Source organism: Neofelis nebulosa, chromosome 5, assembly GCF_028018385.1.
Source record: "Neofelis nebulosa isolate mNeoNeb1 chromosome 5, mNeoNeb1.pri, whole genome shotgun sequence".
In the NCBI taxonomy this organism is placed as follows: domain Eukaryota; kingdom Metazoa; phylum Chordata; class Mammalia; order Carnivora; family Felidae; genus Neofelis; species Neofelis nebulosa.
In genome coordinates this window covers 81,343,445-81,415,533 of record NC_080786.1, presented here as the reverse complement: position 1 = coordinate 81,415,533, position 72,089 = coordinate 81,343,445, and the positions used below count along the sequence as shown (strand labels likewise).

General features: G+C 39.1%; 1 protein-coding gene across 1 annotated transcript; it reads left to right on the top strand.

Moving 5' to 3' along the window:
* The first annotated feature begins 38,658 nt into the window (after positions 1-38,658).
* CLDN1 (claudin 1) lies at positions 38,659-55,033 on the top strand. The gene is made up of 4 exons (XM_058730835.1): positions 38,659-39,114; positions 47,951-48,115; positions 50,594-50,678; positions 52,375-55,033. The coding sequence occupies exons 1-4, from the start codon at positions 38,892-38,894 to the stop codon at positions 52,535-52,537; spliced, it is 636 nt and encodes a 211-aa protein (XP_058586818.1). The 5' UTR covers positions 38,659-38,891; the 3' UTR covers positions 52,538-55,033.
* The last annotated feature ends 17,056 nt before the right edge of the window (positions 55,034-72,089 follow it).

Genomic DNA, 72,089 nt, shown 5'->3' with positions numbered 1-72,089 from the left:
CCCATTGAGGGATGAACAGATAAGTAAAATGTAGTGTATACATCCAATGAAATATTATTCAACCTAAAAAAGGGGGAAACATTGACACATGCTACAACATAAATGAACCTTGAGGACATTATGCTGAATGAAACAAGCCAGTCACAAAAGACAGGTACTGCATATGAGATAACAAAGTATATACACATTGGTCTTTGTTGTTCCTGGCACAGGGCCCCTAAAACCTTTGTAAATTCCTAAGTGATAAGAACACTAAGGGCACCTCTTGTTCTAATACAGTAAAACCCTGGTTTGCAAGCATAATTCACTCTGGAAACATGCTTGTAATCTAAAGCAATTGTATATCAAAGTGAATTTCCCCATAATAAATAATGGAAACTCAGATGATTCATTCCACAACCCAAAAATATTCATATAAAATGATTACAATACTGTAATACAATGCAAGGTAATAATAAAGAAAATACAAAATATAAAGAAAAATAAGCAAATTAACCTTCACTTACATTTGAAAACCTTTGTTGCTGGTGTGAGGGAGACAGGAGAGAGGAGGGTTGTGTAGAAGGAATTTCACTATCACTAATGGAGTCGCTGCTATCTATTGGCTCAATGGAATCTTTTTCTTTTCACACAACTTTAACAAGGAACCTATCCAGTGATAATTGCCTTTGCCTCCTTTTGAAGATTTCATGGAAATGTGACATTGCATTGTCATTAAACAGATTTATCGCTCACACAGCTACAGCTTTATTCAGGTGATGCTCTTCTATAAAATTTTGCAATGTTTCCCACATTTGTTTTTTTACACATCTCCCTAATCTCATTTGAAGTGAGGGATTCCTCCACCTTTTTCTCCTCCTCCTCTGCAGACGAGATGCATAGACTTCTTATAAAATCTTGCAATTTCAGCCACTTGAATATCTTGTTCTTACTTCATGATGATTTCATTCTTAACTTCCACGATAATCATTCCTTCTTCTTACCACCTTTCTTTTCAACCTTTGTCTGCACAGGGGGCATTGTATATGCTCACATGGATGTCAACTACAGTACAGTATTAATAAACTCTTGTCATATACTGTATTTAATGTAACTGCCAATAAGGCAGCAGAGGAAAGGGTCTATATCTGCAGCCAGCCTGGCCTAGAATGAACAAAGCATTGCTAAGCTTACTCTTGGATGGAAAAGCAGAGGACTGTCCATAGGTGCTTTGAAGTGACAAAAAAATATACTAGTGTCAGTTGTGGACACCTTTCAACATTCTGAAAAATCAATGATTTTTCCAAATACCATGGCCTGAGACTAAGCATCCAAGCATGGGAAACCATGACCCACAATCCCATAGCAAGAAAGAAAGAGAGAGGAACCATTGGCTCAGTTGTGATCATGTGACATTCAGCATCACGTACGACTTGTATTGTAAGATACCACTCATCTATCAAGCTAAAATTTATTAGAAATGTTTGCTCATCTTGTGGAACACTCATAGAACAAGTTACTCACAATTCAAGGTTTTATGATATTTGTCTTTGACCCCATCTTTGACACAGGATTCCTAAGAACCCTGTAAATTCCTTTTATTTTTTAACTTTATTTATTTATTTTGAGATAGAGAGAACCAGTAGGGAAGGGGCAGAGAGATAAGGGGACAAAGGATCTAAAGCAGGCTCAGTGCTGACAACAGAGAGCCTGATGAAGGACTTGAACTCACATTCTGTGAGATCATGACCTGAACTGAAGTTGGATGCTTAACCAACTGAGCCACCCAGGTGCCCCAAGCCTTGTAAATTCTTGAGTGGTAAAAGCATCTAGCAGCATGTTTTGTTTTAATGGGTTGACTCTAGGTGCACTGATGGAGGGTTCCTGAATGGCACTGATCATCACAAAGACCAAGCCATGATTAGATGCATGGAATTTTCAGCTCCATCTTCCATTTTCCAGAGACAGAAGAGGGGCTGAAATTGTAATTAATAATTGATCATGTCTACATGAGAAAGCCTGTAAAATCTCATTAGTGCAGGGTTCAGGGAGCTTCCAGGTGGGTGAACACATTCACCTCCATGTGATGAACACTCAATGAAGCTCAATGCAGACAGAAGCTCCGGTACTGGGCACCCTCCTAAACCTTGCTCTATGTAACACTTCATCTGGCTGTTCATCTGTATCCTTTAGCAGAACCTTTAATAAACTGGTACGTATGTTCTGCGAGGTGCTCTGGCAAATCAGTTAAATCCAAGGAGGGGGGTCATTGGAAACTCCAATCTATGTGGTTGGTTAGAAGCACAGTCGACAAGCACAGGTATCTGAAGTATGTGCGTGTGTTTTTTGTGGGGGGGAGGGAGTCCTGAGGGACTGTGCCCTTAACCTGCGAGATCTGATGCTATCTCCAGGTAGGTAGTGTGAGAATTGAGTTAAATTGTAGGGCACTCAGCTGGCATCACAGAGACTTAGTGGATGTGTGGGGAAACCTCCCACCCCCACCCCCACATTGTAATTCCATCTTAGAACCTTTACATAACATGTCTTCACCTATGTGAGGTACTTAGAGTCGTCAAAATCATGGAGACAGAAAGTAGAATGGTGGCTGCCAGGGACTGGGGGGAAGGGGACATGGTGAGTTATTGTTTAGTGGGGATAGTTTCAGTTTTACAAGATGAAAAGAGTTCTGGAAAGGGACCGTGGTGATGGTTGCACAATATTATGAATGTATTTAATGTGATTGAACTGTACACTTAAAAATGGTTAAGATGGTAAATTTTATGTTACATGTATTTTATCACAATTAAAATATTTTTAAGGTTTTTTAACGTTTATTTATTTTTGAGACAGAGAGAGACAAAGCATGAATGGGGGAGGGTCAGAGAGAAGGAGACACAGAATCTGAAACAGGCTCCAGGCTCTGAGCTGTCAGCACAGAGCCCGACGCAGAGCTCGAACTCACGGCCCGCGAAATCATGACCCGAGCTCAAGTCGGCCGCTTAACCAACTGAGCCACCCAGGCACCCCCACAATTAAAATATTTTTTAAGATAAAGAGCACTTGAAGCAAAGCATTGGTTGTGAGGATAAAGAAGAGGCAATGAATGTGAAAAACTGTTTATAAACAGAATTCAGAGTTCTCAAGGAAAAACCTGCTTAATGATTAAGTAGAGTCAATGTTATCTTGGTTCTAATCCTAGTTCTGATATTTACTAGCTATATAGTCTTGGAAAAGTTTCATGTCCAGAATTTTGCCAGAATTTGGTGTTGGGACATACTCCATGAAAGGATACTCACTTCATATGAACATCCTCTGTAAAAACAGAAGCAACTTCTTTTTAAATTAAAAAAAAAAAAATAATGAGGACTATGATTAGGTTGAATCCCTTTAAAGTGGGTACATTAAAAATGATTTTGCATATATTTGATAATAATCAGTAGGCATTTTCATATGTGAACCATTTTATCTTTTGAGAATAAAAAATACAAGATTTTGTACAACCTAGCATAGAGAATCATATGCTGGCTACAGTAAAATCCTCGTATATTAATCCACATAGGATAAATTCTCAATTTGAACTCTGCTCCATGATTGAATGATAAAATATTTTCAACCTAAATGATGAATGTTATCTGCAATCGTTAAAATTCAAACTTATATAAATGTTTCATAGTTGTAATGATAATTACTGTTTTCTTTTATAGCAATGAATCTTTATTTCAGCAAGACTTTGTGGTGTAAGAGAAAGATATAACTATTTTATTCAAAATAGCCATTTCAATACCACTTATTGAATGTCATATCCCTACTGCTTTCAAATGCCAGCTCTGTTACAGAATAAATTATTTTATATGTTTGAGTATGAATAACGTCGAGTTTAATGAGACTAGGGATAGTCTCACTAAACATGCCGCTGGCTTACCACAGATAGGTAATTTGCTACAATGTTATTTGTGTGTGGCAGTTCAAAAATTTCCATCAACAGGCACAGTAGTCTGAAAATTTACAGATTTACAGACATGATGTAGTTCATGCTCTGTGTGTACAAACATTCTGTTACAAATATAGTCATCTAAATTTGAAAGTTATTATACTTTCAAGATCACAGTATGTTTACTATAGCAGTATTTTATCAGCAATTAAAGGAGAAAATTTTGAAAAAAGGAAGAGATACATTCAAACCTGTTGTTTGTTAATTTCATAAGCTACAGTTATGACAATAACCTAAAGATGTAATTAATATATTGTTTGCACTTGTTGGATACAAGACTTTCTTTAAAAACAATTTCACGTGCCTAGCACACTAAGATGATGGCTTATATTATTTTCTGCAAAAATCTTATTGGTTTTCCTCCTGATTTCTTTTAGACTCAGTTTAATTTAATTTATTTATTTAAATTTTTTAAAAAATTTTATATTTTAGAGAGAGAGAGAGAGAGAGAGCATGAGCAGGGGAGGAACAGAGAGAGAGAGGGAGACACAGAATCCAAAGCAGGATCCAAACTGTCAGCACTGACCCCGACAAGGGGCTTGAACCCATAAGCAATGAGATCATGACCTGAGCTGAAGTCGGATGCTTAACCAACTGAACACCCAGGCACCCATAATTTATTTATTTTTAAATGTTTATTTCTTTTTTGAGATAGAGAGTGCCAGAGGGGAAGGGGCAGAGAGGAGGAAAGAAGATCTGATGCAGGGCTCAAACTCATGAACCTCGAGATCATGATCTGAGGTGAAGTCAGACACTCAACCCACTGGGTCACCCAGGTGCTCCTAGGCTCAGTTTAATTTTAATGAACCTAAAGGTCTTCATATGAAAGATCCTAAAAAGTAAAAATTGAAAACTTCTGATGTCTCTCAAATACAAAAAGTAAAAAAAAAAAATTCTGAATTGGAAATATAACTATGAATCTGGATATTGTTCCACTCTTCGTTTTCATACCTAAGCAACAGCAATGATTTGTTTTATTACAATTTTCCCTCTGTGTGAGTGACCTTTCTCATGTGAAATCTTTTTTTTAAACAAGTTCTTATATCCAACATATGCATGCCACTGGAATATTAGTGAGGATGAACACTACATTGAAATGGTCTATATGGATTCTCACAGGATTGTACAGAAAATTTTCTTTAAAAAATGATAACAGTACACAAGCTTACTATTATAGTTATTGGATAATGACATGTAAATTCCACAACTTACACATTTTTCTAATAACCTGAGATGTGATGCTTTCCTTTAAATTCATATCATCTTAAAATCATCCCAGAAAAAGGGGGTCACTTTCTATAAAATCATTTCTTGAGTAGCATTTATTAGAAAAATTTCAAAAACGATAATTAAACAGAAACACATCACACATTTCCCCTCTATCACTAAATCAAAAGTTAAAGGAGAAAGAATTAAGACTTGGAAATTTTCAGTAAGTCTGTAACTCTTTAAGTATTTGGCTGAAGTGAGGTAAAGACATATCACAGAAATCAATTTGTTGGTAAGAATAAAAATATCAAAACAACAAAATTAAAGGTATAAACAAGTCAAAAGTAAATGAGTCCAAGTCTAGCCATGGCAATCCCTATTTATCATAGACATGTAATTACCTCTAAACATGTAATGATGGTGTGAGAAAGAGAAGTCAGATTACTAGGGGTCTATTGTGTGGAAGAGTAAGGTTAACACAAAAGAGTTCTAAAAATAACTTCATTGTATTTTATATGTGTTTGAGATTCTTTGAGTTTCTTTTCTGCAGGTAAAAATATGAATGTACTCCCCCCAAATCAAAGACATTTAGAATAATGTTTATTTATTGAACTACTGTGAACACCTTCTGTGAGCCAGTCCACTTGTGACACTGCAGATATGTTAAGCAGAACTCTGTAAAGTGAATAGAAATCCAATTACCCAAGCCAAAGAGAAGACTTAATTAGCTGACATGAAAAGATAGGGATATCAGAAGGGGCAGGGATAGATCTAGTCTCGGGGACATCCAAATCCAGGGTATTAAACCCTTGACGATTTCCCTTCTCGTCTCTCTGTTTCTCCCTATCTACTGGCTTCATTCTTTAATAGCAGAAAGTCCACTAGGCTTGACTCATTGTTTCAAGTAGTCCTAGGCTTACATTCTCTACAATCTCACAATGAAATAGAATAGAATTCTTCTCTATTGGCTTCATTTTTAAAAAGTAAAAAGGGCTCTTTTTTCTCAGTTTTATGTATTTGTTTTGAAGATATAATTGGTTTTATTAAGCAATTCATGAATTGGGTAGCATCCTATTTAGCAAGTAGAGACATGCTTCTGGCCTCCCAGTTTAGTCACATGCCATCACAGACTATGGTCTTGGCATCAGGGTACAATGATTGGTCCCCCTATCTTGCCATCCTGGGAACAAGAAGACTGTGATGGTCAACACAAAACGCATGGAGAAAGAATCGTTTCCCAAAGAAAAATGTGCATTATTATTAGAAGCGAAGATGCCCACCACAATGGGGAAACGAAACAATGATAAAATGTAGTGGTCTCAAGGCATTCACAATTGAGTACTAAATTCAATAAAAATGAACTGTGATAATGTGAGATGAGCGTTAAACCAAAGGTTTTTGCAAAATCAAGAATCGGACAAAAATATGACAAATAACAGCTGTCCTGAAAATGGCACTTGGCTGGGAAGGTCAGAAATGGATCTTGAATAATAAAAGGGAACTTAGCAAGTGAAGGGAAATAAGAGCATTCTTAGTGAAGCTGTTGAACTAGAGTTTTAAAAAGTATGGGAAATTCAACTGCACATTTTGGAGATCAGGGAGTGTTCTAGCACTGTTTGAATAAATGGGCCACCAACGTGGAGGTGGATTGAGGGAGAGAGATCGAGAAATCAATTGAAATCACATTGCAGAGGTCCTTAAATGTCATGGTGGTGATTTCAGAAACTGTTAGGCCTGCCAGATATTCTGGCTTTGGGTCAACTAGTCAGGTGTCAAACATGTGGTAAGAAAAGCACCCTAAGACAAATCAATTGGAAAGCCTACAGGCTGAGGGGTCACAGTGGCACTTCCTTTCATTTGTTCACAACTGGAATACAGCCACATATTGCAATTTCTGTGTATCTTTATCAGTGGACAATTTTGTGCAGTTTTAGCTACTCTAACTCTCACAAGGTTTTGGTATTGCTATTCTATTAAGAGTTCTTGTTGCCGGCTAACAATGTGCCACCAAGTAGGTGGTTTCATAACACACTTGCTTATTTCTCATTTCCTCACAGTTTTCACAGGTCAGGAGTCTGTGCATGGGGTAGATGGGTCTTTTCCACGGGTCTCAAATGACTGCCAACAAAGTGGTAACTGGGGCTTACATCCTGGGACTGCCTTGCTGTCTTCTTCCCGACTCATTCAAGTTGTGCGCAGAATTCAGGTCCTTTTGGTTGTAGAACTCGTGGCAGTTCCATCTTCCTCAAGACCAGCCAGACAAAAATCTCTCAAGCTTCGAAGTGCTTCCTTCGAAGTACTCCCTGATTAAGTCAGGGCCTCCTGGATAGTCTTCTTTTTGATTAACTCAAAATAATCTGATTTGGGGCTTTAGCTGCAGCTTCAAAATCCATTTGCCACATAACAGAACATCATCACAGGAATGAAATCCATCACGTCAAAATTTCACTCACCCTCGAAGGGAGGGATTTATACAAGACATGCACAACATGGAGTGGGCATTTGGGGACCCATTTCAAAGTTCTTGCCTCCCCGGGCTTATTAAACATTCCTGCAAAGAAACAGTGGTAGACTGAATAATGTGCTCCCTCCTTACCACCAAGATATCTATGTCCCAATCTCTGAAACCTGTGAATGTTATTTTATATGGCAACCAAAAAAAAAAAAAAAAAAAAAAGGACTTTGCTGCCGTGATTGAATTAATGATTTGAAATAAGTAAATTATCTAAGATTATCAGGTTGAACCCTAAATGCAATCACATGTATTCTAATAAAAAAGAGATGAAAGAAAATTTGATACAGAAGATAAGACAACATCATTATGAGAGCAGAGACTGGGTTTTGTGATCACAAGCCAAGTTTTGCGAGCAGCCATCAGAAGCTAGGAGAAGCTAGGACAGGACTATCCTCCAGAGCACGCCCCCGGAGGGAACACAGCACTTTCCAACACCTTGACTTCTGCCCAGTGAAAATATTCTCAGACATCTGACCTCCAGAACTGTGAGAAATAAATTCCTGTTCTTTTAAAACACCAAATCTGTGCTAGTTTATTGCAGTGGCCATAGGAAACTAACACAGCAAGGGTGTCACATTTACTCTTAGATCCAGCTCTTTGTCACCAACTTTGTAAGTTAAGATGATGATTACAAGCAGGTCTGGTGGAGTCAGATATATATATATATATATATATATATGTATATACTATATATATATATATATATATATAAATATATATATATATAGTATATACATATATATATATCAAGAAGGTATATACATATATCAAGAAGGTGTATATATATATATATATATATATATATATATATATGTATATGTATCAAGAAGGTATATACATATATCAAGAGGACTATTTGATACCTCAGTTATTAAAATGGACCTTTTCCTAAGTCCTGAGTGTATATTGTGGCAAGAATATTAAAAGACACCCAATATATTATTAACAAAACCTTTATTTTATTTTTTTTTATTTTTTAAAGTCAATTATTTTCAAGAGGGCTTTCTTTCCTTCCTTTATTAAATTTTTTAAATGTTTATTTTTTTTTTGACAGAGAGAGACAGAGAGACAGAGCATGAGCAAGGAATGGTCAGAGAGAGGGAGACACAGAATCCAATGCAGGTTCCAGGCTCAGAGCTGTCAGTACAGAACCCAATGCAGGGCTCAAACTCATGAACCATGAGATCATGACCTGAGCCAAAGTCAGAAGCTTAACTGATTGAGCCACCCAGTCTCCCCGTAAAACTTTTTAAAAAATGTTTATTTATTTATTTTTAGAAAAAGAGAGAGAGAGAGAAAGTGAGCAGGGAAGGGGGAGAGAGAGGGAGAGAAGGGGAGAGAGAATCTCAAGCAGGCTCCACACTGTCAGCATGGAGACTGATGTGGTGCTGGAACCCACAAACCTGTGAGATCATGAGCTGAGCCAAAATCAAGAGATGCTGAACTGACTGAGCCACTCAGGTGTCCCTGAGTAGCAAAACCTTTAAACTGGTGTTTAACCTTGATCAAAACTTTTTTTTCAAGGTTTATTATTAGGTGTTTATAATGCAAATAATATAACAACTTAGCGGTCCATGTAGATTATAAATAAATAATTAAATATACATCTTTCTGGGGTACTTTAATTTTTAAATATTTATTTATTTGTTTATTTATTTTTGCTGTTAGGAGTTTGAAGGACATATTCATAAAAAATGAGAAGCTCCTGGAGATCATTGGCTTGTCGGGGTAAAGTTTATATTTTAGAAAAATAACATGGTACAAGTGTGGAAAATAGGGATTGAAGATTAAAAGCAGGGAGACTTCCTCTACATCACTCAGAATGTTATGGATAAAGGTAGAACATCCTATGTTTAAGATAGTTAATAATATAATAATCAGCAACATATGGGGTTGCAAGTGTGTGGCGATCTCTATGGCTTTGTATGAATCCTTATAGTACCTCTCTGGGGTCAAAACTGTTGATCTCATTGCATAAAATCATTTACTCAAAAAATATTATTGAGCATTACTATAGGCTTAGTACTTTATTAAAGGTTGAGGATTAAATTAAGTTGGGGGTCACGGAACCTTCCTAGACAATACAACTTGTAGATGCTGAGTTGGGACCACATTCAGGTCTGCCTGACACCTATTTTTGAAGGGCAGAGAGAAAGGTAGAAGAAAGAGGAAGGCAAAACATGAAATAACAGCATTATCATAACTGCTTAAAACCAGTGATCTACCTATTGCCTGGAGGCAGTTGATATGAGAAAAGCAACAAAGCCCTGATAAACTCCAGAAGTTCCTCACTGGGGGTCCTAAACTATTGTGAAAGCAACAGCAGCATTCCAAGGTCCTTGGGATGTCCTGGAATTATAGCGTTGACTTATACTAATGAGCCACTAAAAAATCAAGATAAAAAAAGAGGAAGAAAAAGAAAGCCATCACATTCAAATACAGCAGTTTTTTGTGCAACTTTTCTCAACCATAGCTAATTTGATTTCTAATTATATGATTAGAAGTGAACCTGATTAGCTCTTTCTGGGATAAGTAATTTAAACTCCACTTTGCTACATAAAGTGGAATTTACTGTTGGATTAAACATTCCAAAATAGTGTCATAAATATTCCTAAAGCTGGAAATGACCTTGAATGTTCATTTGTTCATCATTCTACTTTAATCCTTCTACCATAGGTCTGTAGGGCATATCTACATAAAGATGATCCCAACCCTGCACCTTATGTAGGAAATATTCCAACATAATTAAATATAATATATTGATTGAGAATTTATGTACTAAGTACAATGTCTAAAAAGAGAAAAATTAAATTCCCTCTGTAATTATTTTTCTTTAAAAATATTTAATTATGTTTGACTTTAGAAAGAAGTGATCCTGAACTCTTTTATTAAGTTTTATTATTTTTCTTAAAAAAAAAACAAAAAAAAACCCCTTACTCCTCCAGTTGCCCTCCATTTTCAGTTTCAGACAAATAATGTTAAGTAAATCATGATCCAAAATTATAATCACTATCAAATGAAGATCATTAGTTACCTGTGTGCTCTCAACCTAAGCAAAATATAGAATGTATGTAATTACTGGGATAATTCAAGCCAAGGAAAACATTTTGCTGCATTTGTGAGACCTCTCCCTGACACTCTGATTTATGTTTGGGAAAAGATGGCCCAGTTTAACCTGAATGCTCTTGAATTTTTCCGTAATCAAAGAGAACTGTGTCCTCAGTAGCTCTATAACACCAAGGCCAGCTTACTTCACCGGGGGATCAAATACCATCTTTCACTTTAGATGGCTAATAGATAAAATGACCTGGACTCTCAGTAATTTTTTTTAGTTCATATTTGCATTACTTGTGTATATAGTTTATTTCTTAGTTATTATTTCATTTTTCGTTGATTCTACATCTATTTCTTCCTAACAGTCTTCAGCTCAGGATCTGCTAATGTGTTGCATGTTTTTGACTCAAACAACAACAACAACAACAACCTCTTAAGGAGTAATAATAACAACAACAATTATGAAAGGTTCCATTAATTAATTCAAACTTCATAAATGCCAGTCACTGTACAATTTGGCTTTAAGTTCATTGGTTCATTATAATCCTACGGAATAGGTTGTCTTTTTCACATGAGGAAACTGAAGATTCAGGGAGACTAGGGTATTATTCTAAGTACTCAAGAAGCAGCTGCTGGGGCACCTGGGTTGCTCAGTTGGTTAAGAGTCCAACTTCAGCTCAGGTCATGATCTTGAAGTTCGCAAGTTCAAGCACCATATAGGGCTTTCTGCTGTCAGCTTAGAGACTGCTTTGGATCCTCTGTCTCCCTCTCTCTCTGCACTTCCCCCTCCTGTTCTCTCTCTCTCTCTCTCTCTCTCTCTCTCTCCCTTTCTCAAAAATAAACATTAAGAAAAAAAAAGAAGCAGCTGCCAAGATAGTATTAAATGTGCAAAAAAAAAAAAAATGTATTAGAGGAAACAACTGTGTGGAAGAAAATATGGATGGAGGTGAAGGAGACAGACCACAATACAATTGGGACCCAAAATGAAGGAGGTGAGGGTGTGGGGGGTTGGGTGTAAGCATCCTAGACTGCCTGAAGTCTAAGGAAGTTTTGGCAAAATTGTTGGGAGCCCTTGAGCGAAAGTCATTGACAAAAGAGAATGGGTCAGCCAAATATGTTTGCCACTCTCAGTCATTGGCCTGAGCAGCCCATGGAAAGGATGACTTCAAGCGAAACACAGGAAATGTTTTCAAATCCAGCAGCCAGAGACATCAGTCAGTTACACTCCCTATAGTTCTGGGAGATGGGTTCTCGTGGCAGCCACAGCTAAATAAGTAGTGAAGCAGAAATTCAACCCAGTATATCCATGACTACAGACGCCATCCCCTTTGCTGTTAGGTTTATTATTTTCTTCATGACCTTTGCATATTCTCTCAATTTTGGTACTATTCAATATTTTACAACTGGAATTAACAATTTTTGGCTGCTTTTAAAAATATGCTTTGCCATTTTTCTTTTTTAACATTGAGTAAATCATTTTCAATATCTTTAAGATGATAAGTAATTTGATAATGTAATCCAATATCTAGAATGTAGTTTGTTACCATAAATTGTGATTCTTAAACCCCAAACCCTGCTCTCATGTAGAAAACCTTTATAATTTTACCCTGGGTTTTGGGTCAATTTAGCAGGCTTTATACAGGGAATAAAATGAATCATGTCTCACAAACATATTCCTTTCTAAACCAAATCTGCAGATATTTCTATCAGACTCCTAGAACCTTTGTGAAATATTGGGACGTAGATGTGGGAGATGACTAACTGCTTTTTCCATGCCCTTCCTTGATGCACCCATCAGTACCTCATTATCCTATGGCTCGTTCAACCATTATCCTATGGCTTGAAGGTCACCCCCTTTAAATATTGGTGAATTGGGAATCGTGGTGAATCAAACCATGCCAAAACTCAACAGTTTTGACAGCAAACCTTCATTTTCTAACCTCTATGGTTGTGAGGTTGACGGGGCTGATTTAGGCTAATCTGGGCTGGACTCCTTTATACACCTGCAGCTTAGCCAGGGGCCTCTGCTCTACGGTGGGCTCGATGGGGCAGGGGAACAGGGCAGCTGCTCTCTATGCATCTTTCTCTTCTTCCTGGGTCTAGCTGGGACATGTCTTCCTCATGATGGCAGATGTGCAAGAGTCTAAGAAGACTGGCACACTACCGCTTTACCTCATGCCACTGGCCAAAGCTAGTCACCCAAACAAGCCCTATGAAAGTCAAGGGTTGGAAAATCATACCATATTATTTTCATGGAAACAAAACAGTAAAGTCACATAGCCAAGGATGTGGACTCAGGAAAAAAAAAAAAAAATAAGAACTTGGTGCCATCGGTGAACAATACCACAAATAGGGATCCTACCTTGTCTTTGTTCTACTGTTGTCCTATTTGAAATTAATGTGTTGAATATTTACTGATACAGCTTTGTGCAAGATGCCTTTTTCTGGCAATTGAGTGGACATATTTCAATTTAATAGGGAAAGTAGACACAAAAGCATATTATTTTCTGCTCTATGGTCTGGCCACCACATCTTCATGAGACTTATGTAATGGTAGGCCTTTCTTTTGCCTCACTCTGTTCTCTCCCCCTCTCTCCCAAGGTGGTATCTTCCATTCTCATGGCTTAAAACAAAATAAACAAACAAACAAACAAAAACAAAAGACAACTTCATTACTTCCAAACACACACACACACACACACACACACACACACACACTTTTAAGTCTTCCTAAGGACCTTGACATACTGGTCTCATCCCCTACTATCCCCACCCACCCCCACTCCCTATGGAAACTGGCCATGCTGGCCTTTTTTCTGTTCCTCACCAACTACAAAAAACTCCTGGTTTTTGTACACTTAGACCCACGAAGTTAGCTATTATGCTATGCAGGTCCTAGTTCAAACATCACCTCCTCAGGGAAACCTACTCTTACCATCTAAACTGAAGAAGGTAATCTGTAACAATCATTCATTTTCACATTACCTGTTTTTATTGTCTACATATCACTTCTGTCTTTGAAATAGTCTTATTTATTTTTGTTGTTTATTGTCTGACCCCCCTTTTTAAGAATGGCATTTCCATGAGAGCAGGGACTTTCCCTGTCTTGTTCCTAGCTGTGTCCTTGATGGTTACTACACACGGTAGGCACTCACAAATATTTGGTAAATGATGAATGAATGATTCAAGTTTCTGATGATCTAGCCCAAACCTTTCTCTTAGGTGCTAGTCTATTATATCTGTCTCTAATCAGATGTTCCATGGGTACCACACTCAACATTGACAATGCTGGATCTACCCATTTTGTCTCCAAACCCAGGCTTTGGCCAGTGCTCTCTATGCTGGTAAATGGTAGAACCTCCACCCAGTTGCTCATGTCAGAAAGTCAGATAGTTTTTCTTGACTCCTTCCTCTCAGTTACTCTTCACATCTAAATTGTTAACAAATGTTATTTATTCTGATTTAAAAATATTTATCAGAACCATCCATGTTTCTAGTCTCACTGCCACCGCCATCACTCTGCAATGGTTTTCTCACTGATCTCTGTCTACAAACCTGGGTCACATATTAGCTGTGTAATCTTGTACACATTTCTTAACTTCACAGTGACTCAGTTTCCTCATTTCTCAAATTGGGTTAATCTCTTACAGCTATTGTGGCAGGTTAAATAGTATCCCCCCTCTCTGAAAAATTCATATTGATCCTCAGAATACAATCTTTGGGAAATAGTCTTTGCAAATGCAATCAAGTTAAGATCAGGTCACACTGCATCAGGGTGGGCCTGATAACAAGAGGGAAATCTAGACACAGAGATAGACAGAGGGAAGAATATTGAAGACCCATGAGACAAGGCCATGTGAAGAAGAAGGCAGATATTGAATTGGTGAATTTCCAAGCCAAGGAGCACCAACGACTGTCAACAACCACCAAAAGCCAGGAAGAAGCAGGGAATGATTCTCCCCTGGAGCCTGCAGAGAGAGCATGACCATGTCAACATCTTCCTTTCAGACTTTGAGCCTATAAGAGAATAAATTTCAGAACTGTAACAGAATAAATTTCTGTTCTTCAAAGCCATTCGTTTTGTGACAATTTGTTGCAGCAGCTGTAGGAAACTAATATGGTTGTTCTGAAGATTAAGTAGGATCATTTATAGCTATGCCCATAGTAAGCAGGCAGTAAAAGTTATTTTATTTTCACCATCATTATGAATCTAGATTGGAACTCCTAAAATGTAGATATAAGCAAGGAACCTGCCTACTTAAAACTTTTCAGAGGCTTTTCACTGCCTACAGGAAAGAGTCCACAACCTTAAGATCATTCAAAATGCCCTGAACAAAAATCTAACCATGTACCCACCTCTGTTTACTTCTTTCTCCTATATTCTTTCTTCTCCAGCTATACACACTTTCTTCCAAATCCTTGTTCTCTCCCGTCTGCAGGCTTTCTAAGATGCTATTCCCTTCTGGAGTACTCTTCCTTTCCCTTCCAAGGACACTCTCCTTTGGGTCTCTGTCTGAAGTCCTTTAAGGGAGGCTTTCCTGATTAGGAGACACTCCTCTGTCTTGCATCCCTGAGTACACTCTACTTCTATCTTCTGCTACTTTCATCACACTTGTGAATGTTCATTTGTATTCCTAGTTATACAGTAAGCTCTGAAAGGACTGGCTACAATTGTCTTATTCCTTGTGCTTAGCCAATACCTGATGTACAGTCAGCACTACCTTAATAAATATATGTTACATAAATAAGGTTATTTATTTATTAATTTACCTATTTGCCATTAAATTTATCTTTTTTAAATTTTTTAATGTTTTTATTTATGTTTTGAGACACAGAGAGACAGAGTATGAGCAGAGGAGGGGCAGAGAGAGGGGGAGACCCAGAATCTGAAGTGGGCTCCAGGCTTTGAGCTGGGGCTCGAATTCACAGAGTGTGAGGTCATGACCTGAGCTGAAGTCAGACGCTTAACCTACTAAGCCACCGAGGCGCCCCTAAATTTATTTTTTTAGTTTAAGTTAGTTAACATACAGTGTAGTATTGGCTTCAAGAGTAGAACCCAGTGATTCATCACTTACATATAAGACCCAGTGCTCATCCCAACAAGCGTCCTCCTTAATGCCCATCACCCATTTAGCCCATCCCCCCCTCACCTCCCCTCTGGCAACCCCCAGTCTGTTCTCTGTATTTAAGAGTCTCTTATGGTTTGCCTCTCTCTGTGTTTTTATCTTATTTTTATACAATGTCACAAATACAATAATAAACACACAATAGTGACCCATAAAGGGAGAACAGACAGGTTAGCTATCAGATCACCTAGAACAAACTAAGAGTCACAGAAAATTATGGATAGGGAAGTTGCTAAAGTGTGCTTATTTCAGTCTCTTCCTATATTTCATAAATGAATAACCAGAAGCCCAGAGAGGTGAAGCATTTGCCCAACAGACACCAATGACAAAACTAGAACCGAAATTCTGTTTCTTCTCCGAAGAGTTCTTCCATAGCATTATGCTGCTTTCACTAAAGAAAGATGGGGCCAGGACAACTGAAAAATAAATGAATGAGAGTTAACACAACTGAAGGAATGGATCTGGGGAAAACACTAGACTTGTTTACAGAGGACAGGAATAGTGATGATATGAGAGTATGTTCAAAAGACTCCAGGATTGCCAAATAGGGTGATTAAAAAATGATAGGAAGTAACTCAAATTCCTTAAGTGCAGTGAGAGAATGTGTAACTAAGGGAGGAGAAATTAAATTCCTGCAGTGCAGTGAGTATGTAATCTGGGGAGGAGGAGGAGAGAAATTCCCTAAATTGAGATGCACCACAGAAGGAACAGAGAATTTATGAAAGACCTATTATCTAGCAGTATCCATCCTGGTTGCCCTCAGAGTCTGTAGGAGAACAAGAGCCAGGAACTAACAAAGCAGTTTCACACAGATAACAGCATTGTGTGTGCCAGGGTAAGGAGGGACATCTTTAGTCAGATTCCTTTACCCACTAAATCCACAAAGTCCTGGGTCAGCACTGGTGTCAGGGTAACTTTTCTTCTGTCCCAGAACTCTGCCTATTTTTCCTATATTCTTCTCTGAGCAAAAGCTGATCTTCCTATGCCCTCTATTTACAATTCTGGGTAAATAGAATTATATCCAATCAGTAAACCAATCTGGAAAACTTCCTTTCCTGATTCTCCTCTGCTACATTCAATCAGTCCCTAAATCCCAACCAAATTTCTGGCATGGACAAGAAGACCTTTTATAATTTGGGTTAGCTAACTCACCACCCTCTCTGCAGAACTTTATCCTCATACATGCTATACCTTAGCCACACTGTTCTCTGAAATCTTTAGGTAATTTTCACATTTTCACACTTTTACTTGTTACTCATTTCTAGAGGAGCAAGGGATAACTTTGTCATTCAATTCTGAATGTCTTTCCAAAATAAATATTTGAGCTAAAATTATATACTCATGAATAATTTCAATATATTATACAATTTTAATATATATTCACATATAGAGAATATATGTTATGTTCTAAGTGTATAGCATGTATAATTATGAAGTCTATATACATAACATGTATTCATTACTCCGCTATACTTACATGAAAATTTAGACTTAGCAATTTTATGCACATTAAACTCATCAAATGCCAATGACTGTTTAAATAATATTTAATAGCAACTTCTTTGTAATTCTTTTAACAGTAATAGTGACGATGATTAAGATAATTAAACAGAGCCCCCGGGGAGATGAATGCCTAAAAATCCACATATTCAGGAAACTTTAAGAAGTTACTTAGAGCTGTTTGGGTAATGTAACAATTTCTTTGCAAACATGTATTTAGTTACAGAAATTAGGCAATTCTGGGGGTGCCTGGGTGGCTCAGTGGGTTAAGCGTCGGACTTCGGCTCAGGTCGTGATCTCATGGTTCGTGAGTTGGAGCCTCGTGTCGGACTCTGCTGACAGCTCAGAGCCTGGAGCCTGCTTCAGATTCTGTGTCTCGCTCTCTCTCTGCCCCTCCCCTGCTCATGCTCTGTCTCTCTCTGTCTCAAAAATAAATAAAACATTAAAAAAATTTTTAATAAGAAAAATAAATTAGGCAATTCTGCACTTTATAACATTAGAGCGATGGTTACTCCTTGTTATGGGCTTTCATAGTCATTTACTTATAACTCTAGTATAGTATTTAATTTGTTTTTATAATAACTCTCCAAATAGGCATGGTTTTCCATTAAGACCATAAGCTCCTAGAGGTAAGAATAAATTTATATATAGGAACACAATTATTGTTAATGAATTCATAAGACAACATATATGGTGTTTCAGTAAGCTAGGACATTTTTATCCTTAACCCAATTTTATGGCCTGCTTATCTCTCAAATTTCCCCCCAAAATGCTATGTCCATAAATATTGAAGTTAAAACCGTTTCCATTATTTTCTGGATTATTACAATAACCTTTAACTTGCCTTTCTTACAATCTCTCTCCTACACTGCTGCCAGATTGATCTTTCCAATGTAAATTTAATCAGATCACACTTCCTGCTTGTCCTTACTTTATTAGTCAGGATTGTGACAAGAAATCAATGTCAAAAAAAAAGGGGGGAGGGTGTTGGGAAGAATTAAATGAAGGGACTGTTTTCAAATTGGTGAGGAAGATTAAAGGAAAGACCCCAGGATTATCAGCAGCAGAAAGCCATTATCATGAGGCATCCTAAAGGAAAGGGGGAAAGAGCCTTTAGTAAAACCCACCAAGAGGCTGCCTCTATAGGAAAAGACAGCCACAGGAAACTGCCAGAGGAAACTGAGGAAACTCAGCCATCAGCACACCCAACTGATTTAGATCTGGCAGCCTAGAAGGAGAGGTAAGACAGGTAGTCTTGTGCAAGTTATTGATGAGGGAGTACTCAACTGAAATCCGCAAGGTAGTAAAGGGAGCCAGAGAAGGCTAAGAACAGAATTAGTCAAAAATATGACTTCAGGACAGGGTTAAGCTTAATTTAACCCCATAGGAAACTCCAGAACATTGATTGTAGCCAGAGGTTTTCCTCCCCAGAGAAAGAAAGACTGCATTGTCGTATGTGTGTCGTAATGAGTCAGTCATTAGCTATTGGTTGACCCAAGAGGGAGGAGACTGTTTAACTTCCCAGAAATCTCTGGGGGTATCAGCTTCAATAGGCCTATGGCAATATCCCAGAATAATATGCCCGCTTGAGCAGTTCAGCTGAGATATGCAGCCACTGGGGTGTGGGTGTACCGGCTCGGCAAAGGGCATCTGGAGGGGTCCATTGCTTCTGCTCCAGTCCACCACTTGTACTTCTCAGGTCCATTTGCTTCTCACAATAAACACTTCCCATTTCTTCTCAGCCTCGTCAGGGTTTGGGTGGGTCTCAATTTCCAGGAAAACTTCTAAGAGGAGCATTAGTAGGATTAATTACTACCTTCTTTGCTGATATTGCTTTCAAGTTTGTAAGCGACACTCATCATCTCCTTCTCCTACCCTTCTAAATTCCTCTTATTCTCACCTAGAGCTTCAGATGGCCTAAGGTAGCTTGTTTGGTGAGATGACTCAGACTCTTATCCCAGAGAGTTGATGCCCTGGTTACCATTCCTTTACCGTGGTTGCTATTCTTTCATTTATAATTCAAGTTGGTCATGGAAGTACTAAGAGTTGTCCACCTGAGTACCAAACATATTCCTCTTATTAATTGCAGCAACCCTATCTCCATAGGATTATCAGGCTACAAGACCCTAGTGTGTATTAAAATATCCCAACAAGGGGCGCCTGGGTGGCTCAGTCGGTTAAGCGTCCGACTCCGGCTCGGGTCATGATCTCACGGTTCGTGGGTTCGAGCCCCGCGTTGGGCTCTGTGCTGACAGCTCAGAGCCTGGAGCCTGTTTCAGATTCTGTGTCTCCTTCTCTCTGTGACCCTCCCCCGTTCATGCTCTGTTTCTCTCTGTCTCAAAAATAAATAAAAGTTAAAAAAAATTTTATAAAATATCCCAACGAATACAATTGTGCCACTATAGTAACTCCTTTCTTTACTTGTTGGTCTACTTGAGGAACTCGGAGTGATCAGGTTTCGGCCATGGCTTAAGTTTAGTGGAACTTCTGCATAACTCTGAGTGGAAGCATCCCTTCTTGTGGAAAAAAATCTCTAGATCCATAGCATGTAAAGTAGAGGAGACAGGAAGTACAAATTCTTCCAGATAAGCCCATGAAGTAGGGTCATGCTTTCCTCCTTCTTTTGATTTCTGAACTCATGCATTCTAGTTATTTGGAATATGGTGTAACAGCCATTGGGTTAGGATAAATAGAGTGCTTTCTGAAGACTCATGTCCTTATTACAGGGTATCATCTCTGGTACTGAAAACTGTGCCCTAAAATTGGCATTCCCATGCTCTTTCAGGTCAGCAGCCTCTAACTGATTGAATATATGATAGTACCAGAGGATTCCTTTGCCATGTTCCTCTACCTCCACACCTCTTTTGCAGTAAAGGGGATATCTTGGTCTGAGGTGATATTACGCAGAACCCCAACCAATAGATCACTGCATGAGCTTGTGCATGTGATACTGACTGAGATATTGCTGATAGGTAAAGTTAAATACATGCTTAGAATATGTGTCACTCTGTTCATGAAAAATTATTGCCTCTGTCATGGTGAGAAGGATCCAATATTATCAATTTGCCATCGAGTGTCTGCTTGATTGTCTCAAAGGATGATATCACATCAGGGGCTCAGAATCAGAATTTGTTTCTGGATAGGTTCAGCATTTGACTGTGACACTAACTGGATCAGCTTCAGTGAGAAAATGGAGTCCATGCTTTTGAGTTCATAAATAGTCTCTGTCTCTGTCCACCATGGGTACTCTATTTATGAGTCCCTTGAACAACAAGGGGTTGATTTATAATGTATCAGACCAGTCATCCTCCATAGCTGGTGGTTTTGTTTCTCTTCAAAAGTGGATGCTTTCTGATGAGTGTTAATATAAGGGGGTAAATTCCTCTTACTTTGTGTTTGTTCCCATATGTTCATCTGCTTTCCTTTTCCCTGGGCCTCCATGTCCCAACTATGCCAGTTTCATTCCTTACATCTCTCCAACCAATGAGCCAAGCCATTCACCACTGTCCATGCATCTGTGTATATGTTTACTTTGAAGGATGTGTCGCTCAACAAAATTGGATGATGAGTAATACTGAACAAAGCTCCATCTACTTTTTTTCATCACTACTCTTTGTCAAGGCTATCCCTGAGTAGGGTTGTATTGTAACAGCAGCTGATGTGGGGTCCACACTAAAATACAAAGCTGAACCATCTAGGGAACAAGTCTGAGCAGTTTTATTCTAAGCATTTCCCCAAGAGGTCAAAACTCTGAGCTGCATGACTAGTGTCTGTTGAGACTATGCTAGGTGACATGAAAGTGTGGGACATTTGTTTATCCAGCTTACTTATGCCCTTTGGAACTGCTGAAGGCTCATCCAAGATGTAATCCTTCCATTTTAAAAGTAATTTTTTTCTGGAGCTGCTAAAATGTGTGTCTTGGTGAGGCCGACAGCTACCAGGTCACAATGAGCATCTCTGATGCCATGGTTCTTTGATGTCCTTTGGGCAGGTATTTTACCACTGTGATCCCTACCACCAAATGGAAATTGGACTACTCCACAATGGGGTAAGGAGAAGTATGCCCAGAATATAGGAGATTCTTTATGGCATCTCTTAGTATTAACATGCCTCGTGAATAAGGTCAATGGAAAATTACAAGCCATTCCAGGTAGAACTATTAATAGCCCAGACACCTGAGGAATGAAGGTTTGTGTCACCCTGTCAGGTAAAGAACCATGACCACCTGAAGTGTTTGCTGAAAGAAAGGGAATACAGAATGTGTAGTAGAAGAAGGTAGTCAGAAACAAGGAGTAGAACTGTCATGCGAATTTCCTCCTAATTTTGTTATGAATATATATATATATATATATATATATATATAGAGAGAGAGAGAGAGAGAGAGAGAGAGAGAGGGAGAGAAATAGATAATAGATAGATAGATAGATAGATAAAGCAAAATATCTTTGTTTTATTTCCTCTCATATTTCTGTGTCACAAAACATAGATTTATTAACTTTATATTAGTATTTAAGTATTGTTAATTTTATTTTACAGTATTTAAGTTATGAGATATCAGAAGAAAAGTATATATCACTCAAGGACTTTCCCACCTGTTCTGGAGAGGGGATTAGACATTTTCGGTTGTATTCAGAATAGTTAGTTATATCATGCAAGATTGGAGGTATGACCATGTTAATGTCTTTATCTGGAGATTAAGTATAGTTGAAGAAGATGCATACAAACGCCAAGTTGACAAGGAGTGGACTTGTGATGGTTTATCAACTGGCTTCAATCTACTTCTCCCACCGTCTAGAAAAAAAAGGCGCGAGAAACCCTGGCAGCCTTGAAGCTGCTTCTTTGAATTTGCAATTCAATATGTTAGTCACTACAGAGCTTGGCAAAAAGAGGGCTTGAACCTCTGTCTTTAGATTTACAGTCTAGTGTTTAACTTAGCCATTTTACCCATGTTCATAAACCGCTATTTTCAACAAACCACAAAGATATCGGCACTCTTTATCTCCTATTCTTTGCCTGAGCTGGTATGGAGGGGACTGCTCTTAGTCTCCTAATCCGAGCCGAGCTTGGTCAACCCTCCTAATTTATTAGTAATGGATTGAAGGATTGCGTATGCAAATACGAAATATCATTGGGGTTTAATATGTGGTGGGGTGCTTAGAGGGTGCTTGTGTCAACTTGACTGGGCTAAGGGATGCCCAGATAGCTGATAAAACACTATTTATGGGTACGTCTGCGAGGATGTCTCTGGAAGAAATTAGATTTTGATTGGTAAACTGAGAAACGAAGATCTCCCTCACCAGTGCAGGTGGGCACCATCCAATACACTGAGGGCCTAAATAGAACAAAAAAGCAAAGAAAGGGTGAGTTTCCTCTTTATACCTAGGACACTGGTCCTTATGATTCTCTGGTCACTGGACTTAGACTGAAGTATAGTACCAGATTTCCTGGGTGTCCAGCTTACCGTTGGCAGATCATAAGACTTTTCTGCTTCCATAATCGTGTGAGCCAAGTCCTATGATAAATATAAATAAAATTAATATATTTTACAAATAAATAAGTTTTATATAGTATTGGTCTGTTTCTCTGAAGAACCCTGACTAATGCACCATGCCCAGTAACATTCCAACAGCTGTGTTTTGAATGGTGTTCTCTACTGCAGATGACATAATCTTGCTCCAGAATCTCAGTCTCCTGCTTTGAAATTCTTCCGTTGGGTCTTGCCAGAGACTCCACATACATTTTGTATCCTACAGACAACTCTTGCACCACTGTAGGATCTTCTGGGTCACATGATCCAAGTGGTAGGACTGCTTGCTTTATACCCTGGATGTGCCCTTTCTTGTCCAGGGCTCTCACTGAAAACTGGCAGCTTTCCATATCAGTTGATGCATCATTCAATGATGTATTCCCAAGTGTAGTATTTGCTGCACTTTGCTTCTTTTTTAATGTTTATTTATTTTTGAGAGAGAGAGCGAGAGCAAGCGAGAGAGAGAGAACACAAGTGGGGAAGAAGCAGAGACAGAAGGAAAGAGAGAAGCTTAAGCAGGCTCCACACTGTCATCACAGAGCCTGGCACACACAGGGCTCAAACTCTGGAGCATGAGATCATGACATGAGCCAAAATCAAGAGTCTGAGCCACCCAGGCACCCCCCCCCCCAAAACACACACACACACTTTGCTTCTTTTTAAGGGGCAGATGGATAAGGTGTAATGACTTCCCCTTTACCTTCGAGGGGATGTTCCACTGTGCCCTAGACCACTGGATCCCTAAAAGTGTCACAGATGTGACAAGCCACTCAATTTTTGTATGGCTCGTCTCTCCCCCTCTCTGAAGCACATGTGTTTTATCATGGCTTCCAGAGTCTACTTTGGCTGTGAATTCAGCCTTCTCTGAAGTTTTGTTATTCTCACAGTTAAGTCCTGCTTCTGTCCACCAGCTCAGTATATCTTCCAGCTGCAGATGATAAGAATCTCTTTAAAAACTGCCAGAGCACCTGTGACCTTCGCAGTTCGTTTTAAATCGATGATTCGTTGTTTTCTCTTCTGAATGTGCCAGCGGGCAACTACCAATTGCCACTTAATTCCACATTCCTTAATTTTATTATTTTGCCCGCATCTCTCAAATGCCAGAGACACTGTAAAAGCTAATGTATCTCTGTCATCTTAGTAACTGTACTGCTACAACGTCCAAGGAACTATCAACACTTCACTTCTCACTAGGGGCAGGGTCGTCACTGCCATCCAGCTAGTGTATGATCCAACTCCAAATTTAAAAGTTTAGAATTTCCTTTCCAAGACAATTTCTGGTACTAATTCTCTTAATTCATGTGCCCTGGAAGCAGAATCTGAGGCAGAGAGTCTTATGCAAATGATTTTTTTTTTTTTTTTTTTGGAAATGCTGTCAGGATAAACTGTAAAGGGGCAGTGGAAACGGGTCAGGGTAAGGGAAGAAGCTGGACAAAGGCATCGTTTCAGGAGAAATTCATCCTCAGCCTGAACCCACAAAGAGCTCTGGAGTGTCAGTTGTTTACAGAGGTTGTACTACCTAGATCCAAGGGTGCTGAGCTGTATAATATTCTGACATTAGCCAACCACGGGTTACTGGCCACTGCTAAAGTGGAGGGCTGCATGATTTCCTAGACATCTCTTAGTAAAAGAGCCCTCACAAGCCTAGGACTCTCCTCACGGCTGCTAAAATATGTTGTTGGCGGCCAACACCTGCAGGATCTGGGGGGATGAGTGTCACCATGGTGACAAAGAAGAAGAAGCAGGGCACCAATTGCATCTGCCATAGCAGCCCCACTCTCCTCCAGCTCTCTGATTTCCTAAAGCTGCTTCTCACCATCAAAGCCAGAGGGCAAGAGAGACCATTGATGCACCTATAAAGATGCATTTCCTGGTACACAGAGCCGGGTGGAGATGACTGCAGAATGGATGTAGAGGAGTGCACAGAAAAGGTGCGTATCCATAAAATCATTCCGGATGTCCACATAATCTGACAGATAAAGCCCAAAGTCCTCCGCCTGGCGGGATATTCACCTGTCTCCTTCTCACCTGCCTTGAGGCTTTATATTTCATGGTTCCCTACCTAATATAAGGTATGCTCTGGCCAAAATTTCTCTGACTTTTTAAAAAATATTTATTTATTTCTGAGAGAGAGAGAGAGACAGAGTGTGAGCGGGGGAGGGGCAGAGGGAGAGGGAGACACAGAATCTGAAGCAGGATCCAGGCTCTGAGCTGTCAGCACAGAGCCCGATGTGGGGCTCGAACCCATGAACTGTGAGATCGGGACCTGAGCTGAAGTCGAGTGATTAATCAACTGACACCCCAAAATTTCTGTGACTTCTATTTCTGAAATAATTTTATTCTTGCCTGATAGTCCCCTTCCCAATCTCCGTACACTTCCCTGCCACGCTGGGCGCCCCAAAATTTCTCTGACTTCTATTTCTGAAATAATTTTATTCTTGCCTGATAGTCCCCTTCCCAATCTCCGTACACCTCCCTGCCACGCTACCACTACTGTGCCCCCCCAGACACACATACATAACCTTATCCTAACAACAACCATTTTATAAAATACTTCTTTATAAATCCATTTCTCAGGTAGATTTTAAATTACTTGAAGAAAGGGATGACTTTGTTTTTCCATTGTTTTGGGACAGAGTAGCAATGAGTGAATGAATGGAATAAATAATGATTATTTATTCATAGCCCTCAATATTCAGTTTTAACGAACCTCTTTTTAATGACTCTTTCCTCTCCCTCCTGTATTGAATTTTAGATACCCCTCCACTCTATTTCCATCACCCTTTGCTTAGATCTTTTATAGAATTTACATTATGGCATTACAGTGGTTTGTTCAGGTGCCTGTCACCCACACTGGAATATGGGCCTTTCATCAGTATAATTCTAGTGCCTGACAAATAACAGGTCCTTGAAAAATACAAAAGATGAATAAATGATTGAATGAGTATAACAGACAGTGAGGAACCATACAGGCTCCTGGTGAGGCTCCTCTTATTTTTCTTTTTCAGAATCGGAGGAAGAATTACAAATTATAGTGGGATTTTAATGAGTGTGGCATGTTCAGCAGGCTGCACAATATTTGACTGAATGTCATAGACAGATGATGCATTAGGTAGAAAGAGAGATAGGGATAGAGGTGATGAGGATACTGTAGTTTTATCTAATTAGTTTTCAATGCTTATAAGGGAAAATTTCCAAATGATAGTATATGTAATTTTATCTATAGTCTTTGAGTAAGGATTCATTTCAGTTAAGAGTGTTTTAAGGTACTCAACACTGTGAATTTGTTAGTATATTTAGAGTGTCACTGGCTCAAAAATTTCTAAGAACCTGATTGATCTCTAGAATAAATACCCTTTAGACAGAATGGTTTGAAAATACCTTGATCTGAACGTTGTGGCTCCTTAGAGTTCTCAAACCCAAAATTTCATTCAAAAAGCTTCTCTTTGCAGAATTTTATGGAAAAATTGCCTTTGCAAATCATTCTTTGGGGTGATCTTTCATGAGCACATGCATAACATACATGTTAATGCCTCCAGCACAGACAGTCTCATTTATGAACTCTGATGAGTACAAAAGTTTGTGTAAAGTCTGACAGCCTTTGACAGAATTGGAGCTCTTCTAATGGCAACAACATCCATCTGCTTTTCTAAACACCTGATGAAAAGAAAGCAAGAAAATGAAACCATGTTTCAACATGTTTCAGACTAATAATTAATGTCAGTCCAACACAACTGGAAATACAATTGTTCCCTTGGTGTCCCCTCTCCTAACCTTGGTTCTTAATAAAGCAAAGTGTATGCAATCACAGTTCCCAGTCTCAGGTTGACTATTTTTACCCCATTTCCTTCCCTCCTAGTTCTAATATATCTTACCAGTAACAAAAACAAAAACATGTTCTGCTATCTCCGAATAAATCACCTGTGTTTAATTTTTTCTGTACCTACTGTTTTATTTTATTTTGAAGTAACATGAAGCAATTCTACATTGCTCAATGCTGTGCTTTCTTACAGTCTTATCTTTCCTTCTATCTTAACCCCTAAGGGAAAATGTTAAGAGTTGGAAGGGACCTCAGAGAGAATTTTATCTGGTATCCTTCTTCTATCTACCTGAAAAACTTAAATCCAGAGAAATTGCACATGCGGGTCAGGTGGCTATGCTAGGAAGAGAACCCCGGTTTCTTGACTGATATTCCCCAAGTCTTCTTCATGAAGTCCACACTACTTCTCAAGGTGCTATTCATGTCTTTCCTCACTCATTCATTCATGAGTTCATACCTGTAAGCTCTTAGAATCTTATGGTGCCCATAATATTTATCAATATCTTATTTTTCTTGTGACCATCGCTTCATTACATTATTTCATTGTATGTAATGATAATTTTTGTTAAACCAGAAACATATAAATAAATATCTGTAACATATTTACACAGCTGTCTCTTTAAGGAAAGTCACTGTTACTTTTTAAAAACATTTACTTATCCAGGTAGGTAGAATAATAGCCTTTTCCAAAGATGTCTGGACCTTAATTCCCCAAACCTAGGAGTATGTCACATTACCTGGCAAAAGGAGGATTAAGGGTGCAGATGGAATTAAGGTTGCTAATCAGCTGACCTGCAGATGTAGAGATGAACTTGCATTGTCCCAGTGGGACCGATGTTATCACTAGGGTCCTTATATGTGGCAGAGGGAGCAAAAGAGAGGGAAGCAGAGAGTTGGCAGTGAGAAAAGAACTTAGCCCGACGCTGCTGACTCTGAAGAGGGAGGAAGAGAGGCAAGAACCAAAAGGTGTAGGTAGCCTCTAGAATCTGCAAAGGAAAGGAACAGAACTTCCAGAAAGGTACCAAGCCCTGCTGACAACCTAATTTTAGCCCAGTGAGACCCATTTAAGTCTTCTGAACTACAGAACTGTTAAGATAATAAGTTTTGGGGGGCACCTGGGTGGTTCAGTCGGTTGAGCTTCCGACTTCTGCTCAGGTCATGATCTTGAGGTTCGTGAGTTTGAGCCCCACATCAGACTCCCTGCTCCTGTCGGACCCTCTGTCCCCCTCTCTCTGCCGATGCCCTACTTGCGTGCTCTCAAAAATAAATAAATGTTTTTAAAAGGATAATAAATTTCTTGTTTTGAGCCATTAATTTAGTGGTAATTTGTTACAGTGTCCATAGAAAAATAATTCATTGTTAGAGGGATACAAAAACATTTTAAAAAAAAAAGGTAGAACCTCTGTTTTTGGCCAACTGGATTGCAGAACTGTGACCAGAACACCCTAGCACAGTGCTAAACAGTCGAAGAATCTGAGATGATGGGATGTTCTACATGTGCAAGTGTCCAGTGTGAGGCCGTTCACGATTCTGAGCTCTCAGAATGTGGCAAGACCAAGAGAGAATACATTTTTAATTTTCATTTTAATTAATTAAAATTTAAAGAACCACATGGAACTAGTGGCTATCAAACTGGCCAGCACGGCTATTATCTGAATTATAATTAAATGCTTCTCCCCTATATCCTGCCAAGGGATTGAAAGGCAATTCTCACAGAATAATAATGGAGCGAATCGGAAACAAGTCTTTGCCTGTTCTAAGTACTGGAGCCCTGTTTATCAGACAACGTGCTCAGTAAATATTTAACAAAGCTTGTGGGAATGTGGTGGCAACCACCATTAACATTAAGGAGGTAGAGAAGACAAAATTCAGACAAATCTGCAGCCACAGTCCATCTGGGTAGGCCCGTGCAGCGGTAAGACGCGGGCTATGCAAACCGTAAACTGCTCACATCTAGTGGTCCTGACCCCACAAGTGTGTGTTACTATGGGTCAAAGTTACAGGAAAGCAGTTTCAAATTCACTCCTAACTGTGGGACTTTTGCAATACCACATTTTTTGTCCTTTTCCGATTTCTCATGTTTACTCCCTGATTCTGCTTCCACCTGGTTTAACCTCTACCTTGTGCAACTTTCCTAAAATAAGTAATCTTTTCAAAGCCTTTCTCAGGTGGGGGAAAGATGGGTTGGGAGAGAGGGCTGAAACAATGGTAGATTTCCTTTTGAGAGTCTAGTTTCTAACTTGAACATAATAGTACCTACGTATACACGTGCCTTTGCAAACTAATTTCAGTTAGTGTTGATTTTTTATATGGGTTATGGGATCTTAATTATTTATTTATACTTCATTTTATAGCAGAGTAAGGCAGCTTCTCCCATTGTGAAATCTCTCACCTCCACCCCATTCTCCGTCCTCGCTGTTAGGTTCTAGTTCAGATCCTCATCACTTTCCTTCCACACCATTATTATAAGAGATAAGACTCGTTGGATAGTTAATACGTGCCAGGACATTTTCTACATGTGTTTCATGTAGTATCTCTCTCCTTACTACCACCCAACGATGGCAGTAATATTAGTATCCTTATTTTGCAGACAAAGACAGGATCCAAAAGACAGTAAGTAATTTGCCTTATGCTACACAGCTAGCAACCAAGGCCAGGATTGGAATGGAGGCAATCTGGTGATACAGTCCCTGCTCTTTGTCATTTTTGCCACATTGCCTTCAACAACTGATTATGATACACAGCCAGTGGGCATCAGTTAGAAGATGGATGACAATTAATTTGTTAGTATCATAAAATAGTGTAGTTACTATAAGTTAATAGATAGTTTATTCTTTTTTATTTTTTTAATGTTTATTTATTCTTGAGAGAGAGAGAGAGACAGAAACAGAGTGAGCAGGGGAGAGGCAGAGAAAGAGGGAGACACAGAATTCGAAGCAGGCTCCAGGCTCTGAGCTGTCAGCACAGAGCCTGACGCAGGGCTCGAACTCACAGACTCTGAGATCATGACCTGAGCCAAAGTCAGACGCTTAACCTACTGAGCCACCCAGGCGCCCCAGTAGTTTATTCTTTAGAGCTATGATTTGTCAGTAAGAGAATAGTTTTTCAGAAGATAGAAGGAAATCAAGTTTATGTTTCTAAAAGTCTCAGGCAGAGGACCTAGAATGGTGAACATATAATCAAGAATCAATAAATGTTAGGTATCATATTCTTGAATTGGGGAACATTTGTAGCCCAAGAGACTAGAATTACACATAACCTTGCATTCTGCAACATATGTGTGTATATATATATATATATATATATATACACACATATATATATATACATGTATATATATATACACATATATATACATATATATACACACACATATATATATATATACGTATATATATATACACGTATATATATATATATACATGATTGAGGGGGTAAAGATTGAGATCTCTGTTAATAATCCCTTAATTAGGTAGTTAATTGGTCTCCAGCAGTATGCTGATCTTATCCCATCATATTTTTTCAACTGGCTTTTCCCATTTTCCTTTCAATTTGAACCCCACCTCTTTCCTGGCCTCCAGCTCCCCCCAGATTATAGTCACATCCTTCTAACCAGAGTACAGTGTTGTACCCATGCCCAATCCCCTCCACAATCCATTCTTCACTCCTCAGAGCAATATTGTTAAAAACATTATCAAATCAACCTCATTAGCTTTTGTTCTTACCGAAAATTTTTTCGTGCCTCCCTACTGCCTTGAAGAAAAAAATCCGAATATCCCTAGGTAGAACTCATCCTTCACACCTGCATATTAGTTGGAAATAATCTCTAATGCCCATTTTTCCTCACCAACCCTTCTTGTCCTAAGTCTTATTATTCCTCCCTTCCATATAGTAGTGTTGCATTTCACAGACTACAATCATGCATAATGTAATTGTCCTTAAACAGCTCATAGGAAGGAGCCACATTATGTGGCTCATGTGTAAATGTGTAAATCCAAAAGCCCAGCTCCTCCTCCATCTCTGAAATGGTCAAAACAGAGAGGGAGAGTTCTGTTTCTCACCCAACTTTCTCTTTCAAGGGCACACATGCCTCTGCCCTGTGCTGGTGGACAAAACCATCCAGCATTTCCAAAAGTTATTATCATCTTGATTCAGTATAAATGTGTAAAATCTCATAAAGGCATACAAGCTTCGTCCCCACCCATCTCTGGCAGGTCTCACTCTCTGCCTCCAATGTTGCTGCCTTTGACATTGTTCAAACCCTCTCACCAACCTATTCTTATACTGTTAATACAGCCTTTGCATTAACTGACTTCTGTCTCTGCCTCCTGAGCCCAGAAAAATCTGACACACAAATCCTTGCTTGAAATTCTCAATACTCAAGTCCTTGCTTAAAATCCAGTGATCGCTTCTCATTGCCTCATACATGATAAAGCCCACACTCCTGAGCATGGCACGCAAATCTTGTCAATTCAATCACTTACTACATGCGCGTCCTATGTGTACGTTGACCCCAAAAGCCTACAGGATCCAGAGAAATAACATAAATGAATAGGAAGAGCGGACCCTGTGGAGAAATGGGACACCAGAGAGCCCATCTAGAGCTGCAAGATACTTCCATCTCTTTCCGATCAGAATCTAGAAAATTTTCAGCGAAATCTCACAATTTTTCAAAGTCAAAGCTAATTTGGTTTTGAAAAATTACTGGGAAGTTCAAACAAAAATGCATGTTGAGGCCAAATATGAGCTGCAGCTCCTATGTTCGTACATTTGTTCTATATTTGTAGTATGAATCCTTCCCTCTACCCAAAATGTCCCTCATCCAGCTGGGAGTTTAGTTCAAATATTTAGTTCTGCATGATGAAATCACAGCTTGCCTACATTTGACCATAGGACACTCACCTAGGTTCTTCCAGTGCAGCTACCCTTTCTCACACCCTTCTCATGTGCTGGGTGCAGAGCTCAGCCCTTCGTAGGCATTGCCCCAACTGATTTTGTTTACTCTTTATAACAATCTGAGTTATGTATATTTATTTTATGTTACAGATGGGGGAAAAGAGACACAGAGAGATTAACGACCTTGTTTAGCATCATGTCTACGGCAGGGAGAAAGCAGTAACTTACCTTCAATTCCGTCTTATCCTAAAGGCCAAGGTATTAAAAATTATCATCTTTATCACATTGCCATTTCTTTTTGTTTGATCTCCCCCCACCACCATCACCACCGTAAGAACCATCATCTCCTGAAGAGCCCAAACTGTTTTTACTTCCTGTCGAGTTGTAGTGCCTCAGATACCTCAGTATAAAGATTGGAGACTTCATCCATCTGTTCACTCATTCACTTCATTACTGACTCTTACTAAATACCTGCTATTCCCTCTGATATGACTCTGATTTGGGGACTTGCGGAGAGCTCAACTTGTGGCTGTCATTGCATTTGCTGGGTGGTGTGGGAAGTCACAAAGGTGGTGGAAGAGAAGCATGTGCTTCAAGTGGGTAGAGTGCACTGCATAAAGTATTTGTCTCAGGAGCCAGACCTATTGAATTTGGATGTCAATTCTGTCCTAGTCCAGCTGTGTTACTTGGGTAAACTCTTTTACTTATCTAGCCCTCAGTTTCCTCATCTGTAGCGATCATTACCCAGCTCATTGGCTTTTGTGATCATTAAGTGAGGTCATAGATATAAAGCCCTTAGAATCTAAATAATCAGTCAGCATTACTGACTGTGATGATTAATTTTACGTCTCCATATGACTAGGCTGTAGTGGCCAGTTGTTTAGTCAAGCACCCGTCTAGATGCTGCTGTAAAGATATTTTACTATATAATTAACATTTAAATCACTAGCCTTTGAGTAAAACAAATTACCTTCCCTAGTGTGGGTGGGCCTCATCCAATCAGTTGAAGGCCTTAAGAACAAAGACTAATAGGGCACCTGGGTGGCTCAGTCTGGTTAAGCATCCAACACTTGGTCTTGACTCAGGTCATGATCTCATGGTTCATGAAGCTGAACCCCCACATCGAGCTCTGTGCTGATAGCGTGGAGCCTGCTTGGGATCTCCCTTTCTCCCCCTCTCTCTGCCCCTCCTGTGCATGTTCTCTCTCTGTCTCGCTCTCTCATATTATCTCTTTCTCAAAACAAATAATGAAATCAACTTTATTTTTTTTATTTTTTTTTATTTTTTGAAATCAACTTTAAAAAGAAAAAAAAAAGACTAATGTTTCTGGGGAGAAAGGAATTTTTCTCAAGACTGCAAGATGTCTGACGCAAGACTACCATATCAACTCTTACCTGAGTCTCCAGCCTGCTGGCCTGCTCTACCAATTTCAGACTTTGCACTTCACATAATAGTATGTGCCAATTCTTTAAAATTAATCTCTTTACTCTTTGTCTCTTTCTGTACCTCTCTGTCTCTGTCTCTCTGTAACATGTCTAATATCTTGTCTAATGCAGGGAGGTATATCAAGGGAGATAAAGAGAGAGACAGATAGAGAGATAGATGAGACAGATATAGATATAGATATATACATACCTTCTATTGATTCTCTTTCTATGGAGAACCCTAATTAACATAGTTAGAATTACATTATGCAGATTAAAAGTAAAATATCATTAGTAATTTGACCTTGATTCTTTTTTTTTTTAAATTTTTTTTTTTTTCACCGTTTTTTATTTTATTTTTGGGACAGAGAGAGACAGAGCATGAACAGGGGAGGGGCAGAGAGAGAGGGAGACACAGAATCGGAAACAGGCTCCAGGCTCCGAGCCATCAGCCCAGAGCCTGACGCGGGGCTCGAACTCACGGACCGCGAGATCGTGACCTGGCTGAAGTCGGACGCTTAACCGACTGCGCCACCCAGGCGCCCCTTGACCTTGATTCTTGAAGATGAAATTGGTGGAGGGTTTCTAGTGTCTCTAATGGGTAAAAGTAAACCTTTCCCCCAAAAAAATTCAAGCAAAGGGATAAAATAAGGAAATAGTCCTTCACTAACTTGCTTCAAAGTAAATTTTTTATAATTCAAAGTGTAGATTTTATGGCTGAAATTCCACCATCTTTTTTTCCCTTTTCTGAAGAGACAGAACTGCCAGGCTGTGAGCAAGGGGAAGGCGTAAGGAGGAGCTCATCTCCACATGACGCAGCAGAGAGCTCATAACAATCTTAAACCAAGGATTCACCCCCACTCCCCCCACGCCCGTCGCTGCCAAACATTTGATAAGCCACACTGATCTGCAAGATACTTACTTGGTACCAGGCCTCCGTCCTCCCTCTGCTCTTGGCCCACCCCTTCTCAGAAAGAGCCCCTCAGCCTTTGGTCCCTGCCACAGAAACTACCAGAAGGGGAACCTGTCCAGGGCCAGGAGAAGGGGCGTGAACATCTCATTCAAAGCCCCCATCCCTCTCGTTGCTGCCTTGTCCATTTCTAAATACAAAATTGCATCTGGCTGCTAGAAACCCTGCATATCCTGTCACCATGATTTAACTGTGACATTAAATGGGATTCTAATAGAATCCAGGCAAGGAAAAGAGAGTTTCTGAACAAATGTGAGGATCGTTTGTAATTGGCAGCATCAGCAAATTAGATATGTCTGTTCTGTGTGAAATAACAACTATTATTTCAAGTGCTTGCTCTGTACTAACTACTGTTCCAAGTCATGCACACATATAAACTTGCTTAATGATCATAATATGATAAAGTAACGTTTTACTCGTTGAAAGAGGAAAAAAATCTAAGGCCCAAGTGTGTTATACAAATGTTCCAAGATTCCTCAATTAGTAAGCAATAGAACCAGGGTTCAAAACTTTGTGCTTTAAAAAAACATGTTTTTAACATTTTACTTACTTTTGAGAGAGAGAGAGACAGATAGATAGAGCGAGAGTGGGGCAGGGGCAGAGAGAGAGAGGGAGACACAGAATCCTAAGCAGGCTCTAGGCTCAGAACTGTCAGCACAGAGCCCGACGCGGGGCTCGAACCCATGAACGGTGAGATCATGACCTGAGCTGAAGTGGGACTGTTAACCAACTGAGCCACCCAGGTGCTCCAAAAGTTTTTGCTTTTAAACACTTACACCTCGCTACCCTCTAAAAACTGAAAGAAGATTCAAAGGACAGTTTTCAGCCGTTATGATAGGCATGAACCAATGGTTTTTAGAACCTTCATGTTCTAACAATAAAATTCATGCTAAATTTTCACATTTGTACTCTGGTTCCTCTCTCAAGCCCCGAATAATTACACAGCAGATTGTTTGCTTAGAAATGTATCCATCCATTCTGCTTTCATCTGCTTTCATAACCCGAGAAGTGCAAAAAGTCAGTGTTACCATGCAGTGCCACTAAGGGGAAAATGTCCGTTCTGAAGGCTTTCTTACTCTTATCACTAGTTTCTGAGAGCCTCTCATGCTGCCCTTTGGGACTGTGTTTCTTCGCCTGCACTCTATGACCCTTCGTCTCACTTTTGCTCTCCACTCTTGGTGTATCTCTTGAACTTATTTCCAGTCCTCAGGATTATAGCTGAGCCTAAGCATCAGTACAGACGGACATGGATGGAGTAAACCAGCAGGCTATTTGGTCTTTTCGTCCAGACCTCTGTCTTCAGCAGCAACACCTCTTCCACAGGATCTGATCCCCCAGGTGTGGGTCTTAGTGGACAGAAGAAGAGATGGAGAAAGGACACGAAGGAGTCAGAGGGTAGCCACAGTGTGGAACACCTCACTGGAGGAGAAATACAGGGTAAGGATGGCTAAGCCCTGAAAGCCAATGGTCCTCAACGGATTTCATTTACACAGGGAACTACTGTAGAAGCATGCTTAAAGGCTTGTGCTCCAGACCATGGTGTGTAGTTTGGGATCCCAGAGCTTCCATTTACCAAATACGATCTTGGGTAATAGAGGACAGAGCATATAAAAGTCTAGTAATGATAGCGTGTTACCCACAAAGGTCAGCTTTTATTACTTAGGCTCATTGAACTTTATACTTGGGTGACCTTTTGGAAGTAAATTCCTAATTATTATTGGTAGGGAAATTGAGAGGAGAAAAGAAGTAATTTGTCTAAGGGTACAGAGGAGATCTTCCTGTTCAACAGGCCAAGACATTTGCCATGTCATCGCCAACCTTTCTAGAAACTTCTTGGTCACCGTGATGCCTCTTTTGCTTATGCTTCATATATTAGAGGCCCATGTTTGTGAGTTGTTTTTCCTCTTAAGTGGGTGGATTTATGCTGAGCCATGATCTCACCTCTGTGCACTGAGGGAAGGACAGAAAACTAGACAGGATTAGGGATACCAGAGATGGGCATGGGACACACTGCAGTAAACAGCATTTACCACAACCTCACAAATAAGGCTGCGGTCAGTGAAGTAATCAGCCTCACACAGCCCCGAAACAAAATGAAAACAAAAACACGGGGCCATACTGACCACAGAATTCAAACCTCGGGTTGCCTGCGAACTGTAGGTTGATAGAAACAGGCCCTCCTGCAGGTTAAAAGGACCCAAGCATGAGTGTATTCGTTGAACACATATCTTGTCTTCATTAATCCAATCTGAGCAACAAAGAAAAAAACATTTCCAAGAACAGTTTTAATTCTGAATCGACTGGAACGACAACAAAAAAGATCAAGATTCACATGGTGGTGGTCTAGACTTACAGCAAATTCTGAGAACCTCCTTTGAGCTGAATACTCCTGGAGGATAGACAAATCACGTGTGATTGATACTTCTGCAGCTACACCCACACGTGCCCGCAGAACACCCACCTGGACCTAGAAAGAATTACTACCTGCAGGCCCAGACTCTGGGGACTCAACATGGATGTGGTCCCGCCCTTCAGAGCTGACTGAGAGCCTTCCTGGGGTCTGGAAGACTTTCACACTCACTTGTTAATCAGGCTTATTCCAAATGAAATCCTTTATCCAGCTCATGTGGTACCCTCTTCATGGCTAGTCCCCAAATTTCTGGGCAGACCTGTCCTTTGGACTTAAACCTTCAAAAGGTGTCTGGAGATAGCCAGGTAGAAGTGAGGGTGATGGGGTTTTGGTTTGTTGTTGCTGTTGTTGTTGTTGTTTCACTTTCATATAGACTTAAAATATTTTTTTAATGTTTATTTTTGAGAGATAGACAGAGAGCGAGGGGGAAGGGCAGAGAGAGAGGGAGACAACAGAATCCGAAGCAGGCTCCAGGCTCTGAGCTGTTAGCACAGAGCCTGATGCGGGGCTCAAACCCACGAGAACCGTGAGATCATGACCTGAGCCCAAGTCGGTTGATTAACTGACTGACCCACCCAGGCGCCCCTGTATAGACTTTTTTAAGGGTAGTTTCATGTTCACAGCAAAACTGAGCAGAAGGTACAGAGATTCTCAGGTACCACCTGCCCCCACACATGCACTGCCCCATATCAGCACCTCCCAAGGGTTAGAGTCATTTTCTTCCCTCTCATTCACACTCTGAGCCTGTCTTTTCTTTTTTACTCTTCATTCCTTGTGACAAACTGGCAGCTCCCATGGTAAATACGGAAGTCTGTCTTGTTTTCTCTTCTTGCTTTATCCTTGTTTTCTATGTTTACTTCTGCCTCCGATGTGCTTCTGGTTTTACTAAAATCATAGAAGCTTCTCCTCCTACCACACTCAAACCACATACAGAAATCAGTTGGGAAAACATTTAAATTATTCCAAACCACAAGGTCACTTCTGAGTAACTACAAAGAAGGAAGCTTTAGAGACCTGTGGAGGGAAACTGAAGTCTCAGCTAGAATGAAACCTGAGGGGGGTTCTAAAATGGAACCAGGACCTTGACTTCCTGAATGCTAGCCCAGTTCTTTTTCCTCTGGGGAAAGACTTTATTTTTCATGTTTATTTATTTTTGAGAGAGAGAGAGAGCGAGCATGCATACGCAGGAGAGAGGCAGAGAGAGAGGGGGACAGAGGGTCCGAAGCAGAGAGCCACACAGGGCTTGAACCCACGGAACCCTGAGGCCACCACCCCAGTCAAACCAAGGAGCTTAACCAACCAGGCCACCCAGGTGCCCCTGGGGGAAGGCTTTTATATGCTCTCATCTTTGATGAACAGTTGTCTGATAACTCATTGATGAAACACTCTTTGGGGCATGATGGGGGTGCCCATTGGCCAGGTCCCTCTAAGAAATAATCACTGTTTTAAAACAAACTGCTGTGGGAAAGAGACTGGTGTGTGTGTGTGTGTGTGTGTGTGTGTGTGTGTGTAGGGGTGGGGGAGGGTAGGCAGCACTTTCATAACGGTGATAATAGATTAAAGGGTATATATTCAGGTCGCTATCAGACCACTCTGTAGTGGAAAGTACTGGAAGTGCTACTAACTTGCTGTGTGATCGTAGGAAAATCTTGTTTCCTCTCTGGGTCTCAGTTTCCCAACTTATAAACTATAAAGATGTCCTACAACTCACGCAGAAATACGTGATTCTAGTGGAGACCACGAAGGGAAAAAGGGGACGGAGGGAGGAAAGAAGGCGGAGGAAGATGGACAAAAGAGAGACAAGTGTGTGTGAGGGAGGGGAACTGTTGTGGGAATAAACAGAAAATGTCTTTTAATGGGATAGTAAAATAAAGTTGAAAATGAAAACAGGGGGTCTCTTGAGGCCTCTGCTTTTCATCTTTTATGCATTTTTAGCATTTCCACATATAGAGTCATTTTGGGGTAAATGTAGATCGAATGAATGGAAAGCCTGAGAAGTCTCACAAGAGGAAAAAGGGGAGGCGAGAAATGAGAGAGAAGGAGTCAGGAGCACACCGGACCCTGAGCCTGCCCAGTAGGTCCCCACACCGTTCCTGCCCAGGGCGCAGGGGCCAGCGAGGAGGGCTCCTGCGCTCCCCGAAGCTTTCCTAGTGAGCCGCCCTGAAACCGCCAGGGGGCGCTGCGCGGCGGCCGGCGGGCCGGGGGCGGAGCCGCTTTAAATCGCGGCGCCCAGCAGGTTGGCGTCTCAGTCCCGAGCTGGGAGCCGCGCAGCTTTTCGCGTCCAAACTCCAGCACCGACCCGGACCGGACCCTGACCCACAGTTTCGCCAGGGGCAGCACCAGGAGCAAGACTCCCCGCAATCACTTTCTCTGCGCGGCTCCGTCACCCCGGGGAGTCCCAGGTGCGCACCTGCCAGCTCCGCCTTCTGCACCTGCCACCGGCGAGCCGGCGCGGGCACCGGAGCGAGCCATGGCCAACGCGGGGCTGCAGCTGTTAGGCTTCATCCTGGCCTTCCTGGGCTGGATCGGCTCCATCGTCAGCACGGCACTGCCCCAATGGAAGATTTACTCCTACGCCGGCGACAACATCGTGACTGCCCAGGCCATCTACGAGGGACTGTGGATGTCCTGCGTGTCACAGAGCACCGGGCAGATACAGTGCAAAGTCTTCGACTCCTTGCTGAATCTGAACAGTGAGTGCCTTCCCCACCCCCACGGCCGTGAACCTGAGACCCCAGGCCCCCAGGGGCTCCTTTTTTGGGTAGAGGCTACCAGTTGATTCCGTGATGTAATTACATGATGAAACTTAAGTTGATCAGGTCTTCTGATCATGTGCTTTGTGGTGAGGAAGCAAAAGAACTGTGGTTTGGGAAAAAAGACGCCCTGGGTTCAGCTCTGATTTTCCCTCGAACTCCCTGTGTGACACTTTTCTCCTGTAGGTGTGTTTTTATCTTAAATTCCCTTGAGAGTGAAGTGGAGATTGAGTGGGTGAAGGCCAACCTCCAACTTCAGATCGAAGGCCTTTCCTGGACATTGTAAGATTCAGTGTAAATTGAAGAATGGTTGGGTTTGGGCAAGAAAACCCTGTGCTTTAAAAAGTTCAGAGGCTGGTAGTTTTTCCAGATTCTACGATCACTAGACAATCCCAAAGTTTTAGATGAATTGTGAGGGTTTTAAAATCTATCTTTACTATGAGTTTTCATAGTAAAAGTCACATTCCTATATGGACTGTCCCAACCTAGTGTGTACTACCCACACTTGAGCTTGAAGACTCTGATCCTTTTGAGTTTTGAGATCCACTAAGTGTGGGGAGGCTCCATCGCATTCTCTTCCTTGACTCTGGGTTCGCATTCAAGCTGGACTGTGCAGAGGAGGCAGATTGTGTCATGTTATTTTGGAAAGTGTAGCTGGTGGCAGGTGGAAAAGGGTGACAAGAAGGAAAAGTTCTAAATAAGCTCCCATCGTAACAGGGAGGGAAGAGTGAGGGCATAGAGAAAATGTGGCAGAGGAGATGCAGTTGAGGAAGGCAGAACTCAGCCGGGGAGGAAGGTAGTGAGAGACACAGTAGGTCTTCTCCGAGCTTCCGTCTTCCTCAAAGGAATGTCTGTGTAACGCATGTCCGTTCGTCGGTCAAGTGGGAGAGGGTTATGCAGAGAGAACTATTTCGAGAGATGTATTTCTAAGGATGATGGGCAGAAGGATGATAGAATGGCCTTTTTACTTTTATTTTTCTAGGTAAAAGCTTTTGAGTGCCTTTTCAGAAATGCATTAAATTGCCACTTACTTAGGTCATAACAATTCATGGCTGGAGTACCTTCCTTGAGGTACTCCACTAGTTGTCCTGCACCTGTGTGCCTTGTATGCCCTTGGACTAACTTGAAGAAAAGTTTCCTCTGTCTTTACCTGGACAAACAAGCCTGCCCGTCAGCCCCTTTGTGTTCTGAGGGTAAACCTCACTGTCATCATGCAAACTTACTTCTGTTGACCTGCCCACCTGCTGTGTGTGGTTTTGTCAGAAACCATACAGTTTAGAGTTATTAAATCTGTTCTGAATCTGTTCAAACAGCTTGAGCACCTGGTCCGTCAATGTGCATGGTGGTTTTGAGTGTTCTCATTTCAACTTTTCAAAGTTCCCATATTGTTAGGATCCCTTTATACCAAATATAAGAAGTATATTAAGTACGCTCCCTTATGTAATCATTGAATCTCCCCATGAAAAGACGAATGCGTGTAAGGAAATGATGTCAGGCATTTTGCATGTCATGCTAAGGACTTGGCAGATGGAGAAGGTTTTAAGGGCAATTCCAGAGAGCTCTCTGATTCTTCTGATCAAAACAGTTCATTCTCAACCCATTTAACTAGGTTTCCTTTTACTTCCTTAAGCCACCAAATAGAATCCATGACCAAATTGATCCATGTTGTAAATACTCCAACAGGTAGGTCATTGCTGTACCTGATAAAGTGTCAAAATGTTTTACTTCCATTTATTCCCTGCTAATATAGCAGTTGCGGTTTTTTGAAGCTATTGTGGAAGAACTAAATACACTCCCCTGCACATTTTAGAGATTGCTTCCTGATGATTTAAGTCCAGATCAGATTCCTCTTTTTGTTTTTGTCAAAACCAGGGTTTATCCAAAGTGGAGGTGAGGCCTTTCTCTCAAAACTGATTCCCAGAAGAGGGAGCCTTGACTCACAGGTACTTTCCCAAGCTGCCAATGACTGACCAGATGCCTCTGAATGAAGCCTAGTGAACCTGTCTCTGTTTCTCTGCCTGGGCTGTGGTCCTCACCCTCACCTAATGTAGAGACCTGGGGTAGTGGTGATTCATTGGCTGGATTGGATACAGTTTTGTAACATCTAGAAGAGAATGATTATCTTATACGTAAGTAGTGTCCCTTGTAAAGGGTTGCATTCCAGGAAGTGCTTTTAGCTTATAGCTTAACTAGAAGTTTCCTGAAATTGTACCTTGTTCTCTTTGCCAGTAGAGCCCACTTGGCATCTTAGGGTGGAGATAGAGAAATTTATCAAGGTTTGTAACAACAGACATGTTAAAAGCCCTTGATCCCCTGCTCTAGCTAGTGTCAGCTATAAAAAGCATGTGGCATTCATAAAATATCTAAAGGAATATAGGGTATTGAAACCAGTATAGGAAATAGGATACAACGGGGCTTTTTTTTTTTTTTTTTTTAATGTGGTTCTTGCAAAGTAGTTTATTAAAATGTAACTGAGAAACTTCCTGGCCGGGGGTGGTGTTGGCGGTGGCGGGGGTGGGGGTGGGGGGAATGTTACACTGTGTATTGTGGTTTTACTATGGCCGAAACCATTTCAGTTCCATCCCAGGTATGAGATGCTTATTGACAAGATGACTCCTGCAGCTGAGAATTGGCATATACAATGAGGAGTGCCAGATACAGCTGCAGTAGACTTTTCCTGATCAAACTGTACATCTCGCCTTGTGTTGATCCAGTTCTCAAGCTTTTGGCAAGCTTGTGTCTATTTTATGTAGTTAGTTCATTGTTTCTTCTTGCTTGATTTTAGTGGCGAGAGTGGTCTAAAGGATTGGGCTGTCCAAGTAGGCTGCAGTGTGGGAGGTGTGCAAGTAAAGAAGTAAGCATTTTGTAGGAATGTTGTAGGGAAAATCCAAGCACCAGACAAATGGAAGGTTAGGCTAGACTCTCCTAAGTCTCATGTAACTTTGGGATTCTGTAATTTGTTTATAAGCTCCTCTAGCCTGTTCCACTTGCTTTGCATGAACCCACATGTGTGTAGGTGTGCTTAATGAGTATGGGTTGTCAGTGAGGTTTCCCAGCACTCTCCCCATGATGTCAGGCTCAATCAAAGAGACGAAATCACTGACTTGGATTTTAAGTCTTTAAAGCATAGGCAGAGAGGAAGGTACTCACATTTCCCCAGTCTACATAATGCATGCTGCAACCAAGGGGTGTTCAAGGGGCCACTGGTGTTTGACTCTGTTTCATGAATTAGTTTTGACTCTTGGAATGATGAAAGTAAAAAAAAAATTAAAAATCTAAGCTTGAAATCAGAAGTTCTCAATGCTTACCCTAGTTTTGTGCTAAGTAGCTATGTATATTATGGTAAGCCACTCCATCTCTCTGGGCTGTAGTTTTCCCACTTATAAAATAGGGCAGAGCGAGGGGGATGGGGAGATGAATCCATGATTCATTCATCAACTCAACAAATGTAAGCCAGGCCCTATTCTTGCTCCCAGGGATACAGCTGAAATGATTTAGAAGGTGCCAGTGTTGATTCCTGCCTGTGCCAACATTCTTTGTTACTGACTGCCATGATTGAAGGCAAAGAAGCAAGTGCATAGTTTAGGTTTCCCTGATGGGAACGATGGGTAAGTGGTAATATGGAAGCTTACATGCAATCATGAGGCAATTTCTCTAAGAAACAAACAAAAAAGATAGCGAGACTACTCAGGGCATCGTGAGAAGTGCTAAGTCCTGACTCCTCCCAGACCACTTCAGTGACTGTGGCAGTGTTCTGAGGTCATACGCAGTGGCCACCAGCTTAGGCGTCAATAAAATGGAAATCATAACAATGAGAACTCTTGAGAAACTTTGAACTTGAGTAAAAGTGAAAAAGCCATGGGAGTATATAGTTCTGTGAGTCTGTGATGAGCTCATTTAATTGCAGGGAAGAGAGCGTTTTTGTTTCAGTCACCCAATGGTCAGTTCATTTACTTGCCTAACACTTATTAAGCAACTACTCATGCAAAGGGGGACCACGTGAGGGTGTGGATTTAATGAAAATCGATTTTGTTTGATACATACTGCGTAAGGTAGTGATATAGCAATATGGCCAGTAAATAGCATACACAATTATACAATGCCAGGTATCTACAGGAGACTTTGCTGCTTGTATAGTAAGACAAAAAAAAAAAAAAAAGAAAGAAACCTTTAGAAAACAAAATGGACATACTTGTCTATACTTGTCTTTCTACACTCATGTTGATTAACCCAACTGTAGTCGATCAGTAACTTCTCACTCATTTCTTGTCTTGTAAGTAGAGGTCTTTGTAAGTACTTTTTCAAATTATACTTTCGGGTCGAAAGTGGTGAGAACCCCTTAGGGGGTCTTTAATCTCAAGATTATCGGTCTAGGTAAGTGTAATTAAAAGACTGCCTCCTCTATTTACTGCTGAATAATGATGAGAAACAATAGTGTAACTTTCTGAATGTTTGCTAACCATTTTCCCCACAGACAACTTTAGTCAGTGATAAGAATATTGTAGAGGTGTCTCCAAACTTAAAGGGCCAGGAAAGGAACAGATTGCTTCCAGAGTTGATCCATTTAGGCTAGCTCAGAGTTAATAGTTCAAGGCTATACTGTATCTATCTGGTCTAAAATGCTGTTTTGTGGCTCTCAAAGATTTCTCAACTTCTTTACCCTGCTCATCATTATTCTACTAGGAAAAAAAAAAGAAAGAAAGAATGAGCTCAGAAGCTCATTCAATGCAGAATTCTAAAATTTTGAAAGCTAAAAAAATAAAGAAGTTAAGCACAAAATATGATTTGTTCCCTCCTTGTATAAGTTTCTGGCTTTTAATGATTGAAACTAAGTCTAGCTTTATATAGGAAATTTTTACTCTACCCAGGCTCACTAAGGAGGCGTTGCTCATGAGTATATCAAAGACTAAGCTAAACACCAGAGTATTTTCTCTATTGTATTAGTGCAAATTTGAAAAAATAAAAACATGCTCTAATTTGAATTCGTTGAACACAGGTTGAATAACCCATGTAGCTTGCCAGGTACTGTTTGTAGTGTTTTGGATGGAACAAATATCTGCCCCAAGACCTCAAGGAGCTCACAATTACATATTTTAGACCTCTGACTTAAAAGGCTTCCATAAGACCTTAATTTGAAGGATTCATCTGGTTCCAGCTTAAAATTGTGCAATTTAGATTCTATCTCCACATAAAATTCTCATAACTTGTAACACAACACTTGCTCACTTTGACTTTGTAATCCATTGTTACATATGCCTAACTAGTGAGTTTTCATGTTGTTATGATTCTCAGCCTTTTTTTTAACAACCCCCCCACCCCACACGTATCAATATAGTTAAGAATTCATCCAAATGTCTCCAACGAAGCAAGATGAGATTTTGTGTTTGATGTGCATCCAGTATTGTAACATAGAAATTGTGCAAGTCAGTGGATACTGAGACATAAATGAAAAGAGAGAAGGAGAAAAATACTGCTTTGCAAAATAACACTATTGCTTTATCAGATCTTTAAAAATGAAACATGATCTCTGTTCCATTCAGCTTATATGATTCCCAAGCAATTTTTTTCTATTTTCGCCATTATTTTTTGTGCATTGTACAAATAATTCATTATTCTGTGAAGAAATAAAACAGAGGAGGTTTGTAATGAACAGAAGAAAATATTTCCTCCCCCTTAGAAGCTTTGTGAAATAAGGGGAAAGAATAAAATGGGTATGGCATGAACCAACTGTGCTTTCCCGGAGGACTTGAAGGGGGAAAACTTAGAGATGAAAACTGTGAATATTCGATCATTCCAGGTGAGTACAGATGAAGACGTGGAGTAGTTTATCTATGTGTGCTCCCTGTCTGGGTGGTTTTATACAAGTGTGACTCATGAGACTGAGGCACAGTAGACTCCCCGTGAAGAATACCTTGTGATTCAAGTGCTCAGACCTGCTGGGCTGGTGGCCTGGTGTTTTTACATGAAGTGCAGATCAGGATGATTATTACAGTCTCTGAGTCAGGTTGGGGGCCCTACAAGACAAACAAAGTGGAAAACTTGGAGAGACATCATAGTTTAACAATAAAAGTGGTTAATAAAGGTTGGAAAACTGTTTATGAGAGAAAAAGGCAGAAGAGGCTGAGAGATGTGGAAGGCTGCATGTAATTTAAGGGTCGTCATGGTAAGAATATTTGCTAACTGTGCTCTCTATATTGAAGGTAAAAATCCTGCCACCCCTTCTTTTAGCCCCTACAATGACTTCTGGTTACACTTAGAATAAACACCGAACCCCGTACTCCAGATTGCAAAGCCCTGCGTGATCTATGCCTTCTGACCACCATGCTAAACCCACCTCATTTTATTTGTCACATTCTGTCATCCTCCAGTAGAATGACCCCCTGTCCCCATTTGCCCAGGATTCAGGTCCTTCTCAGGAGGTAGGACTTGTAGTTTTAACACCAAGACAGTAGGGTGCCTGAGTAGGCTCAGTAGGCTAAGTGTCCAACTCTTGATTTTGGCTCAGGTCGTGATCTCACAGTTCATGGGTTCGAGGCCCCACATCAGGCTTTGCGCTGGCAGCATGGAGCCTGCTTGGGATTCTCTCTCTCTCTCTCTCTCTCTCTCTCTCTCTCTCTCTCTCTCTCTCAAAATAAATAAATAAACTTGGAAAAAAAAAGACAGTGTCAGGCAAACAGACAGGAGTCATCCTATCCTCCTGGCATATGGATTATCTTTGTGAGTTTCAGTATTTCCTCTTCCGGTATTCTTTTGCTCTCAGTGGCATTTGGAACCAAATCTGAAATTTGTGTTATGTATAAGAACTTAGTTATTTTGCTTTTCATTTCCCTATTGCATAATGATTGTCCTTGCAAAAACTGTTGGGAAATGAGAAGGAAGGACACACTGTAACAGTGGATTCCTTGGTACTTTCCTCCTCTTACCTCAGAATTGTTTGTGATTCCAAGGAAGAAGGTTTACGTTAATCTTGTAAGCAGCTTCAGTTCCTGGGAAATGCATAGGGAACATGTGTTTTCATTCAGCAGTTCTTATACTACCCTGGAATCTTAAGCGAAGTGTGTGGGTAGGGTACACGTGTGCCCACACACGCTTATAAGGACGTGGATATGTAAGCGGGGAAGGTGTTTCCATTTTGGCATGTAATTAAATCATGGGGCGCCTGTGTGGCTCAGTCGGTTGAGCATCTGACTTCAGCTCAGATTATGATCTCGTGGTTCACAAGTTCGAGCCCCGCCTCAGGCTCTGTACTGACAGCTTGGAGCCTGGGACCTGCTTCAGATTCTGTGTCTCCCTCTCTCTGCCCCTCCCCTGCTCCTACTCTCTCTCTGTCTCTCTCTCTCTGTCTCTCTCAAATAAATAAATAAATAAACATTAAAATTTTTTAATCAAATAAAAATTTATCTTGGCTTCCAAAATATCTGTCAGATACAGTAAAATAAAATACCTTTGATTCTTGTGATTTTATCAGAGATTGGATGTAAATATTAAAACATTAAAATTGAATGATGTTTTAGAAATCTTTAGAGTTAACTGCGACTGGGAATGTAAGTTTTGAACATAATAAGACTGAGCTTAAGTATCGGTCTGATAATGAGATACAAAACCTTTCCATCATGTCAGCCACTTTTGCAGACCATCAAGAAGTAAGGTGTTCCAACTTCTTGGCTAGAGATATGGTCATTCACACTTTCCATAATAGAAGCATGGTCCCAAAGAATAATAAGCAGCTTACCCAAGATGGCACAGTATGTTACAATGTAAATAATATTTATATCTGCAAAAATAATTGTCACATGTTAACACTGTCAATAAGATAAAGATCTTTATCTGAAGGAGGAAAAAAATCTACAGTTAATCAAAGTCATTTCCCCATAAGTGAGTGAAAAAGTTGAAGGGGAGAAACTTTTATTTTCAATCTGTGCCTTCATTCCACAGTGATGGTATCATGGTTTTTACTCTTTAGGTAACATACTGGTATAACCTCCCAAAGCCGACTGTATCTATGTGATCATGATTTAGTACGCCAAGGACAATAACAGGATATGAGAAAATTAGTGGAATCTTGAGAAATGCTACATTAAATTATTGTCTGCTATTTTACAACCTGACAGTTTAATCGTTTTGGACACTGGTGATACCTCTGAAAATATAAAGCTACTATGTTCCAAACTAACATCTCAAAGTTTATTTGGTTTTGTTCTAAGAAAATGCCATTGATATCCCCCACCCCCATACCAATCACTGGAGATACAAATGTTACTTATCCAGCCATGATAATCTTTGAGAAATTCGTTACTCGTCTTCTAAATTCACCTGTTTTTTTCTGAAGCTTGATGACTGGAGTATAAAGCCATTGACTATTACCAAAGTATATTGTAAGCCATGTTAATTATAAATGGTTTAACATTAAGGATAATACATAGGATTGTTATTTCAGAATTAAAATACTCTGCTAGTGAGGATTAGAGATGTATTAGTTCTGCTAAACCTGTTGAACCAGGTCATTAATTATTTTTCTAGAGAATTTGAAGTACATATTGAAAACATAAAATGTGAGAGCTGGAGGACTTCTTACTCATCATTCAGCCAGGCGTTTCTTTTTCTGGAGAGGAAACTTTGTTGGTTACCTGCAGAAACATTGCTGGAACTGGGCTGTCCTGACTCCTAGTTCATTGTTATCTCTTCCCTACAACGTTGGAATATACTTGGCCTTCATTCATTCTCCTCTTGTTGGCCTAGGCGTCCTTTTTCCATGTTGTAAAACGTTTCCTTCCAGGCACTTTGCAAGCAACCCGCGCTTTGATGGTGATTGGCATCCTTCTGGGACTTATAGCCATCTTTGTGGCCACTGTTGGCATGAAGTGTATGAAGTGCATGGAAGACGATGAGGTGCAGAAGATGCGGATGGCTGTCATTGGGGGTGTGACATTTCTCATTGCAGGTAAGAGTGGCCCCGTCCCCCCGCCCCCCATGTCTCTGGCACAGTTGAAGACCTCGGTTTCGGTTTCCTGAGAGTTTATTGGATTGGTTGCACTTAAACTGATTTATTTAAGCTCCTTTCAGATCTTGAAGGATGTATTTCGGTTCCTTTAAAATCTCGAAGACACAGAAACCTTGAGTCGACTTTCACTCTCTCAAATAGGATCCAAATGAAAATTTGAGATCTGTGCTCATGGCGGCGGAAGGGGGTGGGGGGGCAGTTTCTGTTCATTGAGGTCCCAGGTGCCAGCTGTTTTGCTACAACCTGTCTTCCAGGTGAAGAGAGATATTTTCTATTTGGCAAACACTAAGGAACAATTCTATATGATTCAGAAATTTTCTGTAGTGTCTCCACAGACACTATGTAGCAGAGATGGGGAGTAATGACAGAGAGAGTACGTGAAGATTGTGTGAATTGTAAAGGTCTGTGAGCAATGGATGGGATTAGGGTTTTTGGAGAAAAATGAGGACAGCATTCCAGGCAGACAGATGTGATTCCAGAATAAATAGGATGTACTATAGAGAAGTGAAGAGAAAGGCCAAATGGAATAGAGGTGGAACGTTGGAATGGCAGGAAATTAGGTTAGATGAGATAAGAAAGAGAGAGCCTTGATAAAGTAATGAAGTTTTGTTTTCCATAGACAACATACATGTATTTGTTGCTTCATTCAAGTGTTGATTGATGTGTTACATGTGTGACCTTTGAGAAAATGAGTACCAGAAGAAGACGTGGACAGTTCCATTATAAAATTCTATAATAAGGGGTGCCTAGGTGGCTCAGTCCATTAATTGTCCAACTTCAGCTCAGGTCATGATCTCACAGTTTGTGAGTTCAAGCCTCACGTCAGGCTCTGTGCTGACAGCTCAGAGCCTGGAGCCTGCTTTGGACTCTGTGTCTCCCTCTCTCTGCTCCTCCCCAGCTCATACTCTGTCTCTCTCTCTCTCTCTCTCTCTCAAAAATAAACATTAAAAAAAACTTTTAAGCCTATAATAAGAATTATATTAAATAAGATTGTTTATATGTATGTATACACATATATACACATATGTATAAATGTGTGTATATAAAATAATAGACTACTATATAAATTATAAACAGTGTATATACCTTATATAGTATATGTAGTAGTCTATTATAGTTTTTTAAAATGACGCTAGTGATATAATCTACCATTAGGAAGAGCTAGAATTAGACTTTCTTTTCTCATTTTCTCTTTGACAAAAGACTTTGTAGGGCCTTTAGCCCAGCATCATATGTGGATTTTACCAATAGTGAAGGAAGAGTGTCTGTGGCTTTACTAAAGATTTGGTTAAAGGGATCAGTCTTTGAATTTATTCAAATTAGCTCCTGTCAGAAAAAGCACGGATGGCATTTTATTCCCAACAGTTTGGTCCCAAAGGCTATGAATAAACTGCATAGTGCCCCTTCTTCGCTTACCTTCTTATAACTTCTGTAAGTGCAACACCCCTGCTTCTGTTTTACAGTAGTGAGGGTAGCAGGTTCCGGAGCCTTGTCATCAGTAGCTTTTGTCTTGGTAGACAAAAGCAATAGTGTTTTCTGTCAAGTATTAGAGACAATTAGATTGGGCCAATTTTGGCGGGGATTAGGGAGGGGAAAGGGAAGGAGGGAGTAGCATGGACATATTTAATCTGTTTATAGTGATAGTTTTATAGAATTACTGTAGAAAGAAGCTACTTAATCTCTTTGGATAAGAAATACTGAGATATTTTATACTTCTTATAAATGATAGGAGTAATTATGTTGCGTAAGTAGTTTCCCTGGTATTACTGAAATAGGAAGTGTGTGAGAAATTGAGGGCATGCTACGTAAATCAATCTAGCATATGGCACCTCACCAGTTCTCAAGGCAATATCTGGCATGTCTGGCCAGTGGGGCAGTAGGATTTGGTCCATACTGAGACAGGTCCTGCTCTTCCCTGCTATCTAGGTGTTTACTTTCCTTTTGGTCCTGTAGAAATGTAAATTTCGAATTTGGGTCAAGAAAAATGGAGAAGGGTTTTCATCTCTTTTGCAAGTGACTGTCTATACTAAAACGGACATTGGTTTTATCAAAAAGTTTAGTACACTAATGTGTAACAATATCTTTGAAGGAGATCTTAGCTGACACCAAGCTGTTGAGTTATTTCCCAAGGAAGTGTTATTTGTACCTGTGACCTTGGACTGTAAGTGAATAAGATGATATGAAGAGGGTAAACCATGCCCAACTTCAACTTAATATTTTTGCCTCTCTTAACAGAATACTTGGAATAAATCATGTCTGAATCTCCAGGCTCCCTCTAAATTAAAATTGACTAAATTAAAAATGTCAGCACTATTGATGAGGTTCAATTCTTGTAAAATGCTTATAAATGTAATGGGTGTATATTTTATGTTCATTGTTCCACAATGATTAACAGTCTTTTGTTTTGAATTTCTGTAGGTCTGGCTGTTTTAGTTGCCACAGCATGGTATGGCAATAGAATTGTTCAAGAATTTTATGACCCCATGACCCCGGTCAATGCCAGGTAATGCTAGTCATGCATAAAATAGTTTGTTCTCTGAGAAAATTACCTTTTTATGTTCTGCAAAGTCCAACTAGTGCTGTAACTTCCCAGATTTGCTGAGAGGTTTATGAAATTTTAGTCAAACTTGAAAATAATCTAAAAGGCCTCTAACTGATGTTAAAATGAGTTGTAACAGCCTATGTTGATGACAAAATTCGCTTAAAAGTAGAACATTTCCAAGCTTTATACTTTTCAAGTATATACTGGACCTTTATTTCTTGTTCTTTTAATATCAATAAAGATGTTAACATATTTAACATTTGCTTTTTGAAGTATATCCCAATACTTACCTCACTTGATTGATTGATTATTTGTAAGTTAACACACTGTTTATGATTGGTTGAAAAAATAATACTACTGTAGAGGTTAATGAATAGTACTTCAATCCCAACAGTTTAATTTTATTTAAGAAAAAAATATATAACTTATTTATGAAAAAAATAACTTGAGATACTACTTTGAAATGTTCTGTTCCATAACAGCTATAAAATTGGCTTTGCTAAGGTCATTTTTCTTAAAATTGCAAGTTGTAGAAATAACAGAGCTGATTCTTAGCTCTCATGTAACAACACTCTTTGATCAGCGACAAGGCTCTTTGTCTCGCTGTGTTCACATCATTAAGGCCTAATAACTGCATTCAAAGTCAGGATGTTAAGGTATAATTATTGTTTGTTTAGAGCTAGGATGAATGGATGAAGAATCACAGTGATTGGAGAGATAAGGTGTGCTTCTCTTCTTGTAATCACCCACATCTAGGAGAACACATACTGCAGTGATCATGATCCTGTTGGAGCCCATCCCCTAAGACTTACAATATAGGGACGGAAATTGCAGTCTTAATAGGCTAAACTTTTATCAGTAATGCATGTGAAAGCACTTCATAAATTGCTTGGCACTGTATACTTGTTATTTACATGGTGTTCCATGATCCTGAAAACCATCCACTGAGGCAGACGAGATTATCCTGCTTTAAGAGAAGCAGAAACTTAAGGCTGGGACGTGAAGGTACTTACTAGCCAAAAGTGCAACAGTGGAGAATCCAGGCCTCATCACTCTAGATCCATCCCTCCTCTACTCTGTGTTCCACCATCATTCACAGATCCTCTCCTCAGGAGTCTGGCTTCATACATCCACCTGGATCAGCTAATCTGAATGGTCTGTGGATTGCTCAGAAGTCTTTTTTTTTTTTTTTTTTTAAGAAAACCATACATTTCTGACTTCAGTGTATGTAGGTATCTAGGATCAACTATTGAAATTTTAATAGTCTCCATCGCTCTCTAGCAGTTTCTTTACAGGATACGGTTGCTACTTGGCAAGAGCATAATTGTTCAGTTTTAGCCTGAGAATCATGGTCCAAGTCATAAACATGCTTTACAGGTCTCCTACATGTGGTAAAGTCTTTGGAAATATTTGTGTGATTAACCTGGTGTTGCATGCCATATTGCCTGAGCTACTATTGCAAAGTGTCTACAACTGTAATGTAAACATTCTTATATGTATGTATTCATAAACCTTAGAGTACCTCCCCCAAGGGATCATGGGGGATTTGTTTTTAATTGGAAAAGTATTAAATGGATATGATACTGATTTCCATCCTTAATTATAAAAATTTTCAATGGTTCATTGATTAAACAAATGCATTGTCTTTTCTTTTTAGGTATGAATTCGGTCAGGCTCTCTTCACTGGCTGGGCTGCTGCTTCTCTCTGCCTTCTGGGAGGTGCCTTACTTTGCTGTTCCTGTCCCCGGAAAACAACATCTTACCCAACGCCACGGCCTTATCCAAAACCTGCACCTTCCAGTGGGAAAGACTACGTGTGACACAGAAGCAAAAGGAGACAGCACTATCGAAAGAAGTAGAAAATGGACATTGTAATACTGTCATTGACCTTAGACTTTTGACTATTGTAGTCTGAACTGTGGTATTACCAAACCAAACCAAACAAAACCAAAAAAAAAAAAACCAAAAAACCGAAAACAAAAAACCCGATATTTAAAAAAAAATACCCGTTGCTAAAAATGGCTCAGTCTTATTTTATCTCCTTTCCTTCAATACAGGAGGGAAGCCTTTTCCATTTTTATTACTGCTTCCCACTGAGTAATCACCTCAAATGTGGGGAGGGGGCGCTCCATAAATATATATAGATATGTATATATACATGTTTTTCTATAAAAAGTTCGATAACAAAAGCTCTTATCATTATATTGGTACCATTATACTTAAAGTATATCTAAAAAAAGAAAAATATATTTAATTCTATATTGATTGAAAAAAGCAGTTTATTTGGTATATTTCTCTTCTTCTGTATGGACACATATATAATAGGTCAAATATCATTTTCCCTCTTTCATGAGTTTTTAGTGTCTTTGACAGAAGCCCTAATCTATTTTATCAAGTATGACTTTTTTCACTTCTTCACATGTGCCCTTTTCATGTGCTTCTTTTATATTATTTTTATTATAGTCCTACACTATGTGCTTTGTCATCAGTCATTTTTCATGTCTTTATTGTTTTTTTTTCATTAGGTTGAGCTTAATATTGAATCTGATAACACATTTTATATGCCTACAATTTAATGCCTAGAGTCAGTAAGAATCTCTTACAAATCAGAGCGTTAGGAGAATATCTTTCTGTATGACCAGATGATATATTCCTGTTGACCTTCCCACACGATTTCTGTACTCTGCCTTACAACACTCTTGTTTGCTTTGAAAATATTTGTCTGAGTTGCTGTGTGCTACTTTCCCAGGTGTTGTAACACAATTTTATTGATTGAGTTTTTAAGCTACTTATTCACAGTTGTATATCCCCCCCAAACTATCTTTTTCTCCCCGCACCCCCTCAACCATATTGTTTTCTCATATGTAATTATCATATAGTTTACTTCTTTCTAGAAAAAAATGTCTCACATGTCTGAATGAAGTGCTAAACTTCCTGTAGTGATAAGCTGATGACGAATATTCCCTCTCTAGCTGTAAGCGAGTCACTTAATCTTTCTCCTTTTTTCCCATCTGTCAAATTGAGATAATGATACTTAACCAGCTGGTAGAGGCAGTGTGAGTATCAATTAGTTGATATTATTCTCATGCTTTGAACATGAACTATGCCTAAGTAGTGTTTTTATTTGCTCAATTGGCTGTTAAGAAGTCATTGAACCCAACCTCTACAATGCCTTTACATCGCCCAGCACCTTCCTTTCTCTATTGGTCCATTTCCTTTCTATCAGCTGTGTATGCCATGCTATTGGTTCCCTGTTCCATTTTAACAATTGCTCTTCGTGTTCCTGTCTGAGAAATTACTACTTCACTTGAGCAAGATGATGTAATGGAAGGGTGTTGGCTTTGGTGTCTGGAGACCTGATCTGAATCTTGGTGCTATCAATTACTACGTGAGTTTGGGCAAGGCACTTTGCTGCCCTAGATTTATTGCCTCATCTGTAAAAAGGGGATTGTGACTCCTGACCTGCCTACCTCACAGGGCTGTTGTGGGGATCCAGTAATATGGGATACATGTAAATATGGTTTGATAAGGTAAAAAGAAAAATACTCTATGAAAAAAGAATTAAGGATTTGAGTGCATAGGTTTTGGGTTGCTTTTCAAGTCACTGAAAAGAGAGCCATTTTAAGAAATGGCTTTCTTGCCTTAATCTCTCACATGATGGGACACTAAAGTGGAATTCAGCTTACTAAATGGAAAAGATTCTGAGGAAGTCTTAGTTTCTTCAGTCAGTATGGCCTGATGCTTTTTGTGGCTAAGCTCTTCTCCTTTCAGTAATGCAGACTTGACTTAGCACAAGTTTGTAGATGTAATGGGTAAAACAGGAGTGTAAGCATTAGCAAAGGCAAAATATGGAAGATTTTTTTGAATTATAGTAACTGGCCAGCATATACAAGGTGTTGCTATTAGCTGGCAGCTAGCACAACTTGAATAGGTAGTTTGGAAATGGTAATTCATGGTGAGACCACATGGGGAAGTTATCCAAAGGGCTGCATCATATGAGGATATGAACCAGAAAATTTTAGTGTGTCTTCCAAATCTGAAACTCTATGTTCTTAGAAGGTATAAATCAAAGAGACTTTCTACTTACATACGTCCTAATGATGTCTGAGTGTAAATGTATGTGGCTACTGGTTGCTAAACTCTACAGAGAAATTGATAGTCTAAAATGGCCAACAGAATTGGTACACCAGAATTTATCCAATTCTGCTATTTTTGTACTCCTCTTCTGTGCCTGGAAACAGACAAATAGATATTTTGGAGTTTTGTAATGGGAATTTGTATAAAGCATTACTCTTTTTCAATAAACTGTGTTTTTTTAATAAAAAATAGCTTGTTTTTCTAATTATTTCAAGATCATCATGGTTGGAAGAAGTTATGGTTTAGGATAGGATCTGACTCACTGTACGTTCCTGGGAAAGTGCTATTGTGCCACTGGGCCATCTATCAAGTAGTTGAGTAACTCTACCCACTGTAATGGCCTATTTCTCTCAAACTGAGTTTCTACCTCATCAAGGCTGGTGATAGAAGAGAATTCCAAGAGAAGGTGCTTTATTTTCCTCATCCACAAATAGGGGACATGCTACAAAAGATGACTAAATGGTAAAATAGCCAGCTGTACAGTATTGTGCAAGCGTAAGGTGGTTGTGTTCCTCAGAAGGTGGAAGAGTGACAGATGGTAGGCTAGAAATTCATTATCGTTTTTGTGATGATTATTATCAAAACTACCTCTGAGGAAAGCAAGTGATGAAACACATTCACTAATTATCTGAAAATATCAATAATTGATAAAGCCTTAATTGTAACCCCTCCCTGGGCAATTTTCATATTAAAGATATAGGCTTGTAAACAAAAGATTGCAGCTCTGTGTGGAATTTCAGACGTCAACAGGATGGGTGAGAGACTAAGGTTGTCAGTCAGTTTGATCTAAATGAATTGAGCAGATGCAACAGAATCCCAACTCTTTCTGTAGAATTTAAATTTCTGGGGGTAGGGTCCAGGCCCATGCAGTTTGAGAGGACATAAAATGCGTAGGTGCTCCTGACAAGAACTCTGAAGTAAATCATACCGAGTAGACACCCACTTCTGTGTGAGCTCATCCTTGTTGGATGCCATTTTTCTGCAAACCATGCCATTTCCCCTATGTTTTAGCACTTCCTATGTAGATGTGTGTCCGGTTCAGGGAAAACTCCATGCCATTTTTATATTCCCCATTTGTAAACCTGTTGCTAATATCCTAATAAAATCCAGTAGTGGATACTTTCCCTTCTCTCTGCATGTGGCAGAAGTGTAAGATTTCTGCAGTACCCTCCTCTCCCAGCCTAGACATATTCCATGTGTCCCCAGCCTGCCCTAAAATCTCTACAGTTAGCTGGTACCATGGAAACTGACAGAAGTTAGTGTAGATTCTAGGGTTATGGGAAATAGCTTGTTGAGTCCAAAAATAATCAAAAACATTCTCAATGTTCTGAACTTCTGCAAACCTCATGGCATTTTGTATACTAGACTTCCATTGACAGGTTTTTCCAATATGGCCAGTATTGGCAATTGGACTTGAGATATAAATTTACTCAACTAATACTTACTGAACACCAATGATAAGTCCAGTGTCAGTGAATGCAGACAAGGCTAAGTGATGTAGGGTACCAACAGACCCTGTCCTGGTGGTATCTCATCATGATTTTGATTTGTATTTTCCTAATGATGAGTGATGTTGAGTATTTCTTCATGTGTCAGCCATCTGAATGTCTTATTTGGAAAAATGTCTATTCCTGTCTTCTGCTCATTTCTTAATTTGGTTGTTTGTTTTTTGGCTGTTGAGTTTGATAAATTCTTTATGACTTTGGATACGAACCCTTTATCAGATAAGTCATTTGTAAATATCTTCTCCCATTCTGAAGACTGCCTTTTAGTTTTGTTGATTGTTTCCTTTGCTGTACAGAAGCTTTTTATCTTGATGAAGTCCCAATAGTTCATGTTTGCTTTTGTTTCCTTTGCCTTCAGCGATGTGTCTAGTAAGTAGCTCTGGTAGAGGTCAAAGAGGTTGCTGCCTGTGTCCTCCTCTAGGATATTGATGGTTTCCTATCTCATATTTAGGTCTTTCATCCATTTTGAATTTATTTTTGTATATGGTGTAAGGAAGTGGTACAGTTTCATTCTTCTGCATGTTGCTGTCCAGTTCTCCCATTACCATTTGTTGAAGAGACTGTCTTTTTTTCCATTGGATATTCTTTCCTGCTTTGTCAAAGATGAGGTGACCATATAGTTGTGGGTCCATTTCTGGGTTTTCTGTTGTGTTCCATTGATCTATGTGCCCGTTTTTTGTGAAAAATAAGTCAACCAGAGAAAGACAAATATCTTATGATTTCACTCATATATGGAATTTAAGAAACAAAGTAGATGAACATATAGAAAAGGGCAGGGGAAAAGAAGAAAGGGAAACAAATCACAGGAGACTCTTAATGATAGAGAAAAACCTGAGGGATGATGAGGGGATGTCGGAGATGGGCTAGATGGATGATGTATATCAGGGAGGGTGCTTGTTGTGACGAGCACTGGGTGTTGAGTGTGGTTGATTAATTGCTGAATTCTGTTCCTATAATCAATATTGCACGGCATGTTAACTAAGTAACATTAATAAAATAAGATAAAAGAAATGAAAAGAAAAGAAAAGAAAAAAGACCATATCCAGATAATAAGCAGGGTGAACAATTATTACGTGGGAAGAGAACTAAACTTGGAATCTAGCACTGGTTCCACCATTGATCAGCCACAGTGAGCTATGGAGAGCTCCATCGATTTTTTTTTTTTTTTAATCTGTAAAATGAGGAGCTTGGCCCCATGCAATCAATGGTTCTTATCCATAACAAAATCAGATTCACCTATGGTTTTGAAATGTCCCATTTTTAGGGTCTTACCCCAGATCAGGGGAATCAGAACCTCTGAGAGGAAGTCCCAGGTAGTAGCTTTCCAGGAGACTCCAATGCATGAACTGGGTTGTAAACCACTGGACAATGTCATCCTTCAGCAATAATGCTCAAAATCTTTTTCTGGCTAAACACACACCCAACTACTTCATAGATTACATTGTTGTCTAATTACCCTTTCTCTAATACTGTGGTTTATTTTCCAGTTTTAGGGTTTTTGTTGTTGGTGGTGTGTGTTTGTTTGCTGAGGGGAGAGAAGGAGTTAAAGGGAGGCAGTTTTAAGAGGTTTTTCTCATATTTCTTTAGAAAAATAACTTCTCTTCTTGTCATTTTCTATTATTTTTAAGTAACCCTCCAAAATAGCCATTAATGCAAAAGAAATTATTTATTAAAGAACAGCCTTCTACTTAAAAATAACATTCTCTCAAGAGGATAAATGATCATAAAACAGAGCCTGAGTTATTTTCCTTTACTACAGGAAATTTTCAGAAAGTCCTTAGCTAAATCATAATTTTACTTCATTTGTTTTTAATTGATTAAGTATTTTATTTCAGTTTTTTCATCATCTCTATGACTTTTTGTCTTGATTCTCTTTCCCCACAAAAAGAAAAAGTAAACACACACACACACACACACACACACATAATTTGGAAAAGGTAAATTTTGAAAACTGGACAAGTATTTCTTAACTAAGTTGACCTGAATTAAAGTACTTTATTCTCCCAAAATGGATATTTTTCTTTTAATCTAGCACAAAAATGAATTCCATATGGGTTAAGGACTTGAATATGAAAACAAAAACTTAAAAAATTTCAGAAGAAAAAAAATTGAACAGATTCTTTACCATTAATTACAGAATTTTTTATTAAATAAAACACAAATGGAAACCATTTTTAAAGGAGATATACAACTACATTAAAATGAAGAACTTCTGTTCATCAAAAACATGATAGGAACATAAAAAGATAGTCCATAATTGGGAGGAGAAACCACGACATAACATATAATAAACAAAAATTTTATATCCAGAATATAAAAAGAACACCAATAAATCAATTTAAAATATATAACTCAATAGAAAAATAGCCAAAACTCATGCAAAGGTATTTCACAAAAGATGAATGATATTAGGTCATTAAAGATATGAAAATACACCCAACTTTATTAATAACCTTAACAAAAAACCTTATATATAAAATTAGTGAAATGCAAATTTAGGCCATAGGCATACTCCATAGATTGGCAAAATTTACAAGTCTAATAATACAAGTGTTGATCAATGGTGGTGAGTCTCTCAATTGGTCCAACCAAGTTTGAAATACTGTTATATTATAAATTTAAACATCCAAACTCCTATAACAATGAACTACTAGAAAAAATCAGTATATATAACAGTATACATGAATACAATTGACCAATGTAGTAATTTTAATAGAAAGAAAACTGGAAATCTTTCAAATGTTCACTGGTGAGAGTGTGATAAATTGTGGTGTATTCATACAATAGAATATCTTGTAGCAGTGAAAATGAAAAAAGTACAGCCATACATAAAATAAAGTATTTTATGTATTCAAGGATTATGTTATTTAGAAATGTGATTTTGAGTGATTAAAAAAAAAAGTCCCACAGGGACACACTGAGTATAATACCATTTTTATAAAACTCAAAGCTAAGTAATATATTGTTAAGGCATATATACATAAGAGACAACCTATTGAGAAAGAAAATCCTGGGAATGATAGACACAAAATTCAATACAGTGTTACATCTGGAAGAAGGCCTGTGGTGAGATCAGTGAAGAGCTTACAGACACGGATGTTGTTGGCTATGTTCTAGTCCTGGGTTTGGTAGAGGGTTCACAGGTATTCATTATATATAATTATTATTCTTTAAAACTTACATATATATATTCTTTTGTTTGTATCAAATAGTGTATTGGAAAAGACAATAAAGAAATGTGTTATAAAACAAAGAAATGTCAACAGGCTTCCACTTTTATGTCCCATTAGCTAAAATGGTGTTCCTGTGGTCACATTCCACAGCAAGTTGGGAAGTTTAGTTACACAGATGAGCACATTGTTGCCCCTGAGTATCAGATTTTGCTTGTCTCATTAGTTAGATCACCTCAACCAATTTACTAATGTCTCTCAACCTCAGCAATAACATGTGTGTGACTTAACCCACAGAGTTTTAGTAGAAATCAAATGACATTACATAATGTGAATGTCCTTTGTAAACCAAAAACACTGAACAAATATAAGGGATTATGCTTTTCAGGCATAATTCTCTTGGAAAAAGGAAAACCGTTATGTTTTTTATTTATTTTAAAAAATGTTTAATGTTTATTTATTTTTAAGAGAGGGAGAGAGAGAAAGAGTGAGAGACAGAGAGCGCGAGTGAGGGAGCGCAGAAAGAGAGGGAGACACAATCCGAAGCAGGCTCCAGGATCTGACCTGTCAACACAGAGCCCGACTTGGGGCTTGGACTCACGAACTGAGATATCATGACCTAGGCCCAGGTCAGACTCTTAACTGACTGAGCCATTATCTTTACAATTTCAAGTGCACAGTTGATTGGGTAGGGTCTTTTCTCTGATTTCATCTGTCTTTCACAATAATATATCTACTCAGAATTGAGAGACCCATATTAGGAATCAAAAAGTCAGGTTAGCACTATACATCATATAGACAAGCACATTTCCTGATGATGTGACTTAAAAAAAATGATAAAACATAAAATGCACATAACAATAAAAATGTCTAGATGCAGCAACTTTACTCTTTTACATCCTCATGAGATGTTGGAAGCAAAGCAATTTTGTTGAAATGTTATCAGTGAAACTGTCCTCTCTGTACGTTAGTGCTTACTCTGTGCCAAATTCTGATCCAAACAGAAAGTATAGAGATGAGGAAAACATAGCCTTTGCCTCAGAGACACCGTTTTGCAAAAACCCAGAATGATACCATCGCCACTGTGGTCTACATGAATGATGTACCATAGAGGTTGCGCAGTGGATAGCCCAGAAGGCCATACACAGAGGCTTCAAAAACAGAAATTATGAGAGAAATAAAAAAATAATCAACTAGGATACAAATTCAGGTTGTGAGAGAAACCTTGAATGACCACTAATGACCAGAGAAAAACCATTTATTTCCTATTCCTGAGAGTGGTAAAAGTCTTAAAACCTAAAAACGCCAAGTGTTGGCTAGGATATGAAGAAATGGGTTCTCAATCTCATTTACAAGTGTGAACTGGTAAACCACTAACTGTAGAAAGCCAATTTGAAAACACCTAGGAGAATTGCTCCTTTCACTGTGATCTGGCAATTTTAACTTGAGATAGAAATCCTTGACTAGCAAATATCTGGGCATACCATGATTGCATGTATATGAGAGGTGAAACTGTTGGTGTTGAGTGCTAAGGGAAGCCCAGAAGCAGGGAGCAGTTAATAACTTTAGAGAGTTGAGAAAGCTGGTAGAGAGAGAAGCACCGAGGCATGGTCAGGACAAAACAAAGAAAGGCATTCCCAGTGGAGGGCAAGATGCGCACAGGTGAAAGGGCAAGCAATGTGGTGAACAAAACACATAAGTTATGCTAAGCGACTCAGCATACTTAAAGCAAAAGTGAAAAGAAAGTGTAATAAAGGTAAGTCATATGCAAAGATTCAAGTTTCAGATTAAGAAATTTGAGTAGGTGCTTCCCTATCTACAAAGATTCAATAACTTTTTCTCTGAGAATTAAAGGGAAGATCTGATACAAGCTCTAGAGTTTAAGAAAATTTGGCACTAGACATCTTTTGATACTGGACATCTCTTGTGATTTTTTTTTAATGTCCAGTATTCACTCCTCCTTCTAGTAATGGCACTATGGTTTGTTTTAGATAAATATCCTATATTACTCTCTGTAAGTATTGTTCAGATGGTCTATCCTACCACCCAACAGGATAGAAACATAGGTGTATAAATATCTACAATGTTTTTGAACATCAGTATCTTCCATATTTCTGGCAAACCTGTAATAATTGTTATGAATATTATTATAGAATATAGAGGAAAAATAACCAAGACTCCCTTAGACATGCATATCCAATTTTCCATCTGCATTTCATCACTAGGAAGATTGGCGTGTCTGATGGATTCTTCCTACATTATGGTTCTTAATCTTTCTCTTGAAGAAAGAGATTTAATCCATCAATGAACCCTGTCAACTCTACCTTCAAATTTCATCCTGAATCAGGTTGTTTCTCTCCATCTGTTACTGCAGTCCAAACCATAGTCATCTCCTACCAAGACCAGTAGAAGAACCTCCCAGATGATTCCCTGCTTCCAGTCCTGTGCCCTACAGTCTATTCTTCAAATAGTAAAAAGATTGATCTTTTGAAAACATAAGTTAGATAATTCTCCTATCTTTGCTCTTCACAATCCTCCAGAATTTCCAAACAATTTAAAATAAAATCTGACCCGAGGTGTCTTCCCATCCTTGTAACTTACCGCTATCCTCCTAAATCATTCTGCCCAGCCTCTTGTCTCATTGCCATCCTTGTAACGCAACAAGCAAGCATCTTTAATTTATTGGTTTTCTCTGAGCTTCACTTTTCTCAGAATTGCAAGATTTCACCATACCAGAAAAGTCTTGTCTAATCACCCTATTTGAAATGGTGCCCCATCACTCTATTCCTTTGTCCTGCTTCATTTTTCCTAACACGACAGCAAGGGCAGAATGTTATACTGTATATTTATTCATGTGTTAGTGTATTGCCTGACTGTTCCTCTGATTAAATACCCAAAGAAGGCAGGAGATTTATATATTTATGTAAGTTTTATGTTTGTTCACCACTAGATCATAGAGTCTAGGACCATAGAGCTTACCCTGTAGTATAACTCAAGTAGTGGCTAGTAAATAAATTCATTAATCAAGTGAATGACTATTTTAAGGCAGAACATATGAACCAGGTTGGGCCAAAGAGATTTCATTCTTTTTGTTCATTCTTTATTATAATTATTAGAGAGGAAAATTCTCCTTTTCTAGAATTTGTTAGATGAAAGAAGAAAAACATAAAGCCAAAAAATAAATAATAAATAAGGCCATCTCTATAAGAAAAGCAGCACTGCAGGATGGAAAGGAACAGTGCCTAATAACGTAATGCCAACCCGTAGATGCAGCCACACCGAAAAGAGCTGTAACTCTGGACTTTTGGGTGCCAGTACACTACTTATTTCCTTTCTTTAAAAAACTTTAATGTTTATTTATTTTTGAAAGAAGGAGAGTAAGGGAGGGGCAGAGGGAGAAGGAGACACGGAATCTGAAATAGGCTCCAAACCCTGAGCTGTCAGCACAGAGCCCGGCATGGGGCTCGAACTCACAAACTGAGAGATCATGACCTGAGCTGAAGTCGGATGCTTAACCAACTGAGCCACCCAGGTGCCCCTTTTATTTTCTTAATGCCTTTGACTTAGATTTCTGTCATTTGCTTCTGAAAGAGTCCTGACTAATATAATTACCAATCTCCTCATATAAAAATAGATCAAGTGAGATCTGGGAAGATGGTGGGGGGGGAGGGGAGAGTTTTCACCAAATTCACAAAATTAATGATGGAGCCAAGATTTACGCTTAGAACATCTGAATCCAAATCCTGGTCTTTTTTTACTCTATCGCTTAGCTGGCTGCACAAATAGATTCAACCGCCCCATGATCTTAGGTTGTTGGGCATTAACAAAACAGCCTAGTATTTGGGCCAAGAATCCTAGGAAATTAAGTAGATTGAGATGAAGTTCCTTGTATTATTTAATCTTTTAAAATTTAAACTGCTACTTCACCGTGGGGGAGTCTAGCTCAGGAAAAAGAAAAAAAAAAATCCTTTAAAGAAAATATGAAGATTAATCCTTTCAGTGAAACTTAAGCTATAGGTTCCCTAAAGAAAGGAAAATCACTTTTATAAAGACTTGTTTTTCCTCAGAAACTTGTAACATTCATGCTTTTTTTTTTCTTCCCCTGGGTTTATTGCACCTCACAAATCTTTTAATTCCCTGCATCCGGATGAATGTAACTGAATCATAGTTTCTGTGCAATGCTGTGGACCTGCCAACCCCAAGTTCAACCTTGGGACTGTCAGAGTATCTAACAAAGTGTGGAGCTCAGTAACTGGCACATAGTAGGCATTTGACATGGGGCTCCAACTTATGAACAAACCATGAAATCATGACCTGAGCCAAAACCAAGAGTCGGATTCTCAGCCCACAGAGCCATTCAGGCACCACCCCCAAAACCCCAAACTTGACATATAGCCTTTACTCAACATCTCCACCATAAGTCGAATAGGAATCTCAAAACAAAACATGGGCAAAACCAAATTCCTGATACCAAAGCAAACCAAATTAAGAAGGTCTCTCCATTCTCAGTCTAAGTGTGACTGCCTCTTCAGTGTTATGAGCCAAAGTCTTAGCTATATCCTTGACTGCATTTTTTGGTTTACACACTATATCCAATCCATCATTGAATCCTGTGAGCTGCAGTTCAAAATCGATCTCAAATCTAACTCTCAAATCTAACTCTCACCGCCTAACTCCAAGCCCCACAGTCTCTCATTTAGACTACTGATGTTTTATTAGACCTTTTCATTGTTCACTGGGCTTTAATCCTCATCTACTTGGAGTTCAATTTCTAGGCAACAGCATGATTATCTTAAAACCCAAATCATAAGTGTCTTTCTTCTGCTTAAAACCCTCCACAGTTTTTACATTTTACTTGGAATAAAATTCCAATCCCATACCTTGGCCCATTGTCTGTAAGGACCCCTGTATTATATGACCCTTGTTTCCCTCTCTGATGTCATCTCCTTTCCCTGACTCATTCTTTGTCAACCACAAATATTTCTCCCCTACAAAATCCATATTACCAACCTAGGACATTTGCATTTGCCATACCATTTGACGACATAGCTCTTCCCTCAGCTATCCACATGGTTAATTCATCTCTCATTGCATCCAGGTTTTTGCTGAAATGTCACCTTGTTCAAAAATGCTTCTTGACCAATCTAAACACAACAACATGTAACCCAGAACCTCATCACTGTCTAACATCTTATCTGCTTTTTATCCATAATTCTTATCTATAATAGATACAGTATATGCTTATTTGTTCATGTGCATATCATTTGTCTCCATCAGAATGCACACTTCATAGAAATGGAGAACTTTTCTGTTTTTTGTTTTTATTTTTTTAGCATTTATTTGTTTTTGAGAGAGAGAGAGAGAGAGAGAGAGAGAGAGAGACCACAAGCCAGGGAAGGGTATAGAGAGTGGGAGACACAGAATCCAAAGCAGTCTCCAGGCCCTGAGCTGTCAGCACTGAGCTGACGTAGGGCCTGAACCCATGAGATCATGACTTGGGCTGAAGTTGGTTGTTTAACCAACTGAGCCACCCAGGCACCCTGAGAATTTTTCTGTTTTGTTCACTGCTATATTTCCAGCTGCTACAACTGTGTCAGAGCAGGTATTCAATGACTTCTTAATTGATTAGTAATTAACTTTTCTTCTTTTCCTTTAACATTGTCCTATACCTTGTTCCATGGATTCTTAACAAAGAAGAGCGGTAATAATTTTTTATGTCTGATTTTTCCCACATCCTTTGTATAAGATATAGTATTATATTTCTGTTTTAAGATACTCATTGTGAGATGGTAGAGGCATGGGAGAGAAGATGAAATGCCCTGCTTAGTTACAGGCTTGTAGAATTCCAGGGATGAACTGACCACCAGGAGGGGAGCTTGTGGAAATGAAAATGATGAGTAGGAAAGCAGTATTTTCTCTTTGCTCAAAATTTTCTTCCATGTAGGCCTGAATGAGATCCTAGAGGTCAATGGTGCAATCTAGACTATGTTGAATCCTTCTTCCAGCATCCTGCACGAGCGATCAACCCTTTTACCTCCAAAGGCAAGAAGCTCACTGAAATGCAGGGCCATGGATGTCATAAGTCAGAAACTTCTCCCCAGTAAGCTCTGTTCTCTGAATTATCTTTCAGTACATTATGAGGTTATATTCCATTTGTCACTAGAGATTTCTTTTTCCTGCCAAGTCCCCAGAAAACTACCTTCCAGATCCCCTGTCAGTCTTGATCCTTAACCAAGTGTAAAAGCTGTCATCATTTCTAAAGCTCACATCAGGCCCTTCTCTCTCTGCCCAGCCTCAAGGCCTTATGGCTACATCATCAGGCTTTCTGTAACTGTGACTCATCTCATAGATCACATCAAAGACACACTGGTGCCTGAGAACCTCTCAGGAGAGACTCTTGCTGGGAACATACTCAAGCGTTAGATTTTGTGAGGCTTGTCAGTGCCAATGAATAGTAATGCCAGCTACAGTTCTAAGAATGAGGAGCACCCACTTAGACATGAGCCTTCTTACCTCTCCCTAACCAGTTTTGGAGTCCACAATGACACTTAAATATAGCTTAATGATTAAGTCTTTTCCATTTACTACTCTGTGACCTTGGTGAGGTCATTAATCCTCTCAAAGCTTCAACTGCCTCAGCTTCAACTGGGAATTATGAGTACCAAATTTTTTTTGAGTTGATGTTAGTATTAAATAGTTATATTTCTTGTCCATAATAGTCACTCAGGAAATTTACCTACTATTAGTTATTCTTTTCTTTATAATGGCATGGGGAAAACATATATTTTAGTTTATCTTCTCATATTCTTTGCGACTGGTTCAGCAAAAGTTCTCACTTATATGTAACTGAAAGGTAAGACTTATCAGAATGTGGGATGCCTGGGTGGCTCAGTTGGGTAAGCATCTGGCTCTTGATTTCGGCTTAGGTTGTGACATCACATTTTGTAAGTTCAGCCCTATGTTGGATCTGCATTGACATTGTAAAGCCTGCTTGGGATCCTCTCTCTCTCTCTCTCTCTCTCTCTCTGTCTCTCTTTCTCACTCTCAATCTCTCTCCCTCCCCAGCTTTTACTCTCTCTCTCTCCCAAAATAAATAAATAAAAACTGAAAAGAAAACTTACCAGAATTTGTAAAAAAAAATTGAATTATTGATCATTCAAATTGAATTTTTATAAAATATTTTGCAAATGTATTGTTCTAGTGAAATGTAATCAAGTATTTGAAGACATTCCTCTTAACAAATAGTATCATAATTACAAAAAAACCATTTTATTCAATTATTTAGACAACTTGGTAACTTCCATTTACATTTATCTTCTTTTGGTATTGTTATCAACATTTACTCTCCATGGTAAGACTGGGTCTCTCCGATATAATGAGATTGGATCTTTGCACAAATAGGATGGTCCTATCAATGTGTTAAAGGAAATTATAAAATTAAAATCTTTTCCAGTTCTATAGCACAATCACCTAAATTCATAGGTTTTCAGAGTTTGGTGTTCAGTCTTCTGGAGGACCCTGGGACTTGTTCAGCAGTCTTCTGAAGTCAAAACTAGTGTGCCTTTTCCACTGGTGGTGGAGCCTTGGCCAGGACCCAAAAAAGAGAAAATGCTAGATTATACATGTGCGATGACCTCTTTTCCCCAAATCACCATGGTACAAAACTTTCGGTGTATGAGCATGAACCAATGCTTTGACATCAAACTTTATTTGTAGTCACTGTATTCTTCTCTGCCACATCAGTTCCATTCATTCATCGAAGAATATCCTTCATGCAGTGTTAAGAATTATTGATTTTGTTAAACCTCAACCTTTAGCTAAAAGCCTCGTACACATTCTGCGTGATGAAATGAGAAGTTTGCATAAAGCACTCTGCTCCATACCAAAGTGTGAAAGCTGTCTGAAGGAAAAGCAATTTTATGGTTATTTGAGTTGAAAACTGAACCAGCTGCTTGTTTCATGGGACACCATTTTTACCTGAAAGAATGATTAAAAGACAAACTATGGTTATTCGAACTTGGGTGTTAGGCAAACATTTTCTTGAAAAAATAAGCGACAGCCTCACTTCATGGAAAACGACTGAGAGTATTTGTTGCCAATGATACCATTTGCACTTTCAAATAAAACTGTACAGCCATTCGCAATTTGTAAAATATGTATCTGCCACCATGAGCTTGACAGCTCACCAATACTTAGACTTTCCTGATGAGATTGGTAGTATTAGTATTAACAAAGATAATTTGTCAATGTTGTAGAATGAAATGAGCCATCCCTTTGGAAGATCTACATAACTTAGCGATCTTAGTTATCAACATAACCATAGTATTTTCCATGTTGGCTATGCCAATTTACATTCCCGCCAACATTCCCAACAAAAAAGGTTCCCTCTTGTCCATGTTTCTTGCCTAATTGCTGGTACTAGGACTTCCAGTAATATGTTAAATAGAAGTGGCAAGAATGGATATCCATGACTTGTTCCTGATTTTAGAGAAAAGGTTTTCAACGTTTCACTATTGAGTATGATGTCCACTCTGGGCTTGTCATTTATGGTTTTTACTATGTTGAGGTACATTCTTTATATACATAATTTGTTGAGAATTTTTTTTTATCGTGAAAGGATATTGAATTTTGTCAAATGCTTTTTCTGCGTCTATTGAGATTATCATATCATTTTTAGCCCTCATTTTGTTAATGTGATGGTCACATTTATTGATTTGTATATGTTAAATTATCCTTGCATCCCACAGAGAAATCTTAGTTGCCCATAGCATATGACCATTTTAATGTTCTGTTGAATTGAGTTTGCTAGTGTTTTATTATTTTTGCATCTATGTCTTTTCTGGTTTTCTTGAAGGTGATAATAATATCCTCATTCTACCTAGATCAGAAAATAAAGTAATATCCCATGCTTCTCGTATAAATAAAAATATCAGCTTTTTTCTGTAAAGCTTGATTAGAAAATACTTAATCAAGAACATCTTGGGCCCAAAAGAACATCCATTTATGCACCTAGTCATAGGCAGTGGAGTTAGAAAATGTCAAGAATTCTCTGCAGAGGCAGGGCCTGTCCCAAGATGCTTACCCACTGGAGGATGCTGGAAGAAAGAATGTCTGAAGGCTGAGCCTTGGCCAGGACCCAAAAAAGAGAAAATGCTAGATTATACATGTGCGATGACCTCTTTTCCCCAAATCACCAATCAGATAAATCACCCATCTCTCATAGGCAAGGATTGGTGAAGGAAATAGAAGGCAGATTTCCCCCTGCCCCCCAGATTCCAAGATGATAGATGTTCTTTTATGAGCTGCTGCAGAAAAGCAAGCAAACAGAGAGAAAGATGCTTACCATCATCCAGTATCTGTCCATGGCATATGATTTTTTTCATTGCTATAACCAGAATATTCCTTTAATTTAGTGTTCTACTCATTTCATTCAACATTTTATTGTATTAATACTTTACACGCTTCTGCTTAGTCTCCATAGTTACTGTTTTATCACCTAATATCTGTCCATTAAAAATGGGACATATTACTTAAGTATTCTCTTACAGCTGTACATTTCAATTGTTTCTCATTTTCACTTTGGTAATCATCTTCTTGCATATGGCCCTTTCCCTACTTTTAAATTTTCTTTGCTGCGTTTACATAAATGGGATTACTGAATACTTTTATAGTCCTTCATACGCATTGCCAAACTGCTATCTACAGGATGATGCACAAATGCCAGACTTTGGCGTAAATATCACAAGGTGGAGGGCTCCAAATTGGAAAATGGTTTTTAAAGAGTGTGGACATTTTAAGTCTCCTCCTGACCTCATAAATATATTCTACACCTTTCCTTCTGTTATCTTCCTCCTCCCATTGACCAGTTTGTCAAAGCTCCAGAGCAAATGACTTCCCTTAGCCTTTTATGGAGTTGAATAAAGCTGAAAACCCAAGGCAAAATCAGGGAACTTTCCAGAGAAGGAGAATTGAACATTATTCTGAATCTACTGAGGACCCCACCCTTTCCTCATTTCCTTTCCTGAATGACTGTCCAAAAAATTCTTTTTAATTTGAGGACCTGCTTCTTGCTTGTTTAGAATGTCAAAGTTCCTCATTGGACTCTTGATAGTAAGTATCAAGTATCTTATACAAAATCCTGGTTGTACCTGTAAATCTTTTCATTATCTTCCAATGTAGTTCAATTGTTTTTGTATACATAGAAAGCAAGTTAGATGTTAATATCTTCCACAGAATCAAAGACCTCAATCTCAATTTACCTTTCATATATTTTTTATCCAGACACTTACACCCTGCTCTTCAGGCCCCCAACTCAGGAAGTCACCTGATTTCCTAACTGTTTTTCAATTGTTTTCGTTTGTAGATCATCCAATTATTTCCTTATTCTTGGTACAAAAATGTATCTCCTATAATTATCTTGTTGGTCTTCAGAGATCCTGTGCAGGTTAGAATAGCATTTGGGGGATTTTCTGAGAAGATTGTTTAATATCTCTTTTGTCTATCTTAGACTTCTCATTCATTCTAGTTTGATAATATCCACATTACAATTATCTATTCAAGTTCTACAACTTTTATACATACATATTAAGTTTTTCTGATTCAAAAATTCATACATTCATAGATTTTTTCCATGAATGTACATGGAAGCTTCAGTATATGTGAGATATCAATATACACGAGAAAGGTGAATTTTCTTGGACTTCAGTGCTGCTAGAGCTAATAAATTATGTTGCTAAAATTAAAAATGAAAGACTTTTGTTGTAACTGTGCTGAAATTTGCCCTATATTTCTTTGTCGTCCTTTCAGGAACTGGCGTAAAAAGCCCTGGATGTGGTAAGCCCTTAAATAATGTCTCCTTATTGGGCCACAGAGATGCTTTCTCATTACACACTTGGATTATTATTAATAAAATTGCTTCAATTATCTTTTGCTCACACTGTTACTAAAGTTAAAAATTTATAAAATAATAGTAATGAAAGGATCTCATGTCATGTTTCCAGCTTTCTGCTAAGAACTTAGCTGGCAATAGCTGCTGATGGTGAGTCTAGGGACTCCTGACCTCTCTTGTTCACTCCACTTCCCCCACTCCACTTAGATGCAGTGGCAAGTGAATGAAACAAGTCTGGAGCCATTTGTGTTTTGACCCGTGAATACCTTAGCCACACCTTAGACTCCACCTTTCTTCTGATACCTTGAATTTAGAAGCTTATTTTTGGACTGCCTAGTTGGCTCTTTATAGAACTTCTCAAAGTTCTTAATACACAGACACACACACACACACACACACACACACACACACACACTCCTGGCAATTATTACCAAAACTGCTTGTTATGGTATCCTTCTCATTTTTTTAGGGAGATGGTCTCTGTAACCAGTGAAACAATACTGCTCTTCAGCCTGAAGAGATATCCAGGAAATATATTACCCTGTAAATCCTCTGTTCCTTGGTTATATAACTTGCCGCTTTCTCCTGTGGTTCCTGATAACAATAACCAATGACAATAACTGTGGTAACCCCAGAAGCAACGAATCTCCTTCTTTCTCTAAGGTCCAACCAACCGCTGACCACTTTTTCTTGCTTGTCAATAATTGGGGGAATAATTTGGTTAAACACTCAGGGATTATTTTGAGTGGCAGCTTTATAGTTCTGCGGAAAATACAAAATAAACCCCTTCAGTGAAAATGGTTAAAATTGTTCACAATGTATTTTTTCCCATACTTTTCAATCTAATCTGTCACTAAGTCATGCTCTTTTTTTCTTGTAAATATGCCTCAAATCATCTATTTTTTTTTCCATTTCTCTGCTGCTACCTTAGTCTAAGCCACTGAACTATTTAAATACCTCCAAATATGCGACCCCTCACCCATCCATTCCTACCTCCTTTGCCAATCCCCTTAGATCAGTCCCTCCCTCTTCCCATGTACTGCTTGATATTGTAGGAGGCTAAACTTTGCAGATCGTGATAACCAGGCTATATGTCAGCTGGCTTCCTACTGTTTCTGCTAACGGGAGATAGGAGATTGGAGAATGTAGGAAGGGAGAACCCAGCGATTTCCCTCTTCCTTCCCAGCCATAGTCAGCCTCTCTGACTCCGTCTCTTTTCTGTGATCTAGTTCCCATTTCCCATGGTTCCAGCTTCTTCCAGGAGACCCTGGACCCTAGACACCCAGTTTGCCACCTCCTTCCTTGGTCCCTCCAGCCATGGCATGTTAGAGACTTCCAGCTGTTGCTAACTCTGGGTTACCTTGTTGGTAACAAGGGACCTGGGTTACCGGTTGACTTTTAATTCACTTCATCAACTGTCAACTATCAGCAGACTCTTTACAGACTGTAAAACTGTCAGGGAGAGAAATGGACTACTATAACCAAGGAATTTAAGGTCTAACATTGTTGTCCTACTTCTTAAGACAAAGACTATCTCCACTGGCACAAAATAACAAAGCTATTATCATGGATTAGTTGATGAATGTTCTTTGTAAGAACTAAGACTCCAACCCACCACTGAAACCAAATAAAGACACCATTTAGAAGGAAAAATAATCAACAACACACACAC

Coding starts and splice junctions, on each gene's coding strand:
- CLDN1 (XM_058730835.1), top strand. CDS start 38,892: ATGGCCAACGCGGGGCTGCAGCTGTTAGGCTTCATCCTGGCCTTCCTG. Junction 39,115..47,950: donor CTCCTTGCTGAATCTGAACA/GTGAGTGCCTTC, acceptor GTTTCCTTCCAG/GCACTTTGCAAGCAACCCGC. Junction 50,679..52,374: donor ATGACCCCGGTCAATGCCAG/GTAATGCTAGTC, acceptor TTTTCTTTTTAG/GTATGAATTCGGTCAGGCTC.